Source organism: Nicotiana sylvestris, chromosome 3 (genome assembly GCF_000393655.2).
Source record: "Nicotiana sylvestris chromosome 3, ASM39365v2, whole genome shotgun sequence".
Lineage (NCBI taxonomy): Eukaryota > Viridiplantae > Streptophyta > Magnoliopsida > Solanales > Solanaceae > Nicotiana > Nicotiana sylvestris.
The window spans coordinates 10,897,188-10,969,276 of NC_091059.1; the positions used below are offsets into that span (position 1 = coordinate 10,897,188).

The window sequence follows — 72,089 nt, forward strand, 5'->3', positions numbered from 1 at the left end:
TAGCAACAGGGAATTTTATCGAGAAAGCACAAGACAATGAGGAAACAAGGAAACACAAGACAAAAAGGCAGCAAGGAAGTACAAGAGCATGTTTGAAAATTTTAGTTAGGATTTTTGTAATTCATAGAGCATAGTTAGTTTAGCTTCTTTTATCTTTGACGTGGTGTAATAAAGGAGGTCAGCAAGCAGTAACAGCAGCAAGCGCAGTGAAATCACAGCTCCTGGTAGTCCCAGCTACCAGACATTCCTGAACTACGCTGACCTGATTTCTGTTTAGCCTAGGATATATAGGCAACCTCTGAAGCAGGGTGCGGTCAAACTTTTCAAAAATGCTTCACACGGAATTTTCAAACGGGCAAAAATCGCTCGTATTTGCTCACTTATCTTTGCCCGAAAACATTTCATATTTTCGAGCAAAGAGGGGCAGCTATGAGCACGTGATGTTTGCCCTATATATGAATTATTCCCAAAAAAATCAAGCAAAATGATTTTTCTTCATTTTTTGTGCATTTTGGTGTCATTTTCTGATAATTGTTGCATTTTATTTGTGCATGTTAATTCATACAAAATACATAAAAATATGCACTTGCATTTAGGATTTAATTTCATACTTTAGTATTAATTAGGGATTAATTTGTTTTAGAATAGGATATGAAGAAAATGACAAAAATAGTTCACTTTAGCATTGTTATTATTTTAATTGTGAAACGGTCGCAAATAGTTATTAAGTAAATTTTAGGAATTAATTGGTTTTAGTTTAATTGTTAGTTTAATTTTGCATCTTTGTAAAAATTAGAAAAATAAATACAAAAATACAAGATTACAAAATGAAAAATGGAAAAAAATAAAAATACAAAGGGAGTGGCTTTAATTAAAGGCCAAATTTGGACCACTTTTGCACCTAATCCGTTGGCCCAAACTACTATACAGTCCAACCCAAATTCCCCAACCCGGTCCGGTTCCTAACAAGTCCAAACGACTTCGTTTCCCCAGCCTTCAATCACGACCGTTGGATCTCATCAATCCAACGGTCCGGATCTAACTAGGATGTTTGGTATATAAGTGTCCGAACTCCCCCCCCCACCCCATTCGTACCATATCCTTGATCCTCATGAACCCTAATCCGCGCCGCCCCTAAATCCCTCGCCGACGGTGAACGTCACTTACACCGTTCAAACCCAAATTAACACCATAGATCCCCCATGAATCCCTCTTTCCATTCCCGTTATTGGTTTCCCTCGAATGTTGCCAGAGTTCGTCGAATCTCAGTTTGAAGTTTTCCGGCCAAGTCGCAAGTTCATCCAATCCAGCCCAAAATCATACCACACAATCCCCGGACTTCCCTCAACCCAAATCCATGACTATTTTCCTTCAAATCTCTGTGAAGCGGCTCGAATTTCAGATCTAAGAATTTTTGGCCAAAACCCTAAACCAAAATCTTTATGATTTCGAACCGTAATATCCTTAACCATGTGTTCTCTTGTAAGAACACATGGTTAGGGATGTTGCGTGTCAAAAATCTGAAAAGATTCGGACGTCAGTGACTGGCCGGAGTTTCTCGTGCTTCAGTGAGTTTTCCTGTTTCTTTTTACTTGCATGGTTGAAGTTTTAGTTATAGTCTTGATATCATTAAGTGTTCTATTAATTTTATGATTTATTTTTGTGTATTAGTATAGTTTAAATTTTCTTTGTTCCTTGTTCCATCTGTTTTAATCAGTGAAGCATCTTCGCAATTTTAGTTTTGTTTTAGTTTGATGCATGTATCATTATTAGTTAATCATAGTTTTAATTTCAGAATCGGCATAATTGATTAGTTTGGATTTGATACCATCCTGTCCATTATATGTTAGCTAGATGTTTATGTTAATTTCAATTTCTTTTTAGTTCTGAATTTGATGTTCGAATGGTCGATTGTTAGCTTATTGGTTAAAAGTTAGTTTAATTTCATTTAATGTTGACTATTAGCTTAAGCTTTGCTTTGATTGATCCTGGTCTCTGGTTTTCCTAGTTTGTTTTAGTTTGTGTGATTGAACAATTGGGATTGGTTAGTTCGATTAGTTAATTTCTGAGTTCTAATTAATTAGTCCTAGTTAGTTTTGAATTAATTTAGGGGATTGGTTATAGCTATTGAGGATGTGGGTAGAATCAGTAACTTTGAGAAGCTTTCAGGGGTAGTTTGGACATGAAAAAGGGTAATTCTGATAGGAATAGTAATTTCAAAGTATTGAAAGGATAGTATAGGTATTGCATGGGTAGAAGAATACCCTAGGGCCTTCTAGAATAGGACTTTAGTGTAGATTTCAGCCAACTTAGGATACTAGCTTGGGAAACAAGTCAAGAAATGAGGGATTAATCTGAAATAAACTAGGGACTGAATTGAAAATCTGAAAATCTGACTTGCACCTCATCTTTGCCTATAAAAAGACATGACCATTGCCTTGAGAAAAAAAAACTTCCAGCCATAAAAATGATCCCTCACAAAAATTCTCTTCATTTTTAGATCTGAAAACTGAAATTCAAAATTTCAAAAGCCAAAAAAAATACAGTAGAAATCTGATAGAAAACCAAAAAATAGGTTATTATTCCATTGAAATTTCCATTTTTAAACTCCCAGCAGTGTTTGAGTTCAAGACCTGGTAGTTGCATATGCTGATTTCGAAGGGTTGTAAGACTCACTGAGCTGGATTTCGATTGAATCTGGTTTTGACTGGACATAAAAGGAATTTGCAGGATAATTGTCAAGGTTATTTGGTCCATTCTGATTTTGGTTTCAGTCGATTTCTCAGTGGTTTCAAATTTCTTCCTGGGCTATGTTTCGGTTGTTGTTTATTGTGGTTGCCAATCTGCTAAGGTTGACAATTGTTGCTGATCTTCTTCCTTTTCTGATTTGTGCTCTCATTCCAGTTACATGTTCGAACTTTCCCTGTTGTAATGACAATTTTGGAATGAAACCAATGCTCATTTTAGATTCGAATGCAATGGAACCTTCATAGTTGCAGCCAACTGATGTAGTTCTAATTTATTGGTTTGAGTTTTGATTTGTTTAATTATTGTTGCCAACTGATACGGGTCTGATAGTCTGTAATATGAACTGTTGAACTCCTGTCGTACTAGTGATTTTCTATTTTGTGAAGCTTAGTGGACTGTTAGCTTAGCTTGTGTATCAAGTAGGTACAATCGTTAATATTGTTTAATTTGGTTAAATGTCAGTAGAAGTTGAATCCCTGGATTAAAATGGCAGTATTCATATCAGCTATTAGTAATTCTGATCATAATTATTAATTAGTTTCCTAACTTGGAGTAACATCTGTCCATCACGCCCCTTCGTGGATGTGGTTTGGGCTCGACGTTGGCTTCGTAGCCAATTTTTGTAGTCGTTCCGGTTGGGATTTGATCCCAGACTTTGGCATCACGTTTGCCTTAGCTACCATCTACGTCCACTGGGCTGCCAGTTTTTTTTCATCTGGGCCTGGATGCATTAATAGGCAGCCCAGGTCTGTCATGGTCAAGTAGTAATTTGAATTGGGCCTGGGTGCCTCAATAGCTTGAAGCAACTAATTAAATATAAAGGATGTCCCCAAGGGCTCGATCCCTGGGCTTCACAGATGCCTGTCGTGGGTTCGAAATGTTGGCCTGCATTAGGACCAATGCTTTGAGCTGTGGGAGTTTGAGCTCACATCATATGCATTATCTGATTTGGGCCTTCTGGGCTTAAGACCAATTTTCTTCGCATTTTTTTATGTTTGAACTCGGGCTTGGAAGGTGAGGCTTTAGCTAATCAGGATTTTTTGGAGATAAATTAAGTAAATAATGGTAGTTGCCTTTGGTTTGGCTTTGAAACAAGCAAGACGAGTCTCGCCAAACAAAGTAAATAAGTCGCGGGACCCTCAATAATGGTTACATAAAATAATTAGAATTTGAGAGAGCCGACTAGTGAATTTCATGGCCTTCCCCACATAATAATGTGTTAGAATCTTTAGGCACGTTTTTAATAAAATTACTTCCTTTAACTTGGGTGTGCATTGATGCGACCCAAATCTAAATCTTGACGAAGTCGAAATGGGTTGACAATCATGGATGCATTGACTGCGACGTGGTTCGAAACGCGTTTTCACGACGTCGCAATTCTTTTAAAATAAATAATGATAAAAAGTGATTTACGAATAAAAAGCACATAGTCTATCATGTATCAAAATCAGATAAAATTAAATACAACAGTTAAGCGACCGTGCTAGAACCACGGAACTCGGGAATGCCTAACACCTTCTCCCGGGTTAACAGAATTCCTTACTCGGATTTCTGGTTCGCGGACTGTTAACAGAGTCATAAATTTCCTCGGTTCGGGATTCAACTGGTGACTTGGGACACCATTAATCTCCCAAGTGGCGACTCTGAATAATTAATAATTAAATCCCGTTCCTACTCTGGTGACTCTGCTGGGGATCGAACCCAGAATCTCTGGTTCAGGGTTCAGAATTTGAGCTTTGATAAATTGTTGTATTTAATTGTATCTAATTTTCCTACATGTTTTGTGCAGAATATGCTAAATGTTACCGCTTTGATATTATCCGACCTGTATATAAACTGTGCCGACACCCTTCTCTCTTCACCTCCGGGGATGTGCTTACTGGTTGAGACTCCCTATTTTGTTAGTGTCATACCTTGAAATAAGAAAGAGGCCGGACAAGTTACGAAGCCGGATGGCCTTTTGGTTCCCGGTAAGTTGCCCCCTCCTCGACTCGAGATGTCCGCTCGGGTACATAGTCTAGAACACCGACTCAGGTTTTGAACATAGAATAACGTGACTTCATGTCGGATCCCTAGTAGGAACGCTTATTTGCATCACGTTGCATTTGACTTAGGGGACTCAACACAGGGGTTGGGTCCGTCTAGGACTAGCATCCTGAAATGAAAAGACCATCCTGATGCATCCTACTTGCTCTGTACATATATTTGTTTCGAACCTGCATGTTGACCGATTTCTGGATCTCGGGAATGTTGGAAAATTGAAAAAAAAGAGAAAAGAGAAAAAAAAAGAAAAAATATCAGTTAGGGAGTTAATTGATAATTTTAGAAATAAAAAATCAATGACCAATTACTGGCGAAACTCTGCCAAAATTTTGAGAAAAAAAAGAAAATATTTTATTTTGTTTTACTAAAAAAAAGCAAAGAAAAATAGAAAAAGAGTCTTTTATTTTTGGAAAGTTGTTTGTTGATAAAGAAAAGGATAAGAAAAGTTTTTGTTTTAGTTTGAGAAACATAAGTTGTTACATTATTTGTTGAAAAGGGAAAGGAAAAAAGAGTCTTTTATTTTTAGTTTGGAAAATAGGTTGTCTAATTATTTGTTGAAAAGAAAAAAAATGTGTCTTGTTTCTAAAAATAGTTTTATTCGCTTATGAAATGCAAAAAATAAAAATGGAAAAAGAGTCATGTTTTAAAATAGTTCAGTTAATTTGCCCGAACTACGCCGGTTTGATTCTCACAGGGTGTGGGATACGTAGGCAACCCTCATCGGGTCCAACCTTTCCTTTGGAAAAATAGCCAAAAAAATGTCAGAATTTTTATTTTTCTTTATAACAAATTGGGTGATGCTGTCAAATGTTCCCAAACGGAACGCCGGAAGACTGACCTTGCATAGATAGCCACCTTTGGTCATGTTTTCATTTCTTTTGACCCTCACAGCCTTAAGTTTTCGTCCCCGAGGCGTTGAAAGGCCGTGTTGTAATACCGGGTCAATTTTTGATGTATGACCAGTTGACTTCCGCAACCTTAAAATCTTTGTTCCCAAAGTGCTGAAAGGCCGCGTTTGAGAGTCGAGTTCTTCATTTGTAAAATTTGAAAATATATAGGTAATTTTGAGTCTAGCCATAGATAGTTTTTTAGTTTAATAAAAGTTTTTCTTTTTGCTTAAACGCTTTAATAAATGTGCAGGATGAGCACGATGATAAATGAGCCCTTTTTAATAATGACCAAAATTCCTTTTGAGCTGCAATTATGGTGGAATGATTTAGGCAAAGAGGGGCAAGACGAAGTGAAAAAATATTTGAAAGACCTTCCGGATTTATTAAACATTCAGCCTCGGGGGGACATTATCAGGGCATTGGTCGCCTATTGGGATTCGGCACATAATGTATTTCATTTCTCAGACTTTGAGCTCACCCCGACATTGGAAGAGATAGCAGGGTACATCGGAAGTGATCAAGCTCTGTTGAGGTTCAAATACTTAATTGCTCCTAGGGCCATTACCATACACCGGTTCTTGGATTCCTTGAAAATACCTCGAACAGTTCATCATCCAGATTTTGCAAAGGGTTTCTGCAGTTTCCGTTTCATATATGATAGATATGGCCACGTGGGCGGGTTCAATAATCCATACTTTAAGCTATACAGTAGAAGTAACCGACAAAAATGGGAGGAACACAGACATGTGGCATTTATGATAGCCTTTTTGGGCCTCATAATATTCTCAAGGAAAGATGGTAATATTGATTTGAAAGTAGCGGAGGTCGTCAGTACCTTGCAAACCATGGGGAAAAGCACTTTAGCACCTATGATCGTGGTTGACATCTTCCGAGCTCTCACTGCGTGTAAAGCTAGGGGCAAATTTTTTGAGGGATGTAATTTGCTCTTACAAATGTGGATGACTGAGCATTTGTTCCCTCGCTCTCAGCTATTGAGTTATGGTTCGGTTGAGAAAACTTGTATAGGTGAATTTTACACAAGAATCAAAGGAGCTAGTCTACCTGAAGGAGTCACGGCCTGGACATCATTATTTCGGAACCTTACTGCCAGCCAGATACAGTGGGTGCTTGGATGGTTGCCTGTCAAGGAAGTCATATATATGCCAGCAGCTCAGCCGCATTTTTTGTTGATGGGACTCAAAAGCCTTCAGCCCTATACACCATATCGGGTTCTGAGGCAATTCGGGAGGTATCAAGTAGTACCGAGGGATGAAGATCTAAGTACCCAGGTGGTCAAAATTAGTCCTGATGGTCAGTTCCCCGAGGAAGAGGTTCGCCAAATCTGGAGTGAGTGTCAACATTTGATGGCGAACACTTGTGTGTCTGATAGGGTTAAAGGGGAAGTTGCCCCAGGGTATCATGATTGGTTCAGAGGTGACGTGGCATGTGGAAGACCGGCTAAACGACCTCATCTCGAAGATTTCGCCAAGTCATCCCAGGAGCAGTGGGACCGGTTAGCAAAGGAAAAAGGCTATCGAGTTGAGATTGGTAAACTGAAGCAGCAAGTTGAGAGTTTGAAATTCGAGAACAGTGTACAGGTTGACGCGGATCAAGGTAAAAAGAACAGACTGGCTCGAAAAAACGAGGCGCTTAGGGCCCAAATCAGGCAATTGAGGATAACCGTCGATAAGCAACCAAGGAGCCGATCAGATGAACAATTGATAAAAAAGCTGGAAAACGAAGTCAGAGAATGGCGGGATGAATTAGGAAAATCTGAGAGTATCATGGCAGAGCTTAAAGCGCAGTGGGCTACAAGAACAGAGGAGCGTCGCCAGTACTTGAATCAGTTGAAAAGGGACCATGAGAAAATTGTTGTCAATTTAAAGAGAAAAGTGGTTGCCCTTGAGGGTAAAGCAGTTAGGCAGGCTAGAGATTTTGGAATTGAACGGGGACACTGTTACGCCTTGTTGGCCCAAATGGAGGTAGAAGTGCAGTAGTTGCAAGATCAACACCTGCAGGACTCTCGAGCTTTAAAGACGTGCAGCGATCAGATAAGACGCTTGCTTATAGAAAAGAAGCAAACAAAAGACAGGATTAGAGCCATTGCTCATGCCATTTTCAGGAGATGCCGGGTTTGTGAAGACATGACCTATACTACTTTTGTCTCAGCAGTAATGATCTATGTGAAGCAAACCATGAATGAATTAGAGAAGCTTGAAAGGGATTTGGATCCTAGGCCTGCGGCGAGGCCGAACGACGCCCCGCGGACACCTAAGTTTGAAGCACTAGAGTATGCATAGTCCGTGTCTGTAATTTTCTACCATATTGAGTCAGTCTTTCGTATGTCCGTTATCTTTCCAGGTCAAGTACGTCTGCAGTCTTAGAGTCTGTATTTGATTTTAATTTGCGTCTGTTAGTTTCATTCCGAAAAGTGTTGAGTTTGTAATAGTTTGTTTTAGTAATGAAAATTGAAAATTTCGAAAAAAAAAATCTTATTTCCACCCTTTAATTTTGAATTGATTTTCATGAACTACGCTTGGTCTGATTCGTACAAGGTCACGATATGTAGGCAATCTCCATAGGACTCGACTGTAATCGTAAGAAAAAAAGAAGAAAAAGAAAAACCAAAGAAAGAGAGAAAGAAAGAAAAGAGCGGAAAAACAAAAAGAGAAATGAGCGGGAACACAAAAGAGAAAGAAATAAAAGAAAGAGAAAAGCACAAGAGAGGGATGAGGTGAGGAAATTTGAAAGAAGGGTGAAAAGAAACAAGGAACGAAATGTCGGGATGACGCATACAATCGAGCAAACGCATAATAGAAATGGTTAACTGTATAAGTGCATTCATGACAACGTGCGGTTGTTAAATCTATTAAAACTTAATCGCTAACAAAGTGGTTGTCTAAATGTGTGAGTCCAGGCAGGTGGTTAGTTGATTGGCAATTCTGGCAACTCACCCGTACAACACCCGGTCGAAAGATCAAGTAAAAATGACAGGGCAGGATTCGGAAATCAGCATCGTAGACCCTTCAAATGAAGTTGAGGTAACAGATGTGGGTGCTATGAAAGAAGAGATGAGGAAATTAAAAGCACAAATGGTTGAAATGCATCCAGCATGGTCTCAGGGACATCTGGCACCACTATATCCCGCTAATCCATCTTACATCCCACCTCTGGCTCAAGCTCACGAGCCCACCACTCCCCACGCATCTTCAGCCTTCCCCTATCACGCCCAGGGCTATGTTACCACTTCATACGCTCCCCCAGCTCCACCCCCCAAACAGAACCCTCCCCACCCATGGTTCCCGTCTTTGTGCCACCTTCCCCAGCCCCATTACATAGATTGTTCAGTGAGCCGCTATTCCAAGCTCACGACATCCAATATTACCCTCCCAAACCCACTTTCAAAGAACCTGAGCCATATACCTATTCTCCCCATTTTGAAATCCCGGGAGAGGTTGAGAAACCGGTTAAGAATACAGAACAGGAGGAAGTGATTCGTAAAGTCAAAAGCCTGGAGCAATCCTTCAGGAAAATGCATGGTTTAGGTAACCAAGTCAGCGTCGCATACAAAGATTTGTGCCCTTTCCCTGATGTTCAGTTGCCTGCGGGGTTTAAAATGCCGAAGTTTGACTTGTGTGAGGGGCACAGTGACCCAGTAGCCCATCTGCGTGGCTTTTATAGTAAAATGTGAGGTGCTGGGGGGAAGGATGAATTGTTGATAGCATATTTCGGTCAAAGCCTGAGCGGATCCACACAAGAATGGTATACGAGACAGGACCCCGGCCGATGGTATACATGGGATGATTTGGCACAGGAATTCATCGGCCATTTTCAGTATAACCTCGAGATAGTCCCCGATCGTCTGTCATTGTTGAAGCTGGAAAAGAAGCCTGGGGAAAGTTTTAGAGAGTTTAGTTTCCACTGGAGGGAACAAGCAGCAAGGGTTGATCCTCCAATGAGGGAGAGTGAGATGGTAGATTACTTCTTGCAAACATTAGAGCCTGCCTATTTTGGTCATCTGGTGACATCTGTCGGAAAGTCGTTTAATGAAGTGATAAATATGGGAGCCATGATTGAAGAAGGATTAAAATCTAACAAGATCTTGAGCTACTCGGCATTGAAAGCAACCACCCAGGCCATCCAAAGCGGTACTGGTGGTGTGCTTGGAAAGAAAAAGAAGGAAGAAGTTGCTACGGTTGAAGCTAGTGCTTGGTCCAGGCCCAACAACCCTCCGCTATACTACAACCAACCCAGACCACACCACCCAAACTACCAATATACCCCATATGGCCCACCGCAACACTACTATCCACCACCAGATTCACACTTTTCTATCCACCACGTCCAGACCTACACTCAGCCTCCGGTGCACTCGCAATGGCATGCAACGAATCCCCAAAACACACATCCACCCCCACAAAACACCTATCCACCTCCCAGGGCAAACAGACCAGGAACCAGCTTCCGCCCAAACCAAGCTTTTAGAAGTGAGAAGGCCCCAAACAGAAAAACATTTACTCCGCTGGGAGAATCTTACACTACTCTCTTCCATAGATTGAAACAGTTGGGAATGTTGACCCCAATTGAGTCCAAAGCACCAAACCCCCTTCCTAGAAACCTGGACCATTCTGTTAGCTATGAGTATTGCTCAGGGATGCCGGGGCATGATACTGAAAAATGTTGGAAGTTGAAAAACGTGATACAAGAACTCATTGATAATCGTCGTATTGAAGTACAGGCTCTAGAGGCCCCAAACATCAATCAAAATCCATTACCAGCGCATTATGAAGCCAATTTGATCGAGCTGATTCATAAAGGTACAGAGCCTAAAAAACCCTCGCAAGTGGTTATGGTGATTCGTTCTACGGAAGCCAAGGTCAAAGAAAAGACAGTGAGCACAAGGCCAGTGGTTCAGTTAAAAGCAATAAAAGATAAGCCAGTGTTGGTAATGGGAAAAGGACCATTTGTTGATGCAAAAAAGCCAGAGCCAGTCAAGTTAGTGGTACTAGGGTCACCATCTACACCCGTGGTTGTTGTGAAAGGGGCCTACGTAGAACCAGTTGTCATAAAACCAGTAGTCCAGTTACCCGTGGTTGATAGCAAAGTCGTACCGTGGAAATATGACAAGATAGTGGTGACATACAAAGGAAAGGAAATTGAGGAAGAGAGTTGTGAAGCACAAGGACTAATTCGGTCGGGACGTTTTTTTGCTCCCGAAGAGTTGAGAAAGGCCAAGTGCGCTAAAGATAGTCCAGTGCTAGTCAAAAAAGCTGTGACGGAAGAAGAGGCAGAAGAGTTTCTGAAAAAGATGAAAGTACAAGATTATTCCACTGTTGAACAATTGAGAAAAACACCAGCCCAAATCTCGTTGTTGTCGTTATTGATCCATTCTGACGAGCATTGCCGAGCTTTGATGAAGATATTGAATGAAGCTCATGTTCCCGACAAATTTTCAGTGAACCATCTGGAGAAAATTGCCAACAAGATCTTTGAAGTGAACAGGGTAGCATTTTCTGATGATGAATTGCCTGTGCAAGGCACAGAACACAATAAAGCTCTCTACTTGACGGTCAAGTGTGAAGGTTCAATGGTTACTCGGGCACTGATCGATAACGGGTCGAGTGCTAATATTTGCACGTTGTCCACATTGAAAAAGTTGAAGATTGATGATGATAGCATCCGCAAAAATAGCATTTGTGTTCGAGTGTTCGACGGAGGGGGAACTAACACAGTAGGGGATATTGTACTCGAATTAACTATTGGCCTGGTCGAGTTCACTATGGAATTTCAGGTGTTGGATGCTGCAGTGTCCTACAATCTTTTGTTGGGTCGACCATGGATCCACGCGGCCAAAGCAGTGCCTTCCACACTGCACCAAATGGTCAAATTCGAGTGGGACAGACAAGAAATTGTGTTATATGGGGAAGATCCCACATGCGCCATGAGTGATGCCATTGTGCCCTTTATAGAAATCGAAGATGATAAGGGACCATGGGTTTATCAGGTCTTCGACACGGTCCCGGTGAGAAGAGTGCCCGAGGGTAAAAGTATTCCATGTCCCAGGATGGCAGCTGCGACCGTCATGGTAGTATCAGAAATGCTGAGTAACGGGTTCGTGTCGGGGAAAGGTCTGGCGGCTGAACTTCAGGGCATTATTCAACCTGTTTCCCTGCCCAAAAATCTGGACACCTTCAGATTGGGGTTCAAACCAATAGCGTCAGATGTTAAAAGGGCCCGTAAATTGAAAAAGAAAGCTTGGGTTCTTCCCAAACCAATTCCACGCTTGTCCAGGTCCTTTGCCAGACCGGGTAGCAAGAAAGAGTCATTGGCAAAGGTGTAAGGTTCACTGATTGGGGTGGAGGGGAATTTGGATAAGGTGTTCGAGAGAGTATTTGCTGAAGTGAACATGGTTGAGGCCGGGGAAGGGTCAAGCGGAGCAGATATACAGTACATCGGACCACATGCTAACATCAACAATTGGGAAGCTACTCCTCTTCCAATTTCGGAGGGAGTCGTGGTAGTGGGTTTTGTTTTCCTTTTGTCACCTGGATTATTCCAGGGTTTGTAATCCAGTTGCTATGTTCCGTCCGTTTGGATGAGTTAAAACCTTGTTATCTTTACATTCAATGAAATGCAATTTTCTTCGTTCCTAATTTTCTTTCCATTTTTTTCTTTTCTTTTGTACAGTTCTTTTTATGCTGATATCAATGATATGACATGCATGAGGAATCTTCGGCCCAGTTTTAAAAGCCAATCTAGCTCGGAAGTAATAATACAAGAAATCGAGTGTGATGATGGGGTGGATTGTAACAACGATGAAGCTTATGAGGAAATTAGTAAAGAATTAAGTCATTTTGAAGAAAAACCCAAACCTAACCTAAATGACACAGAAGCAGTTAATCTAGGGGACCAAGACAATGTGCGGGAAACTAAAGTAAGTGTTCATCTGGATCCACAACTCAAGGAGGAGATAATTAAAGTATTGCATGAGTACAAAGATGTTTTTACATGGTCATATGATGATATTCCAGGTCTAAGCACCGATTTGGTGGTTCATAAATTACCCACTGATCCGGCACTCCTCCCTGTCAAGCAGAAGTTGATAAAGTTCAAAACGGACATAAGTATGAAGATCAAAGAAGAGATTACCAAGCAGTTTGAGGCAAAGGTCATTCAGGTTACACGAGACCCCACTTGGTTAGCTAATGTCGTGCCTGTGCCGAAGAAAGATGGCAAGACCAGGGTGTCCGTCGATTATCGAGATCTTAACAAGGAAAGTCCAAAAGATAATTTTCCACTGCCCAACATCCATATACTGATTGACAATTGTGCCAAACATGATATTGGCTCTTTTGTGGATTGTTACGCGGGTTATCATCAGATTCCAATGGACGAGGAAGATGCAGAAAAGGCATCATTCATCACGCCGTAGGGAACGTATTGTTATCGGGTCATGCCGTTTGGTTTGAAAAACGCTGGGGAAACTTATATGAGGGCCATGATAACCATATTCCATGATATGATACACAAAGAAATCGAGGTTTATGTGGATGATGTGATCGTGAAATCTAGACAGCAATCCGACCATGTCAGAGATTTGAGAAAGTTCTTTCAAAGGCTTCGCAGGTACAATCTTAAGCTCAATCCTGCAAAATGTGCTTTCGGGGTGCCATCTGGGAATTTGCTGGGGTTTATAGTCAGTTGGCGGGGTATCGAAGATCAAAGCTATTCAGGAACTGCCACCTCCAAGAAACAAAACCGAGGTGATGAGTTTGTTGGGAAGATTGAACTATATTAGCAGGTTCATTGCTCAGCTCACGACAACTTATGAGCCGTTTTTCAAATTGTTGAAGAAAGACGCTGCGGTTAAATGGACTGATGAATGTCAGGAGGCTTTTGATAAGATAAATGGGTATTTGTCGAACCCAACCGTGTTGGTCCCGCCAGAACCAGGGAGGCCCTTAATTTTATATCTAACGGTTTTGGATAATTCATTCTGTTGTGTACTGGGGCAGCACGATGTTACGGGTAGAAAGGAGCAGGCTATCTACTATCTCAGCAAGAAGTTCACATCTTACGAGGTTAAGTATACTCATCTGGAAAGGACATGTTGCGCTCTAACTTGGGTGGAACAGAAGTTGAAACATTATTTGTCATCCTACACTACTTACCTCATATCTCGCTTAGACCAGTTGAAGTATATTTTTCAGAAGCCCATGCCCACAGGGAGGCTTGCAAAGTGGCAGATCCTGCTTACAGAGTTCGACATTATCTATGTGACACGGACTGCGATGAAAGCACAGGCACTAGCCGATCATTTGGCTGAGAACCCCGTCGATGAAGATTATGAACCTTTGAAAACTTATTTCCCTGATGAAGAGGTGATGTACATTGATGAATGGGAACAAGCCGAGAAGCCGAGATGAAAACGTTTCTTTGATGGGGCTGCAAATATAAAAGGTGTGGGAATAGGAGAGGTACTTATTTCTGAAACCGGTCAGCATTACCTTGTTACAGCTCGGCTTCGTTTCTAGTGTACGAACAACATGGCAGAATATGAGGCGTGTATATTGTTATTGAGATTAGCTATAGATATGGGTGTACGGGAAGTCTTGGTCATGGGTGACTCGGACCTACTAGTACACCAAATTCAAGGAGAATGGGAAACACGGGATTTGAAGCTTATACCGTATCGGCAGTGTCTGCATGAGCTTTGTCAACGGTTTCAGGCCATAGAATTCAAGCACATTCCAAGGATTCATAATGAGGTTGCCGACGCTTTGGCTACTTTGGCGTCGATGTTGCATCATCCAGATAAGGCTTATGTTGATCCGTTGCAGATTCAGGTTCATGATCAGCATGCTTACTGTAATATGATAGAAGAGGAAATTGACGGCGAGTCGTGGTTCCATGATATCAAAGATTACATTAGGGTGGGAGTATATCCGATACAGGCTACCGGTGATCAGAAAAGAACGATTCGGCGATTGGCAAGCAAGTTTTTCTTTAGTGGAGGAGTGTTGTACAAACGAACTCCGGATCTCGGGTTGTTAAGATGCATTGACGCGAGACAGGCTACATCTATCATGACTGAGGTACATTCCGGAGTTTGTGGACCGCATATGAGTGGGTACGTTCTAGCAAAGAAGATTCTCCAAGCAAGTTATTATTGGCTCACTATGGAGTGGGATTGTATTAGTTTTGTGCGTAAATGTCATCAGTGTCAAATGCATGGAGATTTGATTCATTCTCCACCATCAGACCTACATACGATGTCCGCGCCATGGCCTTTTGTTGCATGGGGCATGGATGTTATTGGGCCAATTGATCCAGCAGCGTCGAATGGGCACAGGTTTATTCTGGTAGCTATAGACTATTTTACCAAATGGATGGAAGCTAAGACGTTCAAGTCTGTGACTAAGAAAGCTGTAGTCGACTTCGTGCACTCAAATATCATCTGTCGGTTTGCGATTCCAAAGGTAATCATCACGGATAATGGGGCTAATCTTAATAGTCATTTGATGAACGAGACATGTGAGCAGTTTAAGATTACCCATAGGCATTCTACTCCATACCGTCCCAAGGCAAATGGTGCGGTTGAAGCAGCCAATAAGAATATAAAGAAAATACTCCGGAAGATAGTTGAATGGTCTAGACAGTGGCATGAGAAATTACCTTTTGCATTGTTAGGGTACCGCACCACCGTTCGTACCTCGGTGGTGGCGACCCCTTATTCATTTGTGTATGGCACCGAGGTAGTAATACTCGCAGAGGTGGAAATCCCATCTCTGCGAATCGTTGTAGAGGCTGAGATCGATGACGATGAATGGGTGAAAAGTCGTCTTGAGTAGTTGAGTTTGATTGACGAGAAGAGATTGGCATCAGTGTGTCATGGCCAACTGTACCAACGAAGAATGGCAAGAGCATACAACAAGAAAGTGCGTCCAAGGAAATTCGAAGTCGGACAGTTAGTATTGAGGCGGATTTTGCCTCATTGGGCGGAAGCGAAAGGAAAGTTTGCCCCAAACTAGCAGGGACCATTTGTAGTAACTAGAGTGTTGTCTAATGGAGCATTGTATTTTACAGATGTGGAAGGAAAATGTACAGAAATGGCCATCAATTGCGATGCGGTCAAGAGATATTATGTATGATTTCTTTAGTTCTGAGTATATCTATTTGTATTTGGCATATCTTAAAGATTGAAATGATGAAGGCGTTTTGTCCTGCTATCCAAACACTTTTATCCCTTGTCATCCCCTTTGAGCCTTACTTATTTTTCGTACCCCTCTTTCGGAATCAATGGCACTATCAGGGAACACATGTGCCGAACATAAAAGAAAGAAGAGAAAAACAAAGGAAGAAGAAAAAGAAAGAAAAGAAAAAAAAGAAGAAGAAGAAAAAAAGAGAAAGGAAAAATGAAAGCGAAGGAAAAGAGAAAGAGAAGAAAAGAAAAAGAAAGAAAAGGAAAGAAAGAAAAACACAACAACAAAGTTAATTATGATACAGTGAACTACGTTTGACTTGATCCCGAGAGGGTACGTAGGCAGCCTTACTCCAAGGTACAGTCATACCAAAATAGAAATTCAAAAATCCCCAAGCAAGAAACTGGGGCAGAAGTTGTGATTGTTGTGAAAGTTGGATTCCGAATGTTGTAATTTGAACCCATTTGAATTGTTTTGAGCCTTTCATACCTTTCTTTCTAACCCAATACAAAAGCCTACATTACGGTCCAAAAAAAGACCTTCTGATCAATTTTTGATAAATGCCAAGTCGAGCAGGTAGCGGTAATTCGTGGCAGTGGCAACACTCTGGTTCAAGCAAGAAGAACAAACGATAAAAATGAGAGAGTCTTATGGGTGAAAACCCTCACGGGCACCGTAAGGCGACGGGAGCTGAGAGAAAATAAAATGAGAGAGTCTTAGTGGTGAAAACCTTCATGGGCACCTCAAGGCGAAAGTGAGTTGAGAAATGGCAAACTGAGAAAGGTCTGTTGATAGAAACTGTTTTGTGGTACCGCAGGAAAACAAGGTTAAGGTCTAGGTAATTCAAACAATCGATGGAATTTCTGGGCAATGAGGTATGGCAACTGAGAGTTATTTAGTCGGATTGGTTGGGCCGATTAATCCGAAATGCATGTCATGACCATTGGTGCTAGCTATTCCGGTCAGATAAGTTTCTTTTCTTTACTTCATTTTTAGTAGTCATCCGGTTTTGGATTCTTCTTATCCTTAACCCGTAAAACCATTGCATTTCATTCTCTTTTGGGGGTTTTGTTTGTCTAAATATTCTAATGTCAGTTATGTTCAAAAGCAAGTGGGAAAGGATTTCAAAGCTCACTACCAGCTTCCGGAATTGTAAAGCACAACGTGGTCAGAGCATGTCAACAACAACATGATGTAAAATGGAATAGGGGAAGTCGCCGGAAGTTGCATCAGCATAATATTTGGGAAATGTTATGGGAAATGTGAAGGTTCAGGCAAAAAGGGCCGGAAAGATGAGACAACAGTATGGGTACAAAAGCATTCAGGTGGTCAGAAATTGGGGAATGTGGAAGTCGGTTGAAAAGTCAGGCAGTTCAGAGGATGTCAGGCAATACAAAGCAAGGCAATGGAAGGACGATGCAGCAAGAATGCCATCAACTAACCACCATTTTTTTTACTAATGAAATTTTCGATGATTGAAACAGGGGCAGAAAAATTGTTTGTCAGGAGGAATTCGCCGTGAGGGAAGAGCGAGGATTAATCAAATTTAATCGCAAGTGTGGCATGGTTGAAATACAAGATAATCATGAATAACATAGGGGAATATAATTTGGTTGCAAAGTTCGCATGTTTAGGATAAATGCAAGTTGTCAGGAGTCCGCCTGGAGAACATAGACATACTTTTCAAGTTTAATGTAGGAGTCCGCCTGAAGAACGGAGACATACAGTTTGAATTTTAAAAGTCAGGAGTCCGCCTGGAGAATAGAGACATTCAATTTCAAATTCAGAAATCAGGAATCCGCTTGGAGAATAGAGACATACTTTTCAAGTTTGATGTCAGGAGTCCGCCTGAAGAACGGAGACATACAGTTTAAATTTAAGAAGTCAGGAGTCCGCCTGGAGAACAGAGACATACAATTTAATATTAGCAATCAGGAGGCCGCCTGAAGAACAGAGGTCACACAATTCAGATTTTAGTTTTCAATCAATTTCTTGTTTTGTTCGAAGTCAGAAGCCCGCTTGGAGAATGGAGGTGTTAAATATTTTAAGCAGTCGAAGTCAGGATCCCACCTGGATAATAGAGGAGTAGTTTCAATTTTAAGTTCAACAGTCAGGAGCCCGCCTGGATAACAGAGGAATACATTCGAGTTCGAGTTTATTCAAGTTCAGCAGTTTGGGGAGAGGGAATAATATCTCAATTAACCAGGGGAATAGCAACAGGGAATTTTATCGAGAAAGCACAAGACAATGAGGCAACAAGGAAACACAAGAGAACAAGGCAGCAAGGAAGTACAAGAGCAAGTTTGAAAAATTTAGTTAGGATTTTTGTAATTCATAGAGCATAGTTAGTTTAGCTTCTTTTATCTTTGACGTGGTGTAATAAGGGAGGTCAGCAAGCAGTAACAGCAGCAAGCGCAGTGAAATCACAGCTCCTGGTAGTCCTAGCTACCAGACACTCCTGAACTATACTGACCTGATTCTTGTTTAGCCCAGGATATGTAGGCAACCTGTGAAGCAGGGTGCGGTCAAACTTTTCAAAAATGCTTCACACAGAATTTTCAAACGGGCAAAAATCGATCGTATTTGCTCACTTATCTTTGCCCAAAAACATTTCATATTTTCGAGCAAAGAGGAGCAGTTGTGAGCACGTGATGTTTGCCCTATATATGAATTATTCCCAAAAAATTCAAGCAAAATGATTTTTCTTCATTTTTTGTGCATTTTGGTGTCATTTTCTGATAATTGTTGCATTTTATTTGTGCATGTTAATTCATACAAAATACATAAAAATATGCACTTGCATTTAGGATTTAATTTCATACTTTGAATTAAATAGGGATTAATTTGTTTTAGAATAGGATATGAAGAAAATGACAAAAATAGTTCACTTTAGCATTGTTATTATTTTAATTGTGAAACGGTCGCAAATAGTTATTAAGTAAATTTTAGGCATTAATTGGTTTTAGTTTAATTGTTAGTTTAATTTTGCATCTTTGTAAAAATTAGAAAAATAAATACAAAAATACAACATTACAAAATGAAAAATGGAAAAAATTATTATTAAAAAGAAAATAAAAATACAAAGGGAATGGCTTTAATTAAAGGCCAAATTTGGACCAATTTTGCACCTAATCCGTTGGCCCAAACAACTATACAGTCCAGCCCAAATTCCCCAACCCGGTCCGGTTCCTAACAAGTCCAAACGACTTCGTTTCCCCAGCCTTCAATCACGACCGTTGGATCTCATCAATCCAACGGTCCGGATCTAACTAGGATATTTGGTATATAAGTGTCCGAACTCCCCCCCCCTCACCCCATTCGTACCGTATCCTTCATCCTCATGAACCCTAGTCTGCGCCGCCCCTAAATCCCTCGCCGGTGGTGAACGTCACTTACACCGTTCAAACCCAAATTAACACCATAGATCCCCCATGAATCCCTCTTTCCATTCCCGTTATTGGTTTCCCTCGAATGTTGCCAGAGTTCGTCGAATCTCAATTTGAAGTTTTCCGGCCAAGTCGCAAGTTCATCCAAACCAGCCCAAAACCATACCACACAATCCCCGGACTTCCCTCAACCCAAATCCATGACTATTTTCCTTCAAATCTCTGTGAAACGGCTCGAATTTCAGATCTAAGAATTTCTGGCCAAAACCCTAAACCAAAATCTTTATGATTTCGAACCGTAATATCCTTAACCATGTGTTCTCTTGTAAGAACACATGGTTAGGGATGTTGCGTGTCAAAAATCTGAAAAGATTCGGACGTCAGTGAATGGCCGGAGTTTCTCGTGCTTCAGTGAGTTTTCCTGTTTCTTTTTACTTGCATGGTTGAAGTTTTAGTTATAGTCTTGATTTCATTAAGTGTTCTGTTAATTTTACGATTTATTTTTGTGTATTAGTATAGTTTAAATTTTCTTTGTTCCTTGTTCCATCTGTTTTAATCAGTGAAGCATCTTCGCATTTTTAGTTTTGTTTTAGTTTGATGCATGTATCATTATTAGTCAATCATAGTTTTAATTTTAGAATCGGCATAATTGATTAGTTTGGATTCGATACCATCCTGTCCATTAAATGTTAGCTAGATGTTTAGGTTAATTTCAATTTCTTTTTAGTTCTGAATTTGATGTTCGAATGGTCGATTGTGAGCTTATTGGTTAAAATTTAGTTTAATTTCATTTAATGTTGACTATTAGCTTAAGCTTTGCTTTGATTGATCCTGGTCTCTGGTTTTCCTAGTTTGTTTGAGTTTGTGTTATTGAACAATTGGGATTGGTTAGTTCGATTAGTTAATTTATGAGTTCTAATTAATCAGTCCTAGTTAGTTTTGAATTAATTTAGGGGATTGGTTATAGTTGTTGAGGATGTGGGTAGAATCAGTAACTTTGAGAAGCTTTCAGGGGTGGTTTGGGCATGAAAAAGGGTAATTCTGATAGGAATAGTAATTTCAAAGTATTGAAAGGATAGTATAGGTATTGTATGGGTAGAAGAATACCCTAGGGCCTTGTAGAATAGGACTTTAGTGTAGATTTCAGCCAACTTAGGATACTAGCTTGGGAAACAAGTCAAGAAATGAGGGATTAATCTGAAATAAACTAGGGACTGAATTGAAAATCTGAAAATCTGACTTGCACCTCATCTTTGCCTATAAAAAGGCATGACCATTGCCTTGAGAAAAAAAAAACTTCCAACCATAAAAATGATCCCTCACAAAAACTCTCTTCATTTTTAGATCTGAAAATTGAAATTCAAAATTTCAAAAGCCAAAAAAAATACAGTAGAAATCTGATAGAAAACCAAACAATAGGTTAGTATTCCATTGAAATTTCCATTTTTAAACTCCCAGCAGTGTTTGAGTTCAAGGCCTGGTAGTTGCATCTGCTGATTTCAAAGGGTTGTAAGACTCACTGAGCTGGATTTCGATTGAATCTGGTTTTGACTGGACATAAAAGGAATTTGCAGGATAATTGTCAAGGTTATTTGGTCCATTCTGATTTTGGTTTGAGTCGATTTCTCAGTGGTTTCAAATTTCTTCCTGGGCTGTGTTTCGGTTGCTGTTTATTGTGGTTGCCAATCTGGTAAGGTTGACAATTGTTGCTGATCCTCTTCCTTTTCTGATTTGTGCTCTCATTCCAGGTACATGTTCGAACTTTCCCTATTGTAATGACAAATTTGGAATGAAACCAATGCTCATTTTAGATTCGAATGCAATGGAACCTTCATAGTTGCAGCCAATTGATGTAGTTCTAATTTATTGGTTTGAGTTCTGGTTTGTTTAATTATTGTTGCCAACTAATACGGGTCTGATAATCTGTAATATGAACTGTTGAACTCCTGTCGTACTAGTGATTTTCTATTTTGTGAATCTTAGTGGACTGTTAGCTTAGCTTGTGTACCAAGTAGGTACAATCGTTAATATTGTTTAATTTGGTTAAATGTCAGTAGAAGTTGAATCCCTGGATTAAAATGGCAGTATTCATATCAGCTATTAGTAATTCTGATCATAATTATTAATTAGTTTCCTAACTTGGAGTAACATTTGTCCATCATGCCCCTTCATGGCTGTGGTTTGGGCTCGACGTTGGCTTCGTAGCCAATTTTTGTAGTCGTTCCGGTTGGGATTTGATCCCAAACTTTGGCATCACGTTTGCCTGAGCTACCATCTACGTCCACTGGGCTGCCAGTTTTTTTCATCTGGGCCTGGATGCATTAATAGGCAGCCCATGTCTGTCATGGTCAAGTAGTAATTTGAATTGGGCCTGGGTGCCTCAATAGCTTGAAGCAACTAATTAAATATAAAGGATGTCCCCAAGGGCTCGATCCCTGGGCTTCATAGATGCCTGTCGTGGGTTCGAAATGTTGGCCTGCATTAGGCCCAATGCCTGGAGCTGTGGGAGTTTGAGCTCACATCATATGCATTATCTGATTTGGGCCTTCTGGGCTCAAGACCAATTTTCTTCGCATTTTTTTATGTTTGAACTCGGGCTTGGAAGGTGAGGCTTTAGCTAACCAGGATTTTTGGGAGAAAAATTAAGTATATAATGGTAGTTGCCTTTGTTTGGCTTTGAAACAAGCAAGACGAGTCTCGCCAAACAAAGTAAATAAGTCGCGGGACCCTCAATAATGGTTACATAAAATAATTAGAATTTGAGAGGGCCGACTAGTGAATTTCACGGTCTTCCCCACATAATAATGCGTTAGAATCTTTAGGCACGTTTTTAATAAAATTACTTCCTTAAACTCGGGTGCGCATTGATGTGACCCAAATCTAAATCTCAACGAAGTCGAAATGGGTTGACAATCAAGGGTGCATTGACTGCGACGTGGTTCGAAACACGTTTTTCATGACGTCGCAATTCTTTTAAAATAAATAATGATAAAAAGTGGTTTACGAATAAAAAGCACATAGTCTAGCATGTATCAAAATCAGATAAAATTAAATACAACAGTTAAGCGACCGTGCTAGAACCACGGAACTCGGAAATGCCTAACACCTTCTCCCGGGTTAACAGAATTCCTTACTCGGATTTTTGGTTCGCGGACTGTTAACAGAGTCATAAATTTCCTCAGTTCGGGATTCAACCGGTGACTTGGGACACCATTAATCTCCCAAGTGGTGACTCTGAATAATTAATAATTAAATCCCGTTCCGATTGTCCTTTAAATGGAAAAACTCCTTTACGCTCTTGCGGGTGTAGATGAAAAAAGGAGGTGTGACAGGGAGGAGCACGAGCAGCATCTTCGAGTCATTCTTCAGACTCTAAGGGATAGTCAGTTGTATGCCAAGTTTTCAAAGTGTGAGTTTTGGTTGCGTTTGGTTGCATTTTGGGTCATGTTGTATCAGCAGATGGTATTCAGGTGGATCCTAAGAAGATTGCGGCAGTCAAAGACTAGCCTAGATTCACATCAGCTATGGAGATCCGGAGTTTCTTGGGTTTGGCGGGTTATTACCATCAGGTTTTGGAGGGGTTTTCATCTATTGTAGCCCCGATGACCAGGTTGACCCAAAATGGTGCCCAGTTTAGGTGGTCAGATGAATGTGAGGCGAGCTTTCAGAAGCTCAAGAGAGTTTTGACTACGGCGCCAGTGTTGGTTTTGCTTACAGGTTCAGGGCCATATAAAGTGTATTGTGATACATCGCGCATTGGACTTGGTGCAGTATTGATGTAGAATGGCAATGTTATTGCATATGCTTCATGACAGTTGAAGATCCAGGAGAAGAATTATCCAGTCCATGATTTGGAGTTAGCAGCCATTGTTCACGCGCTGAAGATTTGGAGGCACTATTTGCATGGCATGTCATGTGAGGTGTTCACGGATCACAAGAGTTTGAAATACGTGTTCAAGTAGGAGGAGCTAAATTTGAGGCAGAGGAGGTGGTTTGAGCTGTTGAAAGATTATGATATCACCATCTTGTATCATCCGGGAAAGGCCAATGTAGTGGCCGATGCATTGAGTAGGAAGTCAGCCAGTGGGCAGCCTTGCGTATATTCTAGTTGGTAAGAGACCTCTTGCTTTGGATTTTCAGGCTTTGGCCAATTAGTTCGTGAGGTTGGAAATTTTTGAGCCCAGCCGTGTGCTAACTTGCACAGTCGCTCGTTTTTCATTATTTGAGCGTTTCAGAGATCAGCAGTATGATGATCCTCATTTGCTTGTCCTTAGGGACACGGTGCGGCACGAGGGTGCCAAATAGGGTACAGTTGGAGATGATGGAGTTCTGAGGATGCATGGTCGTATTTGTGTGCCTAATATGGATGGACTTTGTGAGTTGATTCTTGAGGAGGCCCATAGTTCCCAGTATTTTATTCATATGGGCGCTGCCAAGATGTATCATGATTTATGGCAGCATTATTGGTGGAGGAGGATGAAAAAGGACATTGTTGCCTATGTAGCTCGGTGTTTGAACTGTCAGCAGGTAAAGTACGAGCATTAGAGACCTGGTGGTTTGTTTCAGAGGATTGAGCTTCCTGAGTGGAAGTGCGAGCGTATCACTATGGATTTCATTGTTGGACTCCCAGGGACTTAGAAGAAGTTCGATGTAGTATGGGTTATGGTTGATAGGCTGACCAAGTTAGCACATTTCATTCCTGTGGCAGTCTCCTATATTTCTGAGAGGTTAGCTGAGATCTATATCCGGGAGATTGTTCATCTTCATGGGGTGCTTCTGTCTATCATTTCTGATAAAGGTACATAGTTTACCTTGCATTTCTGGAGGGCGGTTCAGCGTGAGATGGGCACACAGATGAGATGAGCACAGCATTTCATCCTCAGACGGACGGACAGTCCGAGCATACTATTCAGATTTTGGAGGATATGCTCCAAGCATGTGTTATTGACTTTGTAGGTTCTTGGGATCTGTTCTTGCCATTAGCAGAGTTTGCCTACAACAATAGCTACCAGTCGAGCATTCAGATGCCTCCCTATGAGGCACTATATGGTAGGTGGTGTCGGTTGCCAGTTGGATGGTTTGAGCTGAGACAGGATCAGTTGTTATGTATAGAGTTAGTTCAGGATGCCTTGGTTAAGGTTAAGATCATTCAAGATAGGTTTCATACAGCTCAGTCCAAGCAGAAGAGTTATACCGACCGCAAGGTTCGTGATGTGGCATTTATGGTCGGAGAGCGGGTGTTTCTCCGGGTGTCGCCCATGAATGGCGTGATGAGATTTAGGAAGAAGGGTAAGATAAGCCCTAGGTTCGTTGGTCCTTTTGAGATTCTTGAACGAGTGGGAGAGGTGGCTTACAGATTTGCGTTGTCGCAGAGTTTATCAGTCGTACACCCAGTGTTTCATGTGTCCATGCTTCAGAAGAATCACGGCGATCCATCCCACGTGTTAGACTTCTGTACTGTCCAGTTGGACAATGATTTGACCTTTGAGGAGGAGCTGGTGATCATTTTGGACAGGCAGGTTCGTCAGTTGAGATCAAATAATTACCCTTTTGTTCGTGTTAAGTGGAGAGGTTAGCCTGTCGAGGCAGCTACCTTGGAGTTTGAGTCCGATATGTGGAGCCGATATCCCTATCTTTTCCCCGACCCAGGTACTTCTTTTCTATGTCCGTTCGAGGACAAAAGGTCATCACTTGATTTACAAGTAAATTCTATGTTCTGAGGCCTTAAAAGCCTCCTTTTATCTCACCTCAATTTGCGTGCACAATCCGGGCGTATATCCGGAACGCTTTTATGTGAAAATTTGATGAAAATGCTAATTTGGCCTTTAAAAATTGAATTTAAGTTGACTTCGGTCAACATTTTGGGTAAACGGACCTGGACCCGTGATTTGAGAATCCTGGAGAGTCCGTGAAAAAATATGAGACTTGGTCGTATGCCCGGAATTGAATTCGGAGGTCCCAAGCCCGAGAAATGAATTTTTGAAGAAAATTGTTTAATTGAAATTTTAAGAGTTTTTGGAAATTTAAATGTATTTGAAATTTATGGTATCGGGCTCGTATTTTATTTCCGGATCCCCGTACAAGTCTTATATGGTATTTAGGTTCAGCCTGTAAAATTTGGTAAGAAACAGACTTGATATGACGTGAATCGGACCCTCAGTTGTTAAAAATGGAACTTTAGAGTTCATGAGATTTTTCTTTGATTTTGATGCTAAATTCGTTGTTAAAGGTGTTAATTTGGCGATTTGATCGCACGAGTAAGTCCATATGATGTTTGGTTTGGAGCCCCGAGAGCTCGGGTGAGTTTCAGAAGGTTTTTACACTTAGAAAAGTTGCAGATTTGCTGCTTCTGGTGCACAGACCTTTTGTGCATCGCGATCGCGTAGTGACTCACGCGATCACGAAAGGGAACTGGGCTTGGGGTGCAATTTGTTCTATGCGAACGCGAAGTGAGGGACGCGAACGCGGGGCACTGGGTGGCTGCTCTACGCGAACCGACCCATTTCCCGCGATCGTGTATAGTAAATTGGAGGTGGGGCTGGGATGTTGTCGTTCTTCTACGCAAACGCGTTCACAGGCCCACGAACGCGAAGGTCAGGGGGGCCAACCCTTCGCGAACGCGTAGAGGAACTCGGGATCGCGTATGTCCACTTCTAGCAGCTCTTCACGATCGCGACACTGTTCTCACGCCCAGCACTTAAAACAATAGCCATGTCGGGATTTAGCCCATATTTTCATATTTTCAAAACTAGAGAGCATTAAGGCGATTTTCAAGGAACAAGTTCTTCCCCAAAACATTGATATATGATTCTAAACCTTTTTCTTTCAATTTCTCATTGCATTTCATCAATCTTCATCCAAATATTTAGGGTTTTTATGGTAGAAATTGGGAATTTGGGTAGAGTTAGGGATTTTTGAATAACTAGAATTTAGACCTCATTTTGGGGTCGGATTTCGAAACTAATTGCATATTTAGCCAGTTAAGAATTAGTCTTAGGCTGATATTGATCAACTACTGATGATGGGTTTTATCTTCTGTGTATTAATACCTTACATATTTCTCGTATTTCTTATACCTCTTATATTGCTGGTACTTTGTTTTGTATGGTATTTATGTTATGTTATGGATTTTGTGGTACTTTATGTTGTTTTATTATGAGTCTATTGATAGTACTAATATAGTGTATCTTGTTGCCTCTTTGAGCCGAGGGTCTCCTAGAAACAGCCTCTCTGCCCCTCGGGGTAGAGTTAAGGTCTGCGTACATATTACCCTCCCCAGACCCCACTTGTGGGATTACACTGGGTTGTTGTTGTTGTTGTTGTTGTGTTGGTGAATGGATGATCGGGTTTTGTTCTGAACCTCGAGTTTTGACCAAGCAGGCCCGAGGTCGATTTTTGACTTTTTGGGAAAAATGATAGAAAACATATAGTTAAGCATTGGGTATGAATTCTTTAGCATTTATTGATGTTGTTAAATTAATTTGGACTAGATACGAGTAATTTGGAGGCAAATTCTAAAGGAAAATCGGTGTTTGAGGCTTGAGTTGGCCGTGGAAATTCGAGGTAATTATTTGGTCTAACCTTAGCTTTAGGAATTAGGTATTGTGCTTTATTTGCTATGTGCTAGTGTAGTGTACGACGTATAGGTGTGGTGATGAGTATCTATATGTTGTTGTCAAGCATTACAGTGAGTCTTAAATTGTAATCGTTGTGTTCTTAACAAGTACTACAAATGCATAAGTTGTTGATTCTCCGTGTTGGGCAAGAATTATGATTATTCTCGTGGTATTATTTATTGTTGAGTATTGGTTCCAGTTGAGGTTTCATTTGTGACGTTGAATGTTGGTACAAGTTTGGTTATAGCTGATTCCCGTGTCAGGATGTATTTAATTCTTAACGTTGGTTCCTTTGCCGAGATGTGTTTATTCTCATTGTTGATTCCCTTGCCGGTATATTGTTGTTTCCTTATTGTTCCCTTGTCGGGATTCTTTTGTGATTGGTGTTGAATTGTATATTGGGATCGGGTTGCACGCCGCAACAATATTATATGGGATCGGATTGCATGCCACAATATTGAGTAATAAGGGAGGACAGGTGGGGTCGGGTTGCATACCACAACAATGATATATGATTGGATCGGGTTGCACGCCGCAACAGTGATATATGATTGGATCGGGTTGCACGCTGCAACAATGTTATATGATTTGAATCTGGTTGCACGACGCAACAATAAATAATAAAAGTGGATATTGATTTGTTACTGTTTCCTTATTTTTACTGAAGCGAACTTTATAATGTTCTTTATGTTTTTCTCCTGAGTTACTGTTGGTACTTGATATTCCCTCCCTCCCCCCCCCCCCCGCAACATGTTCCCCTTCCCATCTTTAATTGCTAGTTTCCGTTATTATTACTTGTCGTATATGCTTTAAACTACAGAGGTTTATTTGATAGTCTTGTCCTAGCCTCATCACTACTTCGCCGAGGTTAGGCTCAACACTTACCAGCACATGGGGTCGGTTGTGCTGATGCTATACTCTGCACTCTTTTGTGCAGATCCCGCTACTGGAGCATACAGACCTTAGCTAGGGGTTGCTGCCTTCAGTCCACCAGGAAACCCAAGGTAGACCTGCAGACGTCCGCATGACTTGGCGTCCCCTCCCTATCTAGTTTCTTTCTATTCTTTTATATTCCAAAGACAGACATGTAATTTCTTGTTTAGACTTTATTTGTAGTTTTCTTAGATAGTCCGTGAGATTGTGACACCAGATCTGGGTGGTTTATATTATAGATTTGTATTGGTATTGGCTTAATTGTTAAATTTTATTCTTCCACTTTATTAATTTTCGCTGTTTATAAAATGTTAATTTACAATTATAAGGGATTAAAAATGAAAAGGGTAAAATAATTGAAATCTTTGACTTGCCTAGCTTTCACTGGTAGGCGCCATCATAACTCCCGAAGGTGGGAAATTCGGGTCGTGACACAGCATCATAAAAATCATAAAATAGATGACATACAATAACAATAACCAGCAATTAAGGTCTGGGGCTATAGAAAACAGAAAGGATAGTGTGGACTCTACATTAACCACAAGCCGTCTAAGTCTCTAAGATCAACCCTATCAAACCCGCCTAACCCTTTGTATGAAGTAGAAAAATCTTGACTATCCCCTAGCCTACAACCCTAATGCTCGACCTCCAGACCTGCCTATCAATAACATGTCCTCGGAAATCTAAAATCGTGACATGTCTTGCCTGATGACCTCTCCCGAATACTTCTTAGGCCACTCTCTACCTCTTCTCGTACACACTAAAGGCAACCGCTTACACCTGCTCACCGGATCATCAAGGCTTCTCCTCTGCACATGCCCAAACCATCTGAGTCTCGCTTCTCACATCTTGTCATCCACAAGGGTCATGCCCACCTTCTCCCGAATATTTTCATTCTTATCCATCCTAGTGTACCCGGACATCCACCTCAACATCATCATCTCTGCTACATTCATATTTTGGATATGAGAGTTCTTAACCAGCCAATACTCTGCCCAATACAACATGGCCAGTCTAACCACCGCTCTATAAAACTTACCTTTGAGTATCGATGCCACTTTCTTGTCAGCACTGAACTTGCACTCCAGGTACTATGTCTTAGTCCTGCTCAACTTGAAACTTTTAGACTCGAGAGCATGTCTCCAAATCTCCAAGCTCTCATTAACATCGTCTCGCGTCTCATCAATCAGAATTATGTCATCAGCGAATAACATTCATCATGGCACTTCCCCTTAAATATGGTGTGTCAGTGCATCCATCACCAAGACAAATAAGAATGGGCTAAGCGCAGATCCTTGGTATAACCCCGTAACAACCGGGAAATGCTCTGAGTTTCCTCCCGCAATCCTAACCCTAATCTTAGCTCCATCATACATGTCTTTGATCGCTCTAATGTAAGCTACCGGCACATCGTTTGACTCCAGACATCTCCATAGCACCTCCCTAGGGACCTTGTCATACGTTTTCTCCAAGTTAATAAACACCATGTGCAGATCCTTCTTTTGTTATGGAAGAAGGCAGTATGTCAAGTATGCTACACCATTGTACTATAATCCAAGCTAAACAATGACAAACAGAAAAAAGATCAATGCTTCAACAAAGATTTCCTTGTCCAATCCCTTCATAGCTGATAGCTTTCTCTTATTGCATTCATGAATTATCAATCTATGGTACATGGACCCAAAAACTTGTGCCGACTAAGTTCACATATCTGAAATAAGCATATTCAGTTCATAGAAATCTGTCATGGAGTCAGATATGTGTATAGCATATATATAGGTATTAACCTACTAACTGTATGGTCAATTCTAGTAGGTTTATTTAACATTCACTTATTCATGTACTAGTATCCATACTAGCTGAACATAGGTGCATTAGGCAAATTGGAAGATTAAGCAAATTGTAGCTCAACATAAAATGATTCATGACCATTAATTTGGTTACTTATTGCAAGTGCATATGTTAAAAGATTCTATAAATTCTTCCTGCCCCCACTCATCAAAATTTAACACACAAACATCCATTATAGCAACATAAGATGAGCAGTAATGTCTTCTCCCAGTATAGAGGCAATGACTTCTTTGTTTAGAACCAACAGATATATATATATATATATATATATATATATATATATATATATATATATGAAAACATTTATACAATTTAGGTTATGATGTGGCGCGGATCCTTTAAAAATACATTATATTTGGAGGAACCAACACACACCCATTGATATTTTCGGAGAGTCGGAGCAACACAGTATGACGCACACGTTTAAGCTTAAATTAATCTTAGAAAGCTTGCCTTTAGACCCTTCAGGTCTCCAAGATCTCCTATGAATATGTGTTACATAGTGCAAATAAGGCAACATCTTCAGTTTAGTGCCCGTGTTACATGGAGGCCTGAGTGCGACAGATTAGTCAAATATCGGTAGCTTTTGCTTAATTTAAAGGATTTCTATTAAGTGCCCATACTATTGTTACATTATGTCAAGGCAAGCAAACATATGAGTGGTGTGGAGCTTATCATCAACTAAAAGATTGTCCATGACAGAAATCAGAATCTCATAAGCAACTATCAAGAACAAAGACAAAAATAAGGTTGAAGTTTTAACAAATTTATAAAGTTAATGATGAGAAGTACTACCATTTGTAGCCACTAGACTCGAACTCATTTGATTCATACTTGTTAATGCCATTGTCTGAGAGCAAGGAAAATGTCACGACCTTAAAACCGACCAGGTCGTGATGATGCCTATCGGGAAACTAGGCCAGCCGATACAATTCCCGAATCAAACCATTATTCTATAAAGATCATTTTTAAACCATTAATTAACAAGAAATTTCATAATATAAGTCTAAATAATCAGTGCGAAATGAATACACAAGTCCAACATCGGGGTGTCACAAGTCACGAGCAACAACAACTCTGTCTAAGTACAATAAAGTCTAACAAAATCTGGAAGACACACTAACGAAATCTAGGGGAGATATGAGGGAGAAGAACAGCCATGCAACTACCTTGTCGACTCCAAGACCTGCTGAATGAACGATTAGCGCTCTCTATCAAGACCCACAACTCCTGGATCTGCACACAAGGTGCAGGGAGTAATGTGAGTACGCCAACTCAGTAAGTAATAAACGTAAATGAAAGCTGAGCAGTAAGAAAACACATAATCTACATCATAACACCACAGTAAGCACATTGTGTTTCCAAAACAATATATAAATCAAATCATTTTGTTAAAAATCCAGTTTAGGGTAGAAATCCTTTAAAGATGTGAAAAATCCATTTAAAACATCTTTCAGCAAATTTCAATCAAGTGATGAAACAGTGAGTAGAAATGATAAAAACATAATTGGCCCCTCGGGCAAAAACTCACTCGTATACAGCCCATCGGGCAAAATGAAACATAAACCGCCCCTCGGGCAAAATATCAACAGAAGAAGCCCCTCAAGCTACCTCACAATCACTCGTAATCAGCCCATCGGACAACAACATAAATCAAAAATAGCCCCTCAGGCAATATCACATCACTCACACTGGGTACCCGCGCTCACCGGGGGTGTTCAGATTCTGGAGGGGCTCCTATAGCCCAAGCGCTATAACAAGCCATCTTGTGGCATAATCAATTAGGCCCTCGGCCTCACATAACAAGCCACCTCGTGGCATAATAAATTAGGCCCTCGGCCTGTCATATATCACAAACCAGTACAACATGTTGCGACGCGCAGCCCGATCCCATGATATCCTCACAACACAGGCCCTTGTCCTCACTCAGTCAAAAACCTTTCAAGCCACTCGGGCTACAGTAACACAGGATGCTCAGTTAAAATACCATTTATGCATTAAATTAGTGTAAATAAGACTGAGTTATGAAATCAGTAAATCATAGCATGACTGAGTACAGTTATTAAATCAAAACATTGAGGAATTTTCAGTAAAGAAAGCCGTTAAGGGTCCAAACAGTTGACACGAGGCCCAAATATGGCATCCAGCCCAAAACATAAGAATACTTTCCAAAACACAATAGTATCAAAAATCAAAATACGCGACTTAATAGTCGTATGGGACGGACCAAGTCACAATCTCCAATGGTGCACGACCCCACGCTTGTCGCTACCATGTGTTCCACCTCAAAGTAGTAAAACGATGTGAAATCAGGTGTTTCATACCCTCAAGACAACATTTACAATTATTACTTACCTCAAACCGGTCCAAACTCTAACTTGTGATGCTTTTGCCTCTCGACTCGGTGTCCGAATGCTCTAACTCTAACCAAAATCAGTATATTAACATCAATATACGCTAAAGGAACAAAGCCCAAGAAAAAATAATCGAATTAACCCAAAAATCCTGAAAATGACTCAAACCCGACCCCCGGGCCCACATCTCGGAATTCGATAAAAATTACATCACTAGAATCCTTATATTCCCATGAGTCTATATATACCAAGAACATCAAAATCGGACCTCAAATGGCCCCTCAAATCCCCAATGAAAACTCTCCAAATTCAAGCCCTAATTCTCCAATTTTAACCCTTAAATTCCAATAATTACATGATTAAACAACGGGAAATCCTCACATATACGAGTATTAGGGCTCAAGCAACTTACCTTACTTATAAACCCTTGAATTCCTCCTCAAAATCGCTCTCAAAAGCTCTAAAGCCGACTAAAATGGTGGAAAATGAACCAAAATTCGCGAAGTCCACAATTTATACTTTCTGCCCAGAGATACTGCATCTGCGGTCAAAACTGTCACTTCTGTGACGCCGCACGTACGGAAAATCCATCGGAGGTCCGGTTCACACTAATGCCCTCAAAAACCACTTCTGCGATCACAATACCGCACTTGCGGTCTCGTAGGTGCGCCCCACTATCCGCACCTGCGCCTTCTACCTTAGCTCTTGAAAATCCCGCATCCGCGATCATCTTCCGCATCTGCGAACATCGCACCTGCGGTTCCCACTCCGCAGGTGCGAAAATATCATAAGCAGCAGCTTCAGCTGCCTTATTCCTCATCCAGACTCTCTGTTAACCATCTGAAATCATCCCGAGGACCTCGAGACCTCAACCAATAATACCAACAAGTCTTATATCAACACATGAACATAGTCGAACCTTTGAAACACTCAAAACATCGCCAAAACACTAAATCAACCTAGGATTCAATCCTAATAACTTATGAACTTTTAAAATTCTACAAACGACGTCGAAACCTTTCAAATCACCTCCAAATGACCTGGAATTTTGCACACACGTCACAAATGATACAACGGACCTTCTCCAATTTTCAGAATTCCATTCCGACCCCGATATCCAAATTTCCACTACCAACCGAAAAACACCAAAATTTCAATTTCGCCAATTCAAGCCTAAATCTACCACGGATATCCAAAATGCATTCTGATCACGCTCCTAAGTCCCAAATCACTTAACGAAGCTATCTGAATCATAAAAAATCTAAATCCAAAATCGAATACTATGAATTCAAAACTTGGTCAAACCATTTCCAATTTAAAGCTTTAAACTGAGAATTGTTCTTTCAAATCTATTCTGATTATCCTAAAAGCCAAAACCGACGAATTACGTAAGTCATAATACATCACATTGGGCTAGTCATGCCCGAGAACTGTCGAGCGAAGTGCAAATGCTTAAAATGACCGATCGGGTTGTTACATCCCCCCACATAAACATACGTTTGTCCTCGAACGTGCCCAGAGTTGTTTCAAAAGCCATCAAATCGCCATGTAACTTCACTATGCACATACCGGGGGGTGATCCCACATCACCTCATCCCATATAGGTCCGATAGCACAACATAATTGAAATTTCGCAATCTAACCAAGCCCATAAACCTTAGAACCAAATTTCCACTTCCGAAATTATCCATAGGATCTGAATCTCACATCTATACACTTAATAAGTCCGAACAAGTTGTATCAAACCATATTCGTACCCAAGATGCAGTTACATGATATACCACATAACTCAGACACTCGTAGAGATAACTTCTAATCATAGTAGTTGCTCAAAACAACCGTATACCGATAATAAACATCTTATCAAATAAAGCCTTATTCCAGCACTTTCGTATATTGCCAATGATGAATCAAACACGTAGAAAGTCATAATCATTCCTCAGATCAACCATTCATGAAGCTCCCTCTCTTTTGGCAAGGACCATAGTAAATTTCAAAGCCGAACATCGATATTATCCTTCCAACATGCAGAAATCGAATCCGATAGTATTCATTCAATATCCCAACGACCTCATATCATCCAATACGGCTACTCTAGTGACATGACACATCGATACAATCTCAAGCCACAACCTGTGCAACCCGTGCACCAATAAGCAACAGTCCAAATATACTCAAATCATGGAAAGTGACTCAAATAAAAGAGTTGTACCGCAAGCTCACTAGTACTACCATAACACGATGCTAAGAATTCATCACACACCGTAGAACCAGAACACACGAATCAAAACCGGAGGATCATACCTCCATATAACTTCGCTGCAATACGCGACCCTATCCAAATATTGGCCTTCATGAAACGCCTCACGTCACCATTCTCAAATTCAACTACCATGCGCAATTTGATGCCTAGTACCAAAAGTGAATCATCATAACCACGGAGAAGCAACTGACATTATACCACACAAACCCGAAAGGACATAGCCAATACGCCAGCCACCGACAAATACCTAATACTCTTCCCGCTTGAAATCTACTATGAGACCCCAATAGAACCGCACCATATAGGCCTATAACCAACAACTCATAACGCCTCGCAACACGGAAAAGTAACTCATAGATCACCCTAGAACACTAAGAAGCTCAATAATAATCGAATCAACACATCCCTCAACAATAGCAATTCGGAGTCAACAAAGCCAACTCGATGCAGAACACACATCCATATAGGCCTACCAATGAACCCCTTATCAAGGAGCTCCTAAAGTTGCTCCTTCAACTCCTTTAACTCCGCCGGTGCCATACGATATGGTGCCCGACACCAAATCGATACCGAAATCAACAACCCTATCTGGAGACAAGCCCAACAGTAGGAAACACATTCGGAAAATCCCTCACCACCAGAATTGAATCAATGGTATGAGTCTCTGTACTAACATCCCTCACGAAGGCCAAATAAAAAAAAGACAACCCTTCCCAACCATCTGCTGGGTCCTCAAAAATGTATGAAATCGCCTATTGGAAACATAATCCGTTGAACCTCGCCACTCAATTCGTGGCATCCCCGGCATAGCCAACGCTGCCGTCTTAGCACAACATTCTAGAATAACACGACACGGAGATAACCAATCCATACCCAATATCACATCAAAATCTAAGATACTAAGCAACAAAGGATCCACTCGGGTCTCCAAACCCCCCAAACATCACCACCCAAGGCCGATACACGCGGTCTACAACCACGACATAACCTATTTATGAGAACTCCCAGTCTTCAAATCTATATCGCACACGAATCACCATATCCGATCCCAACTCCACTGCCCGAATATATACACACATCCAATACCTAATCATTCCACGAGGGACACTCTTAAATTCATTTGTGCCATCAAGCAAAGTCGAATATCAGCAGTCGATTAAACAAGAGAGTGTCGCAATACCAATGATGTATTATTAACTCAATCACATTGCCCTTTCCGAAATGTATGCCCTCTTCAAGCCACACCAATTAGCAATATCATTTGCCTAATCATCTGAAAATGCCCGCGCTGCCTAAGAATTTATGACCTTCCTTTCAAAACTGAACTGTGATCTTACACATGTCAATCTCAACCCTACACCACTTACCGCATATACCATGCCATTCTATGATAAATATGAGAACTTCATAGTCCTTTCCGAGCCACAAGCAACTACGTACTCAACTAGCCAAGAACTTTCCATTTGATCCCATCTAGAAGAAAATTACTATACATCACATTCTCCTCCCATCAGTAGAAAATATACATCTCTAACTGTGGTAGAAACCATCAAGAATTCTCTGAATCCCATTTGCACAAGACCAAGTTGTTAGGACTGAATCATTCTAGCTCAGCCAAGCTACGGAGATCACCAAAAACCCAAGAGCATTGCCACGAGACACCTGTAGAAACTCATTACCTTATAAGCACCCAAAGATCTAATCATATCCCTTGCCATGTCGTTCCAACCTACTACCAAACTGTCCTATTTATCCAAGTTCCTTTTGAATTACTTCTAATTGGTACTTCTCCTTGCCATAATACTGCAATCCTCAACCTAGACTCACCACACGAGACCCAAGCATAAAACCACACCGTCTAAGTCTCATAAGCCACTAAAATATCCCAAAAAACTCCACATTTAAAATACTTACCCTAAAGAGACTTCCTGCGAATCCAAAGCCATTGCCTTTACCTTTCTGATACTGATATGCAGAATCCCATAATTGATATAGAAATGCCACAAGTCTTGACACCCTCCAATGTAAACCCCTGTTCCTAGCCAAATATACATCCTGAAGATCTCCAATTACTACATGTAAATCTTAAATCCTTCAAAACCATTCTCGGGAGTCATCCACTCTACTCAGGTTTCAATTAGACTGATCAAATGAACCGAATGACCTGTTCCTCATCAGCACTCCAACATCCTGGAAAGTAACCCCACCTTAATGCAATCAAATGATTTCCTGCTCCATGCACCGTACACCATACATCGTTCACCAATAACAACTCAAGTCATTCCGTGATTCTCATACACCCATAAAGCATAACATAACCTTTATTAAAATTTCCGTTACTCGAGCCATCCTCGATCTCAACCCCTGCAAGACACAACTAATTCACTAATATACCTTAAACTGAAACCAATACAACACATAACCGTGCAATCAACTAATCAATAGCAGACTCCCCCACTTGGCTCAAAGACATAGGTCAAAACACTCAGAACTCACAATGCCCATACTCTACTACAGCCATAATACCATGGTGAGGTTAAACTAAATCCTTCATAAGCTCGTGCAACACAAACCATCTAGTACTTCAAATCATCTGCAAATTTTGCATTCACACTCGTAACAGATAAGCCCACTCTTAAACAATCCAAATTCAAATTGCAACCCATGTATTTCACTGGTAATAGAGATCTCGCTACAAAACAACATAGGGATCACACAACTTCAGAACACTCTGCAGGAGATAACCCACCTGTTTCGCCTCAAACTAAGATCTCTTTATACCCTTCCACCGTCATAAACATCACGCAATCACTTAATCTCCCTAAGTCTGAACTCATATCACAACATGAAATCTACTTCACTTCCCAACGAGACAACATGAAAAGATCCTTCAATACACCCATAACTCGAGGCTACATATAAATCAAGATCGAAATCAAACACCAAATAGTTCTTTCTACCCTCAAGCGGACCCCTCTCGTCACATTCAAATCATATGAACACATCTCGCAGTCACATCACACTCATCACATAGCCATCCAGTCATCACTTCCACTAATAGGGGCATTATCAAACATATAAATCCAGAAGCATGCGCTCACATAATCAACGCCTCAGTGCTCAAGCTACAGGCAAACCCGGCCTTAAGTCCTCCAGACTGGCCCAAGATCAACACACAAAAATTATATCTCTCCCTACAATCAGGGGATCACAAGCCTTCGATGCACAGGTGATACTGAGCGCTCATGCGTACGAACGCGTAGAAGGAATCTCAAGAGTTACATTTCAAGCTGAATCAATGTCACACGATAAGAATATAAGAATGTAGGATTTTCCTAAAGGTTTTGTAGCCTCTCGAAGATAATTACAAACGTCTCTGTATCGATCTGCGAGACTCTACTAAACTTGCTCATGACTCATGAGACCTATGTAACCTAGGCTCTGTTACCAACTTGTCACGACCCTAAAACCAACCCGATCGTAATGGCGCCTATCGTGAAACTAGGTCAGCCGACACAATTTCCGAATCAAACCATTATTCTATAAAGGTCATTTTTAAGCCCTTTAATTAACAAGAAATCTCATAATATAAGTCTAAATAACTAATGCAGAATGAATACATAAGCCCGACATCGGGGTGTCACAAGTCACAAGCAACTACAACTCTGTCTAAGTACAATAAAGTCTAACAAAATCTGGAAGACACACTAACGAAATATAGGGAAGATATGAGGGAGAAGAACAGGGTTGCGAATGTCGTGCAACTACCTTGTCGACTCCAAGACCTGCTGAATGAACGATTAGCGCTCTCTATCAAGACCCACAGCTCCTGGATCTGTACACAAGGTGCAGGGAGTAATGTGAGTACGCCAACTCAGTAAGTAATAAACGTAAATGAAAGTTGAGCAGTAAGAAAACACATAATCCACGTCATAACACGACAGTAAGCACAATGTGTTTCCAAAACAATACATAAATCAAATCATTTCGTTAAAAATCCAGTTTAGGTTAGAAATCTTTTAAAGATGTGAAAAATCCTTTTAAAACATCTTTCAGCATATTTCAAACAAGTGATGAAACAGTGAGTAGAAATAATGAAAACATAATCGGCCCCTCGGGCAAAAACTCACTCGTATACAGCCCCTCTGGCAAAATGAAACATAAACCACCCCTCAAGCAAAATATCAACAGAACAAGCCCCTGGGGATACCTCACAATCACTCGTAATCAACCCTTCGAACAACAACATAAATCAAAAATAGCCCCTCGGGCAATATCACATCACTCACATTGGGTACTCGTGCTCACCGGGGGTGTTCAGATTCTGGAGGGGCTTCTATAGCCCAAGCGCTATAACAAGTCATCTTGTGGTATAATCAATTAGGCCCTCGGCCTCACATAACAAGCCACCTCGTGGCATAATAAATCAGGCCCTCGGCCTCTCATATATCACAAACCAGTACAACATGTTGTGGCGCGCAGCCCGATCCCATAATATCCTCACAACACAGGCCCTTGGCCTCACTCAGTTAGACACCTCTCAAGCCACTCAGGCTACAGTAACACAGGATGCTCAGTCGAAATATCATTTATGCATTAAATTAGTGTAAACAAGACTGAGTTAGGAAATCAGTAAATCATAGCATGACCGAGTACAGTTATTAAATCAAAACATTGAGGAATTTTCTGTAAAGAAAGCCCCTAAGGGTCCAAACAGTTGCCACGAGGCCCAAATATGGTATCCAACCCAAAGCATAGGAATACTTTCCAAAACATAATTGTATCAAATAGTTTTCAACCAAAATACGCGACTTAATAGTCGTACGAGGCGGACCAAGTCAAAATCCTCAATGGTGCACGACCCCATGCTCGTCATCTAGCGTGTGTGTCACTTCAAAGTAGTGAATCGATGTGAAATCCGGGGTTTCATACTCTCAAGAAACCATTTATAATCATTACTTACCTCAAACCGATCCAAACTCTAACCCGAGATGCCTTTTCCTCTCGAATCGGCCTCCGAATGCTCCAACTCTAACCAAAATTAGTATATTAAATCAATATATGCTAAAGGAACAAAGCCCAAGCAAAAATAATCAAATTAACCCCAAAATCCCGAAATCGGCTCAAACCCGACCGTCCGGGCCCACATCTCGGAATTCGATAAAAATCACGTCACTAGAATCCTTATCCTCCCACGAGTCTATACATACCAAGAATATCAAAATCGGACTTCAAATGACCCCCTAAAATCCCCAATGAAAACTCTCTAGTTTCAAGCCCAATTCTCCAATTTTAACCCTTAAATTCCAATAATTACATGATTAAACAACAGGAAATCATCACGTATATGAGTATTAGGGCTCAAGCCACTTACCTTACTGATAAACCCTTGAATTCCTCCTCAAAATCGCTCTCAAAAGCTCCAAAGCCGACTAAAAATGGTGGAAAATGAACCAAAATTCGCGAAGTCCATAATTTATACTTTCTGCCCAGAGGTACCGCATCTGCCGTCAAAAATGTCGCTTCAACGAAGCTGCACCTGCGGAAAATCCATCACAGGTGCGATTCCTACTAATGCCCTCAGAAACCGCTTCTGCGATCACAACACCGCACCTGCGGTCTCGCAAGTGTGGCCCACTATCCGCACCTGCGTCTCCTGCCTCAGCTATTCAAAATCCCGCATCCGCGATCATCTTCTGCATCTGCGATCATCGCACATGTATTTCCTACTCCACAGGTGCAGAAATATCAGAAGTTGCAACTTCAGCTGCCTTATTCCTCATCCAAACTCTCCGTTAACCATCCGAAATCATCCCAAGGCCCTCGAGACCTCAATCAATAATACCAACAAGTCATACATCAACACACGAATATAATCGAAACTTTAGAACACTCAAAACAACACCAAAACACTAAATCAACCTAGGATACAAGCCTAAGAACTTATGAAATTTTCAAATTCCACAAATGACGTCGAAACCTATCAAATCACCTCAAAATGACCTGGAATTTTGCACACATATCACAAATGACACAACGGACGTTCTCCAATTTTCGAAATTCCATTCCGACCCCGATATCAAAATTTTCAGTACTAACCGAAAAACGCTAAAATTTCAATTTCGCCAATTCAAGCATAAATCTACCACAGATCTCCAAAATGCATTCCGATCACGCTCCTAAGTCCTAAATCACCTAACAAAGCTATTTGAATCATAAAAAATCCAAATCCAAGATCGAATACTACGAAGTCAAAACTTGGTCAAACCATTTCCAATTTAAAGCTTCAAACTGAGAATTGTTCTTCCAAATCTATTCCGATTATCCTGAAAATCAAAGCCGGCGAATACTACAAAATCATGCCTGAAAACTGGCGAACGAAATGCAAATGCTTAAAACGACCGGTCAGGTACTAACAGAAAATGACTCAATTTTCAAGAGAGAACGTGCCAGCGACGCACCACTTTCCATGCTAATTTCTGACCCTTCTGAAATGGAAAAAAAACAAAAATACAATTTATCATTGAGAATAAGAGGAAGAAGCAATTCAAATGGTACTTTCTCAAATTAGGAATTGTTTGAGATTTTTCTATACACTTAGCAATTTTTTGTCAAATTTAGCTAACTTTAGACCACCTTCACAAGAAACTTCAATTTCCGACCTACTTTGACCGACTTCCCACTTCTTGTTCAAGATTAATACAATGTTATCAAAAGCGAAAAATGCGAAAAACCTCTAAAGTTCATTGGGGCTTTAAGCCCAAAGTGCAAATAAAGTGTGAGCTTTTTGAAGAAAAAGAATGCAAGGAAGAAAAAACTACAAATGTATATGTTGTCCAAGATGAATAATTATAAGCATGAATAACAAATATGTGGAAAAAAAATTGAAAAAAAAATACGATAAAGTGAAATATCAATTGTTACATATTGCATCTTCAAGATTATGCTCATTGGCTAGGGAAAGCATGCCTTAAAGCCTTGATGACGACACTGAAGTGTCCGCTAAACAACGCAAGGTGTTCAACATGCTTTAAGCCTCGCTTCAGGGATTAAGCGCAGCGTGACTTTAACAACTATGGAATAATACTATATTATATATTATATTACTTGAACCTAATTAGCTATATTACATAAATGTTTTATGACGGTTACTAGTATGCAATAATCACAAATCTCTTCATTCTCTTTCCTATCATTCTACTTTTGTTTAGCCAGTGTTGTGTCCCAATAAATTTCTGTTCAAGTATGAAATCACAGTGCTTTAGCAGAGCATTTGCAATTCCTGCGCTAAACTCAACTAATAATATAATCAGAATGATGCTTAACATGACAGTTCCTATTCCGAAAAGTGAGAGAGAAATATATATGGAACGCAATATGGGATATGAAGAATATTAAATAACAATAATAACAGAGAATAAGACACAATATACACATAAAATAATAATCTTGAGTAAGAGCTGAACTGAGTTAGGGTTAAATACATACCGTTAGCCACGATAGCACCCATGATCCCAAGAATAGAATTGCCAAGGGTTCAATAGGATATTCCACATCTATTTATAGAGAGCTCTATCCATGTCAATACTTATTGGGCCTTACTTAGGATCATTGTTATCCATATTTTATAATGTATTGTATTGTATTGTATCGTTTTATGGATACAACATTTGAATAGATTATATCGTTTGCTTTTGTTAAATAATATTTTATTGTTTGGTTTGACTGTATCGTACTGTACTGTAACTGATAAGTTCACTAAAATACCTTCAATTATCTAAAATAAAATTTATCAAAAATTACATATAAAAATAATTTTAGACAACCTCTTTCTACTAATTTATGATTAATTAGGTAGCTTGAAAACAAGAGCAAAAACTTAGAAAAAAAGGTTAACTAATATTAGCAACAAAAAAATGATAGAAAGAGAAAGAATTGAACGGAGACTTGGATAAAAAGAACGGGGCAAACGAACTCTAGAAAAGATGGAAGAAGACAAAGTAGGTCAATAGGTTGGAGATTTGGAGTTAAAATTAAAAAAAAAAAAATAGAATTATGGAGTAATAAGTAAGGGCATATTTGAAAAAGAAAATAGAAAACGATCCCACCACATCACATTGGTTGTTTCATAAAATGGGGCTTTTGATTATTTCGGAACAATGGATTTAACAATACAATACAACCAATTTTAAATAAATAATCAAAACAAACATTATTTTTGGGATAACAATATAATAGGTGACAACTATCCAAACAAGCTCTTATCTATACATGACCCTTTTTCCCTATATGTATTTTAATACAAACTTATTTACCCTTTTAAATTAATATTTACTATTTACCACACCTAACTTGGTTTTCCTTATAAATTATATACGTTATGTCTTAAAAGGCTCACGAACTATGATTAATGCCTTCAATTCAATTAAGAGATTTAGTTACACTCCCCGTGTATTTTCCTCTCCCTTTTCTTCTATGATGATCAGAAGCTTTTTTTCCTTCTATTTGTCTTCCAGATTAACTTCGATATGCCTGATCCGAATTCCTCGACCGGCGCCAATGTCATCGGTCGTTCCTCCTCTTCAACGCTAATAAAAATTTATGGATGCGAGGAGGACACGATTTTGGGAAATGGAAGTTCTCAAATGGCAACATCGACAGATGAAGGAATTACAACGTATATATAGAGAGACTGTTATTGGGCGTTAATGCAGGAAGTGAAGTTGAAGCATGGAAGTGTGGGATGAGCGCTTTTCAAGAAGACGCGGATAAGATTAAGGATGGCGGCACTCAGAGGCTGAGCTAGCATACGGAATACGAGTTCGACCGAACTTAGTAGCTTTAATTCACATCATATATTTATCTTAAAATTTTTTTTAAATATATATAAATTATTAATTTAGAACTCGATTACTTTAAAAAACTAAAATTCAAAATTCATAAGCTTCAAATCCTAACTCTGCTCTGTACAAACCCATACAAATTGAGTTTAGAGGGTAATTATAGGTTATGGTTGAAATGTCCAAGTCCAAAACCAACAAGAAAACCAACTTTTCTCAGACAAAAGGGGTGATCTCGCAGGGCACCGTGTGAGGCACCATATTTTCTGCCATGAGAGATGCCCTTTTTCCTTCGCTAGGCACCATCTAGCGCGAGATGGTTGACGCCTTGGATGAAGTAGGGGGCCATCTCGAGCGTCAACCTTTGCTTGCCTTGCACCGACTTTCTTCTCATGCTCTACTTCAATGTCTTTATATCTTTTTGTGCCTTTCTCTCCACGTCGCAATTAAATGTTCCTACGTATAAAATCAACCCAATTAAGCTCAAATGTTACACATGTGATCTCTCGGGAGAATCGATGACTGCATCTTTGATGCACCTCGATCAAACTTATATTCTCCAGACACTATGAAATGGGAGTCTTTCCTTCGCTAAATTAATATTAAAATCTCAAAATATTAGGCAAGTAATGTCATAAAATATAGGATTATAGTCAAACATAAATTCCATCAATTATTTTCTTTTTTAGTCTGCTTAAAAAAGAATAACTATTTTTTTATATTTAAAAATAATTTAACTTTAAATTTCTAATTTATTTTTAATGATATAATTTAATAGTCTCATACATATCATGGCATATTTAAAATTGCAAGCGGTTTTATTATTTGTTGCAAATATACATATATAAAAATCCAAAAGTTTTCTTTATTTCCAAATATATATATATATATATATATATATATATATATATATATATATATATATATATATATATATATATATATATATATATATATATATTGTGTGTGTGTGTTATACAAAAAAAATATACATATTTTATATACTTTTTACCCAGAGAATGTAATTAGTTTTGATCGAGCGGTCAATTGTATATTTTCCCTTTAATATTTAAGAGTGATTGACAATGTTTTATTAATATTAGGTTCACTAAGTAATCTCACTAAAGATTACATCTTTTTATTAGTTACATTGCCAAAACTACTGATTTTTGGAGAACTTTATCACACTTTAATCTAGAGTAAGAATTCATACATCTGAATTTTTTGCCATATTTACTTTACATGTCTATAACATCGATTTTGTAGGAATTGTTATTAATTTTTTAAAAGACTCAAATTAAAAATTGTCTCAAGAAGTTAAAGGTGAATAATTTAATTCAACAAAAGAACATCAAAATTGAGCTATTCGTTTTCTCTAATTTATCTAAACAAAGGTACATGCATCTTGTTTTTTTATTTATGGGAAAAATATTTATTTCATTAAAATAAAACAAGGAATTACAGAAGTAGGTTTGATCCTGTGGATCATTAGTAGATGATAATCCATACATAGCATGCTGATTACCAAGCGTAGCAAATTTTCTACAACACTTCAAAGAAACAGTTTTTACAAAACCAAAATCACCGTTGTCTGCCAGCATCCTGACCAGAACAAAGGGGTATGAAACAACCAAAGTTCGATTTTATTGAATATTGGGAAAGCTCCTGCGTGCTTTGGTAGGGTCCCTTGCCTGAAATTGTGATGCATCACCACCATGTCCATTTGTACCAGAAGCAACCTGCATGAGTTAATAACATATTCATAAGCTTTGCATCCTTCGTTGATGAAAGAAATTACTTGTGTAGCATCAGTCTCTATCTCCAATGAATATAGCTTCATGTTTTTGGAAATACAAAGTCTCTGGTAAAGTGACATGAGCTCTGTGTGGATTGGGGTCTTAGAGGATATTTTTGAAGCGAATCCTAACATTCAGTCTCTATTATGGTTTCTAAAAACTCCTCCTATACCTCCAATAGCATTGGCCTTATCAAAAGCTACATTGATATTTAGCTTATACCAACCAGTTGGAGGTTTAGTCCAACTAATTGTTAGATTAATTTTTCTATCCTAATTGAACTCACGATCCGTTAGTAATTTATATTCGATGGACTGATCCAAGATCATATTTAGGGAGATAGGAACGAGGCATTATTAATATTGTTTTTGTTCCTAGTTAGCCAGATGTTCCAGATTATGAAGGGGAACAATGTACACCAAGACAGGTGATTGTTTGGAATATGAGGGTTTTTCTCTTTGAGGTAAAGGAGCCAATTATGATTTTGCTTGGACTGGAAATAACTAGTATTGATGCCTAGTGCACTCCATAGTAATTGAACTAGAGGGCAAGTGATGTAGATGTGAGTAATTATTTCCGGCTCCTTTCGACAAATTGTGCATTGCTCATCTATGTTCATATCTATATGTGATAGATAGCTTCTACAAGGTAATTTATTGTGATTACGTAGTCACAAGAAAATTTTAATTTTATTAGGGCAATTGAAATTCCATACCCAACTAAAGTCTATTATCGAGGGAGTGTTACCTTCGACTAGCTCATAACATAATTTTGTAGTAAAGATCCCATTCTCATTGATGTCCCAGGTTAGAGAGTCCTTATTGCTTTCACTAGGGATGAAAGTGGATAGAATTTTGCCTTTTATCTCCGGCAGGATATCAAAGGATATTTTATTTAAGTTCCACTTATTAACGGATCTAACATCAAATATTTTAATAGAGTTCTCTTCCTTGGTTAAAGGACATATCAAATAGGTTCTAAGATTATTTGAGTTGGGTATCCATTTGTTTTCCCACAAGTTTAGGGAAGAGGAGTTGTGGATGGACCAGGATATTCCTTGTTGGCAAATTTTCTATCCTTTGATAATTTTTTCAAACAAAAGAGCACTTTTCACTAGGTTTTTAGAGTACTTTTGTAACAGAGTAATTACCCATAAGTTAGTGGGGTTATTGGCTAATCTCCATGCTAGACTAGCTAATAATGATAAATTCTTGGTTCTAGCCTTTCTTAATCCTAATCCACCTTGAGCTTTATTTTTTGTTACCAAATCCCAATTGACAAGATGAAGCTTCTTTTTTTTTGGTCAGTTGTATCCCAAAGAAAATTCCTTTGTATTTGGTCGATCTTCTTGATTGTCTTAGGTGGTAACATTGTGTATTGCATGTAGTATGTTGGTTGGCTAGAAAGTGTTGAAGATATTAAAGTTACCCTACCAGCCAAATTTACTATCAATAATTGAAAATCCCAGGTATTTATCAAAGGAATTGTAAATATTTATGCCTATCAATAGGGAAATGTTGGTACTAGTTAGTATGCTACAATTTTTTGAGAAAATTATTCTGGACTTAGTGAAGTTAATAGATTACCCATATATATCACACAAGTGCTTAAGAGCTATCTGAATGGATGAGGCAGTTTTATTATTGGCTTTACCAATTAGGACTAAGCCATCTGCGAAGAAGAGATGAGATAGAAGAGGACAGTTATGGCCCAAGTTGATGGGGTCCCATGTCCTAATGTCCACTTGATAGTATATATATTTTGATAACATTTCCATGCATAATATAAATATGTAGGGGGACATGGATCACCTTGCGTGATTCCCCTACTTGGGTAGAAAAAGTTAGTTACCGTTCCATTGACTAGAATAGCAGTGGATGTTTTAGTTATACAAACATAATTAATTTGACCTAGAGAAAGTGTATGATAAGTTACATGCATCTTGTTGACTTGTTATCAATTATCATTAGCTATTTATTTCTCCCCATTTTTCCTAACCCTTTTCAAAGTAATTTAAATAATCTATACTATGTTAAAAGCACGAAGCCATTCAGTGAAATGTCGTTCGCCTTTTTTACCCTTTAAAAATAGATTTTACGATGGAAAAAATAGTTAATTAAGTTATTCTCCTAATATTTAGGACTTTAAAAATAATTAAAAATTTAGTTATTAAGTCATTCCTTATTAAACTAGGTAGAAAGTACTAATATAAAGGATTTTAAAATGTCACGACCCTAGACCCGAACCCGGTCATGATAGCGCCTCTCGTGAAGATAAGGCCAGCCAACACTACCCATTTCAGTATTTAACATTTAAGAATTAAGAAACAGTCTAAGCATGATCAAATAAACCAAGGTTTAAGTAGTTAATAACATAATTCGCAAAAAATACCCCAACACAGCCCGATACCGGGGTGTCACTAGTCATAAACATCTAAACAATCCGGAATACTCCAAATCACACTACAGAGTTTAATACAGAAACTAAGAACATGAAGAAATAAGATAGGGAAGAGTTCCAGGCTACGAACGCCAATAGCTACCTAGAGACTCCTCGGATCCGTCTAAGCTGGAAATGATCAGCACTCGGGAGCGGGACCAGATATGTCTGACTCTGCAAATAGGGTGCAGGGAGTAAAGTGAGTACTCCAACTCAGTGAGTAATAATCATAAATAAAGATTGAAAGCAGGAAATCACGTAAGGCACAAAACATGCTATAATGAAGCAGTAAAATCATTAAAACAGTAAACCAATGAAAGATAGGTAAAAATTCTTTAACTCAAATTTAACTTCATGAAAAGCCTTTTTCAACAATTAAGTATGGTAATTGACAGGCAATTAAGAAAAGATAAACACATAAAAGTTCACCCCTCGGGCACCGTGTCAACAAATCCGCCCCTCGGGCAACATCTCAAAACAATACCAGTCCCTTGGGTTCAATCTCACATCACAATGTGTACCCGCGCTCACTAGGGGTGTGTAGACTCCTAGAGGGGCCCCTTACGGCTCAAGCGCAATATCAAGTCATCTCGTGGCATCATCACTAGGATCTCGGCCTCATATCAATCAAGTCACCTCGTGGCATACATATCTCAGGCCCTCAGCCTCATTATCAATATCAAATGTTTTCTCACAACATAGGCCTTCGGCCTTACTCAGTCAAAATTCTCACACACCACTCGGGCAATAATAAAACATGATTCTCAGCCCAAAATATCATTTAAAAGATCATTTAAGTGTTAAAACAAAGTAAACATGGCTGAGTACAAAACCAGTGAAATATAACATGACTGAGTTCAGGTATAAAGTCAAAATACTGAGGAAATATCAATAAAAGTTCCCTAAGGGTTCAAATAGTTGGCACGAAGCCCAAATATGGGATTCAGCCCAAATAATGATGATAACAGATAGATTTCAATCAAATACGCGGTAAAATAGTCATTCCGGATGGACTAAGTCACAATCCCCAACAGTGCACAACCCCACGCTCTTCATCTAGCATGTGTGTCACTTCAGTATAACACAACAATGTGCAATCCGGGGTTTCATACCCTCAGAACATCATGTACAATCATTACTCACCTTGAACCGGTCAAATCTCTAGCTCGCGACGCCTTTGCCCCTCGAATCGGCCTCCACGCGCGTCGAATCTATCCAAAATCAGAACCACGACGTCAAAATATGGTAAGAGAACGAAGCCCAAGCGAAAATAATCAATTTACAACATAAATCCCGAAATTACTAAAACCCGACCTCCGGGCTCACGTCTCGGAATTCGATAATTTTTACATCAATAGATTTCTTATCTCCCCACGATTTCTTACATATCAAAATTTCTTAAATACGACCTCAAATGGTCCTTCAAATCCTCAAGCAAATGTCTAAGTTTCCAAGCCCTAGTTTCACCAATTTTAGCCCTTAAATTCCATTAAATAACTCTGATCCGTGAAATAATAGTATAGGAACAAGTTTTACGTCCAATTCCTTACCTCAATGAAGTTCCCTTGAAATCCCTCTTTAGAATCGTCCAAAAAGCTCCCAAGCCGAATTAGAAATGGTGAAAATAGCTCAAATCGCGAAGGACACAATTTATACCTTCTGCCCAGAGATTTTCGCATCTACGGCCCTATTTACCGCTTCTGCGATACCGCATTTGCGGTTCTTCATCTGCTTCTGCAGAAATCACTTAACTCCCCATTGTCCGCATCTGCGGTCCCATACCCGTATCTGCGACTTCGCAAATGCAGTCCTCCTAACCGCTTCTGCAGTCCCTGCTCTTCAAGCCTCTTTTCGCTTCTGCGGCCAATTGCTCTCACATGCGGCGTCGCAACTGCGGTCCCAATCCCCAGATGCGGAAATACCAGAAGCAGCAAAAATCTGCAATTTCACCAAGTCTCAAACTCCTCCGTCAACCATCTGAAATCACCCCGAGGCCCCCGGTGCCTCAACCAAAGGCACCAACATATCCCAAAACCTTATTCAAACTTGTACCAATCTTCCAAACACTTCAAACAACATCAAATCAATCAAAACAAATCGGATTCAAGCCTAAGTTTTCAAAATCTTCTGAATTCCACTTTTGACCAAAAACCCAACCAAACCACGTCCGAATGACCTAAAATTTTGCACACACATCCCAAATGACACAACGAAACTACTACAACTCTCAGAATTCCATTCCGACCTCTATATCAAAATCTCACCTACCAACCGGAAATCGCCAAAAATCCACTTTCGCCAATTCAAGCCTAAATCTACTCCGGATCTCCAAAACTCATTCCAATCACGCTCCTAAATCCAGAATCACCTAACGAAGCTAACCAAATCATTAAAATTTCGATCCAAGATCATATACCAACAAGTTAAATCTTGGTCAAACATTTTAAATTTCAAGCTTCAAACTGAGAACTGTTCTTCCAAATTCATTCTGATTATCCTGAAAACCAAAATCGATGATTTACATAAGTCATAATACATCACACGGGGCTAGTCATGCCCGAGAATTGACAAGCAAAGTGCAAAAGCTCAAAACAAATGATCGGGTCGTTACATAAAATCTTGAATCACTTTCTTATTTGGATTATGTAAATATAATTATAATGCTTTCCATGTTAATTTTTTATTTTGAAATCAACTAAAGAGTGAATTATTAAAGTTTGTAAAAGATCTAGAAAACTCAATGCCATACTAATTCGAGTTCGTACCATTTGTATCATGTTTTGATTTTCTTAATATTTTAAGAATCTATCTATATCTATATCTATATCTATATCTATATTTATCTATATTATATTAAAAACACGAATACCCTTAGCAAAATATTATTTAAAAATAAATTTTGCATTGGACAAAGTTGTAATTTAAATTATTTTTTTAAAATTTTGGACGTTAATTATTTCCTAATATTTAGAATTTTAAAATTTTTAATATTTAATAAGGGGTAAGATTTTACTTATATTCTGTCCTTATTTGAATACGATATAAGACTCTAAAAAGACATCCGACTAATAATTACTTGAAATTATTTGAAGATTTCATTTATTAATTTGGATGCTTATAGTAAAGTCATCGAATTACTAAATTAAGTTTTAAGTATTACTTGAAATTATTTTTAAGTTCCTTTTATTTATTCCCACGATGCCTACAATTTTTTGTTAAAAGGCCTAATATTTAGAACTACTTCTTTTTCTCTACCTATATAAAACAAACTCTTTCAAGTATCACAAAAGGTAACATAGTGTTGAAACACCGAAGATTCCACAAATGTTAGATAAACTAATATTTAAAATTTTGATGTTAATTGTGAAATTTTACTTTGATTAAGTTTTCAAGAACATAACCTTATACAATCAATTTAATAGAGAAAGAAGTTCGTTGGAATTAATTCATCATGTTAAAAATACACTCATCTTATAGAAAATAGAAGTTTTTGATAAAAAATAATTAACGATGAATTTTTAATGTTTAGCTACAAAAAAAGTGATTTTTCGTTATTTCTTTTATAGTTGACATGTTTAGCATACATAGTACCTCAACATCATTTCATACGACGTTAAAACAAAAATAAGGGGATACATGATAGTCATTTAGCTCTCAAAATTATCTAGGTTGTTTTTATGCTTAGCTAGGTCATCCGCTACTTTAATTTGTTGACTAAATATGAATATTATTTGTAAATTTTAAGAGTTTATATTTTTAAAATTTTATTTTATTAATTCAATTAAATTATTTAATAATATTTATGAATTTTAAATTTCATAGTCATCGAATATGGTGAACAAAACTCCTCAGCAAAATATCGTTCGTTTTTTTACCATAATAGATGGATCTATGTGTTTATTCCAACGGGGAATAAATAAGCCAATGTGCGCACTATTATCTTTATTCTTTCTCCAAATGGTGTGTGCAGAAAAATTGTGATATATTCTTTCTTACGCCTTACACCTTCGTGTAACAAATATATATAAATAACCATTAATTACTCAACTCTAAAGTGTTTGGTTAATCAATGGTGGTAGAAAATTCTATGTTCTCCTCTTGTCCTTTTTTCTTTTTTCTTTTTGTATTATGATGATAGAGAAATTCTATGGGCATAGTTTCTTTCTTGATTATATTAAATTAGTAAAATACAATGAACAATCATCATTTCCAAAAACTTATACGGCTTTCTTTAATTTTGTATTTTATAATATATTTTTATGTAATATTTTAAAAGTTTATACTTATTGAGATGGGGTACACACGCAACGCGCGTATCCTAAGACTAGTTTAAATTAAAAGAGAAAAGGTTAACTAATAAACCGACATTATTTCGATTCTGTCATCGGTTTGTCTAGTTGTAAATAAAAAAATATATTACATCAAATAGACTTAATCCAAAATACGAACGAATGATTTTGACCATTGTAAGATCTACATTAAAAATTAATGGAGTATCCTTGTCTTTAATATTTCCACTTATCATTCCACTATTGCTTATCGCTTTCATATAATTTGTTTGTAGTTAATGAATATTTGAATTTCAATTATTTAATTTTAGTTGTTAAGTGTACTTATTTTTTAAGTTCAAATTTTGATCATTTAAATTTTAATTATTAGTAAAAAAAATTACGGCTTAAGATTTGAGTAGATTTGGATAATTAAGACTATACTAAAGTCTAACTTTATTCATTAATATGTTATCATCCACATTTACTGCTAACTGTCATCACGTGCCACTTTTATCAACTACCACCACCTATCAACCACCACCACCATAATTAACCACAACCACTACCATCATACTCAACCATAACTGCCATTGTTCGTCATTATCAACTACCACCACCCACCACCCACCATCCTCGATTGCAGAATTTTGTTTGAATTTTATATTTATTATTTTTTAGATAAAGATAAATTTTGTACATTCAAATGTTGATAAAACAAACAATCTTAATCACTCAGTGTTCATATCTTAGTACATTAAATTCATATGTGTATTCATATCTTGATACAAATCTTAAATTTATATGTGTATTCATATTCAAACATCTTAATCTGGATATATATCTTGATATTAAAATATATATTCAGGTTCAAACGTCTTAATATTAATAAAAATAAATGAGGTGTCTTTACCTAAGACCAACAATAACCTGAAAAAAATGATAAATTTCTACCTCCTCAATGAATAACATACAAGTATAAAAAAGCCATGGGATTAACCAGAAAACATAGGAGAGTAAGACATCGAATGTGCTTGATTCAATTCCAATTTTTTACTTTTACAAACTAGCCAACATCAAAATTTCACAACACCATTTTCATTTCCTTATGCCCAATCATGTAATTTGAACAACGAGGAGGGAGAAGGGTTCTCTTGATTAGCAAAATAAAACCCATCCTCTTTAATTAACCAATAGCATTGTTTAGTATCCAATCCTCCATATACTGAACAAGCACCATCTACTCTAAACACATCAAACATTGCTTGTTTTGTACCCCACCAAAAGTGACAATAAAATAGAGTAACAGCAAAAACACGAAGCTTGAAATCGAACTGAAATTCTTGATTTAGAGTAGGGTAATGGTATCCAAGATCATCATCGTCAGATTGACAATGAAAGCTTAATTGAGGAGACGTTGCTTGAATCCCATCAACGATATGGACATGAATTCGATGTCTATAAAAAATTGGAATGATAATTTTGGCATTCATTCCTTGTGCAGAATAAAGTGATAACAGAAATAATATTACAAAGGTCTTTCTTAAAGAGTAACTCATGTCTAAGAATTTTTTGGAACTTATTTCTCTTAATTTCTCTTACAATAGAAATGAGGTGTGTCCCTACCTTTTATATATGAGGAATCAAGTAATATTACAAATGAAATGATATTTTTTCTAATTCTGCTTGTTTGTCTTTTATGTTTTTTTCTTTTTTCTTCTGCGGTGGTAGTAGGGAAAATACATAACTATGTTGTTGTTTTATATAGTAACACACAATAAGTTTGTCACTTTGTGTTAATTTTTTTCTCTGTGTGCAATATTTTCGAACATTGTCTACATACACCTAACTTTTTCATGCCAACTTTCTCAAATTAGTTTTAATACCAAAAAAAGATAAATCACGTATAAGAAAATGCAACATGACTAAGCAGAATTATGTCTAGATGTATTGTTTTTAAGTCTTTCTCTCTTTATTTTATTTACACTCATTTTAGGTATAGTTATGTTCAATTTTATTTGTAAATAGATATTGAATGGAAGATGATGAGAGGATTATGATCAAACTAATATGGAATATAATTTTGCTTCGGAAAGAAATAAAATCAAGCCGTATTGTTATTTCTATTTCTCTGCCTGAACTTTTAATATAATTTACCTACATAGTCTTTGATAAGCAACTTTAATGGTAAACTTTTAATATAATTTACCTACATAGTCTTTTGATAAGCAACTTTAATGGTAACATTAATTCATATACTATAGATGTATAGCATTTATTCCTTTGACATTGATATTATTTTTTTCCTTTTAGACCACTTTGACCATCAGTTTTAGATGAGAAGAGATTATCCTGGTCTGATAAAAGAAAAGATAACCTTAATCTACTTTGGTAATTAATTATTTATAAAAATAACAAATTATTTACTTCAATTAATTGAAAATGCAATTACTCTTGTGATATGATTATCAAATCATCAAATATTAAAGAAAACAATACCAGTTAGATCATAAACTTTAGTGAAAGAAACAAAATAATTACTTCTTTCTTTCTTATATGTATCATGCTTTACAATTATAAGCATACATTAGCGAACATAATATGGTGTCGGTAATAGCTTACGAGCTATTAGCGATTGAGTTTAAAAGGAAGTTCGTGGTGATGACCCAAAGGGGTCATCTTATGTTTTAGAACTCGATACCGTGATCCGAGGTCTTCAAAACCTTATTTCATTCCCCCTCGATTGTGTACGTAGTCCGGGCGTATATCCGGGAAGCTTTTACGTGAAAAATTAATAAAATAATAATTTTTGGCCTAAAAAGTTAAATTTTGTTGACTTTGGTCAACGTTTTGAGTAAACAGATTCGGACCCGTATTTTGATGATCCCGGTGTATCCGTAGTGAAATATGGAACCTTGGCGTATGCCCGGAATCAGATTCCGAGGTCCCTAGCCTGAGAAATGAATTTTTGATGAAAATTGTAAGATTGAAATTATAATGGTTTTAAGAATTTGGTTAATATTTGATCTCGTTAGTATCGGGTCCGTAACTTGGTTCCGGAGTCCGGTACAAGTCCTTTATGATATTTATACCTTATCTATAAAATTTGGTGAGAAACGGGACTGATTTGACGTGATTCGGACCTTTGGTTGAGAAAATAGAAGTTTTAATACTTTCTTGAAAATTTCATGCAATTTGGTGCTAAATTCGTAGTTCTAGGTGTTAGTGTGGCAATTTGATAGCGCGAGCAAGTTCGTATGATGTTTTTAGACTAGTGTGCATGTTTAGTTTGGAGCCCCGAGGGCTCGGGTGAGTTTCGGATAGGCTACAGGATGTTTTAGACTTAGAAAAATCTGGTATTTTGCTGCAGCGGCTGTTCTAATATGCCCTTCTTCGCGTTCGTGTAGGTAGCATCATGAACGCGAGAGGTAAAATGGGGGTAGGGGGAAATTCCTCTTCGCGAACACGAAGGACTGATCGTGAACACAGAGCAGTGGGGACTTTACCCTTCGCGAACATGACCTATCTATCACGAACGCGAAGAACATGGGACCTGGGGAGGGGAAGATAACTCATCGCGAACATGGCACTTGGCTCGCGAATGCGGAGGCTGGGGAGAGTATGCCTTCGCGAACGCGAAAGGTTTCTCACGAACGCGTAGGCCAATAGAGCCATAGCTTCGCGAATGCGAATAAGGCTTGTCCAGTGATTTTAAAATAGAACCAACACGGGATTTCTTTCAAAATTTCACAACTCTTTCATTAGAACTCGACCTAGGAGCAATTTTAAAGAGGGATTTCAACACCAAATCATAGGTTTGTGTTCTTTAACTTATTTCCTTCAATTTTCATCAACGCCCATTAGATTTCTAGCCCTAAATCTTGTTCTTTCATGGTAGAATTAGGGATTTTTGGAACAATTTGGGGTTTTTATAAATTGGGGATTTAGACCTCGATTTGGGGTTGAATTTCGAAACTAATTATATATTTGGGCTCGGGGGTGAATGGGTGAATGAGCTTTGGTCCGAACCTCGAGTTTTGACAACGCGGGCCTGGGGTCGGTTTTTGACTTTTTAGGGGAAATATTGGAAAACTTATAATTATGCATTGGAATTGATTTCTTTAGCGATAAATGATGTTGTTAAGTTAATTATGACTAGATACGGTTGGATTGGAGGTAGAATCTAGAGGAAAAACGGTAATTGAGCAGTGAGTGGCCTGTGGATCGAGGTAAGTGTTGTGCCTAACTTTGATTTGAGAGATTAAGAATCACTGGCTTAATTGCTAGGTGAAAATCAATGTGTGTGGCGTATAGGTGAGGTGCTGAGTACCTATGCGCCGCCTAATTATCTGTTTAGCCTGTTTCTTTCTCCGTTCCTAATATATTTTCTTCCTGTCTTAACTGCTACATGCTTATTGGTGCTTCCATGTTTAATTGTTCTAGTTAGATGTTGTTTCTTTATTGAAGGTATTAATTATTCCGTAGTTTCATTGTGTTACATTATTGGTTAAATTGGTACCGGTGTTTCATGGCATATTTTGGTTGGTCTCGCTGTGTAGTATTAGTTAAGTGAAACTTCCTCTTGATTGCTTTGGTTTGAGGCTTAATATTGTGGACGGTTTTGAGCTAAATTGTGAAATTTCTATTCTTACTATGTGATTGGTACTGATATGGTGGGATCGAGTTGCACGCCGCAATAGGAGGAATAAGAGTGATATATTGAGGAGTAATAAGGGTGAAATGTGATTGTCTGGTGGGATCGAGTTGCCGCTGCAACAAGAGGAATAAGGGTGATGTATTGAAGAGTAATAAGGGTGGATTGTTATTGTATGATGGGATCAGGTTGCATGCCGCAACAGGAGGAATAAGGGTGATATATTTAGGAGTAATAAGGGTGGATTGTTATTGTACTGTGGGATCGGGTTGCACGCCGCAACAGGAGGAATAAGGATGGATTGATACAGAGTAATTAGGGTGAATGTTCATATTGCTACTTTTTATATGGTGGGATCGGGTTGCGCATCGTATCAGTTTATTGTTTATCTATCCTTCTTCTGCTGTGAATTTATTTTGTAGTTTTGTACTTCACCTAAGGATTGATTATAGCTGAGTACTGGCAAGATATTTGAGTTCTGTATCCATTTTTGCTGCAAGTTACTATTTCATTTTGTTCCATATTTTCTTTTGCTTTATTATATACTGTATGCAGGTCATATTGTAAATGTCCCACCATAGACTCGTCACTACCTCGCCGTAGGGTCGATTATACTGATACTGCACTCTGCACTTTCTGTGCAGATTTTGGAGCTGGTAGTGGCTGATCAAAAGGTCGGTTGTAGAAATTTCATATAGGAGACTCAAGGTAGTCCTACTGGCGTCTTCAGGTCCTGACATCCCCTCCTATGTTCTACATTCATGTTTTCTTTTATTTCGAAACAGATGTAATTTCTTTCAGATCAATGTTTGTAGATATTTATAGGATGTTCGCGTATTGTGACACCAGTTTCTGGGTGGCAACAGGTTTGTTATTGTTAATAGTATATAGATAAGCGGGTAATCATGTACTTTCACATTTATTTCTGCTTGATTTAGCTTTGTTAACTTTAATCTATGAAATGTAAAGGAAAAGGGTGAATAAAACTCTAACGTTGGCTTGCCTAGCGAGTGCGGTGTTAGGCGCCATCACGATCCTGATGACGAAAATTTTGGGCCGTGACAAGTTGGTATCAGAGCACTAGGTTGCCTAGGTCTTACAATTCACAGACAAGCTTAGTAGAGTCTGAGGGATTGGTACGGAGACTTCTATGCTTACCCCCAGTGGCTACAGAGTTTAGAAATAATTTAACTTTTATTCTTCTCTATCGTACGATTTGATCTCTCAATGCTAATTGAACTATCTACTCTTGTTCATTCGCAGATGGCGAGAACACGTACCGCTTATCAGCTGATCAACAGCCCGAGCCCCCAGTGGAAGCTCTTATGAGGGGTAGAGGACGAGGCTAAGGTCGTGCTAGAGGCCGAGGCAGGGGTAGAGCTCAGCCCAGAGCTCGAGCAGCAACACCAACGGAGCCTCAGGTAGAGTTTGATGAGGAGGCTCAGGCCCAGACCATTACAGCAGTGCTAGCTCAGGTTCCATAGGGGTTCATCGCTACCCCGATACTTCAAGATGCTTTGGTCCGTCTAGTAGGCCTTATGGAGAGTGTTACTTGGGCCGACACATTTCCTGTAGCACCAACCGTCTCTCGGGCTGGGGGAGGAGCACAGACTCTCGCTACTCACACTCCGGAGCAGATGACTCCCCAGTTCCAGACTTCAGCAACTCAGCCAGTTGGGGTAGTTCCGCTGGGTGTTGCAGTACAGGCCGACGATGGATTAGTTATGTCTTCTGAGACTTTGTGGAGATTGGATAGGTTTACCAAGCTTTTTACCACTACCTATGGAAGTACATCTTCTGAGGATCCCCAGGACTATATGGACAATTGTCACGAGGAATTACGGAACATGGGGATAGTGGAGACCAATGTGGTCGACTTTGCTACCTTTCGTCTGTCAAGTTCTGCCAAGAAATGGTGGAGGGATTTTTGTTTGGCCAGACCAGCTGGTTCGCCAGCTCTTACTTGGGACCAGTTCTCTCAGCTATTTTTGGAGAAGTATCTTCCTATAACTCAGAGAGAGGACTATCAGAGGCAGTTCGAGCTCCTTCAGTAGGGTTCTATGACTGTCACTCAGTATGAGACTAGATTTGTTGATTTGGCCCGTCATGCTCTTCTTATACTCCCTACTTAGAGAGAGAGGGTGAGGAGGTTTATTGACGGACTTACTCAGCCTATCAGATTGCAGATGGCTAAGGAGACAAGGAGTGAGATTTCTTTCCAGGATACAGCCAATGTGGCCAGACGAGTTGAGATTGTTCTATCGCATGGGAGTTGTCAATGGTCTGACAAGAGGCCGCATCACTCCGGTGGAATCAGTGGGGCCTCATCTGGAGGGCGAGGTACTTTTGGTAGGGGCCATCTTGCTAGGCCATTTCATTCAGCACTTCAGACATCTCATGGAGCTTCAGGGAGTCGTGGTCCTTATGTACCTCCTTTAGGGCAGCCAGCTTATACTGCACCACCAGCTCCTATCAGAGCGCCTCCTCTTCAGAGTTATTACCGCGGTCAGTTGACTCGTCAGGACACTCTCAATTTCCATAGTCGCAGTATCAGGATGAATGTTTTGAGTGTAGTGAGTATGAGCATATTCGGAGGACATGTCCGAGATTAGTGGGTGTTCAGTCACAGCAGCAGGGTTCTCGGGCCATGATCCCAGCACCCCTCGCCCAGCCAGCTAGAGGTAGGGGTCAGAGAGCTAGAGGTAGAGGTCAGTGTTGATACCCAATTTTTTTCTATATATTTTTCAATATGCAAAATACTTTCAAATAGCATATATATGCATATATAAGCATGTCCAAATGTTTTATTATTTTTCCATAATTTTCAAAGGTTTAAATTGATTTATTGTCCCCTTTTATCCATATAATCCCAATAATTATGTCCAAAATTAATATTTCTGATGATTCATTTATTGGATCTTTATATTTGTGCCAAATTATAGCTAAGGTAATTTTTTTTTACATATTTTTACAATTTTATTTAGTATTTTTAAAGCTAATTGCATATAATTGCAATATTAGCCTTTTTAAGATTTAATTGTGTTTTATATTCAAAAAATTAAGCCCTACATTTTTAAATTGTTATTTATGTGTTATAAATAATTTTAATGCTTTCAATTTATTTTTAGAAATTTATTTACTATTTTTTATAATTAAAAAGGTGAAAATTGGCTATTTAAATAACAACCCATTTGTATTTAATTTTTAGCCTAAATTTAACCCCAAATCAAACCCAATTTCCCCGGCCCAATTTCAATTAAACCCGACCCCAACCCAATTTCAACCAACCCAAACCCGGATTCTCCACCTACCCTTTAATTCTAGCCTGTTGATCATTCAGATCAACGGCCACCATTCACCCTTCCATAATTAAACCCAAATGACCCCTTACCTTAACTCATTTCTCACCACCCGCCGCCCTTGAATCCCTCTCCTCTTAATTCTCTCTGCATCCTCACATGAACCCTAGCCGCCGCCACCCAATTCCATACCTCAGTCCCCACCTAATCCATGGTCTCCCATGGCCGTTCGAGATGTATACCAGCCTCCTACACCCTCTGGTGGCCCGTTTGTATGATTTCATAAATAGATCTCGGAGAGATCTGGTCCGGTCCTTGCTCGACTTATGTTCACGGCCTTTCAAGTCAGATCCTTGACTTTTCTGGCTAGATCGGTAACTTTTCAAAGTTTTCCTCATTTTCTGGGTTCTCTGAAACCCTAAACTTTAAGATCTTTCAATTTTCTTCAGATATATCTTAGATCTGTGCATATTATGAAATTTTTAAGTGTTTTCTCGAAGGTTATTCAATTTTCTTTCAAAAGGACTCTTCATTTTTCAACGATTAGGGTTTTCTCTTAAATTTTTTAAAGATTTCTTCTCTAGTTTTAATGCTGTTTATGATTTTACTACGTTCAAATAACTTGTTTATGCTTTCCTTCTACTTGATTCAGCATGTTGGAAACCCTAGGTCTTTTTTGGTCTTATCCGATTTCTGAAACTGTCACTGTTTGTTTAAGTGTATACTTGTTCGATTAAGTTATTTGTGCCTATTTGACTTATTTGATTCTAAGTTTTTACCATCTTTTAAACTCGACTATTGTTGAAAACCCAGGGTCTTTTGGTCGTATCCGAGTTCTGAAATTGTTTGTTTGAGTATGTACTTGTTCGATTAAATTCTTTGTTTCTGACTCTCTTTTCTTTGTGTGACTTATTTTATTCCGAGTTTTTACCATCTTTTGAACTCGACTATTGTTGAAACCCTAATTTCTCAAAAAGTTTTCCTTACTTGTTACTGTGAGACCTTTACTTGTTTTTGACTCCCTTTGGCTCTACGTGTGAGCCCTGACTATTCGATCTTGTTAACTATTGGATCCTAGCTTATTCCTGCTACTACGGTATGTTTGTGTTGTTTCTTTTGCCAATGTGTTTGGCCTTGCATGTATGATACTTTTGTTCATTCTATTTATATGTTGAAGTGCAGAATCATGTTTCTTTCTTGATTGATCCTGATTTCCTCAATGTTGCGACTGGTTGCAAAAGTTTTCTTATGAACCCTAATTTTTTACTCATTTGTTTAAAATTAATTGATTCCTTTCCTTTACTGTTATGTTTTACCTTGAATCCTTTCCTAAAATTAAGCATATTTTTGTACTTAGACTCAATCATTTACTTCATACTTTAACTTCCCCCTTATATGGCAAGAATCAATCTGTTTCAAGCTGGTTTCTTTCCTTAATTAACCATGTTAGTATCCGTTAAACAGTGATTCCTTAATAAAAGGGAATCAATTATGTTAATTGATTCTGATTGTGATTATTTCCATGTCTGTATCAAGACTTTACTTATTACCTTATTCTTCACTCATTTTCAAAACTATAAATACCCTACCCCCCTCTTCTTTCAAAGACACGAACAATTTGAGTTCAGAACACACACTTACACTAAAAACTATCTCCTTCTTTACTACTACTTGTGCTATTGCTTTGTCTAGTCGTATGAAAGCCAAGGATAGACTGTGGAATCTTGCTTGCTTTACCTTTCTGCACTTTGCTTCTCTACTGGTATGTCCTAGTTAATTTTTTAAGCCTCAACAACAACATGCTTCTTTAGTTGCTTCAATTTCTCTCACTCTTGCCTACTTCTGCTCATGTTTCTGCTGTCAAGTTACATTATTAGCATGCTATAATATGTTCCCTTTTCCCTTAGATTAATGCTTCCCCTATGTGTGTTTTAAAGCATACTCTGTCTTAAGAACCCCCAAACCCCCATATCCCCTCTATGTGTTTATGTTTCTTTGACTGGTTTGTGGCCATGCCAGCATCAACTATTGCTGTGCATGACCAAACCAGACCCATGCTGGGTTCATATGCTTACAGGAAATTGTATCCCCAAAATCCCATGACCCCTTTTGAATGACTACTGATTCTGTATAGTTTTGAGTTAAATCACCTCTGTCACTAATTGCTTTCAAAATTGACTGTCAATCCAGCTTTTAAAAATAAATTTCTTTTTCAAACTATGTTTTCCACTTCTACTACATTATTAAAATCTAGGTTCCGCCCCTCTTGTGTGAGCCTTGCCTTGGGACCCTTGAGCTCCCTCTGAACTTGGACACATAAGGGCTGGCCCTTCCACTCTACACTCATTCTATTTGGTTATGTAAATCTGGGTGTGAGCATTTCCCGAGATCCCTTGAGGTCCTTAGGGAACTCTGACACACCTAGGTATGAGAAAAGGCTTTGAAATTCTAGCATTGAAGTGGTTCCTTACATAACTCAGAGAGGAAGTCAAGATCAAACTTCCTTTGGTTGTAATTTTTTATTTCTGCACTTCTTTGTAATTCAATCATTTGGTCTGTAATAATTCGTAAACAATTATAGGGTGATTAGTGAAAAAGGGTGGGTAGTTGTATTTTTTGGGTAAATTAGGTAGATAGAATGCTATAGGGTCTATTTTGATTTCAAATATGGTCTGTTAGACAGCATGCCTATAGGATCTGCTTTGGTTTAAAATAAATTCTGCATGCTTTTCTATTCACAATTAGAAATCATGTCTATAGGGTCTAAATGGCCTTAACAGTAGAGATCATGCCTATAGGGTTAAAAATCCGCTTTATAATTTGATATCATGCCTATATGATGTAAAGTAATTGAAGTCCAATTTTTCATCACAGCATGTATCCAGATTTGTTTCCCTTAGAGATCATGCTTATAAGTCCAAAGTCAGCTTTTATTAATTAGATATCATGCCTATAGAATTTAAAATTAGTTGTAATACAAATCATGCATATAAGGTCTAAAACCAGTTTAGTTAAAAATCAGTTTGACTCATGCCAGTCTGAATCAGATTAAATAACATACTCTTTTCGTGTTAATCAATATCATTAGAAAGCATGCCTATAAGATCCAAATTGTCTGTTTAAAATTAACCACTGCTCTACTGTATTCTTAATCGATATAGATATCATGCCCATAGGACATCACTATTACGCCTAGGAAAGCCTTAGGTAACTGTTTAAATAAAACTGGAATTGCCTTTATTAATTACCAACTGCTACAACGGGCAGGCAGGCCTGATTCGGACTTTTTTTCTGAGTTATGTAATGAATCTGGTTCTGACTCAAACTCTGCTTTAGGATTTTAAAATTCAGACCTTAACTATATTGAAGTCATGCTATTTATATGCATTGTTTGCGGAGGTATATATATGAGCCCTCTAATTGTTTATATGTTCCCCTCAAAATGCAGTCCTACGTGTTTTATATGTCGCCTTAGACGTTTTACCTTTAAGACTAAGAGTCAGCCTAAAATCCTCCCTCTTATAGGAGTAGTAGTCCTAAATTCCTCCGGGACTGATAGGAATGAGGTGGGTAATAACATGCAATAGAGGTCGAGACTAATCCGCGCTTTAATACTTTAATGGGGTGGGAAGGGTAGATATGGATATGATGACCGGTGCACTAATACCACGTGTATTCCCTCTTCTGAGGAGTGTCATACCGGATATTGCATTGAGGTGATCCATATCATAAATAAACCTAGGACCCCCTTTCATTTTTACAAGCACGTCTAACTTGTAACTCTTTTTCCAAAACCCTGCCTTTTAATAATTGTTTGCACTTGTGTATTTAAACTTAATTTCCCTATTACTTGAGCCTTTTATTTGATTACTTGCTAATTGTACAAATTCACAAAAACTATCTGGCCTAGAACCACACTAGTGGATCTTGAGGGGTGCCTAACACCTTCCCCTTAGGATAATTTCAACCCCTTACCCAATCTCTGGCTATCAAATATAGTTGCAAAAGAACTCTATGGGTGTCCTAATGTGACTTAAATCATTAGGTTCCGACTCTTAAAATACCTAATTCCCAAAAGGAAATGAGTCATTATACCCCATGAATGTCGAAACCCGGAAACTCCTCTCCGTTTGAAGGGGGAAAAAAGGGGGCGCAACAACATGTCGATTCTATTGGGGATATTTAGGCTTTTACCATTTCAGACTGTTCTTGTGAATTTGTACCTCCCTTATGTCCAATTACTTGTTTAAATTTCGTTAAGCATTTAATTTCCCTTTCAACTGCAAAACTGACATATCTTCTTTGTTTCCTTCCTTTATTGCTGCTTTAAATTATAAAACTGTTGTATTTATCGCTTTCTTAATGTGCAAATACATGTCAACATGTTTTTTTTAATTATTGCATAATCATGCTCAACATCATACTCCACTCATGCCAAACAAAAACTATAGCAATGCTTTTAATGAGTGGTTGCGCTCTTCCTATATTATTACCCCTAAATTTGGAAAGACATATTTGAAGTAAAACTAGTCGACCAGCGGTGCAGTCGATAGTTCCGTGTCTTCCCCCTTGAGTTGTTCGCTCAAAGGTACCAGTCTAAAACCACATAAAAACCTTACTCTGTTTAAATTGTGCATGCATCATGGTCAAACCTAGCCGGGCCAGTTATGTTGTCCACATAATGACCCTTTAAGATAGCCTTGTCCAAACTCCACTTGGTCTCCCTAAAACCCAAACGGATGCTGTCACGTTCTGTGCATTTATTTGGAGAACTAAATGATTCCTGCTAATTGTTGGTATTAAATAGTCGTGTCTGGTGGCGGTAAGGGCCTAACCTTGTTTGTCTTGCAGAAATATGAGGCACGAGGTCCCCAGTTTCGGTATGGTTAGCACGCCTCCACTCTTGCTAGACTGGTGGAGGAGTCGTCTATAAAATGACCAAATCAATGAGTGGAAAGAGAGGGCCGCCAAAGCTAGTGAAAAGTTGGAATATATTGAATACAATCTGCTGGAATTGGAAGGAAAAGTGAGGAAGAGAGTCACAGACTGCCAGAACGCTGAGGGAAACGAAGGAGAACACCTGGAAAAGGCATTTTTACTGGTGAACCTACGTGAACTGGAGGATCTGATCAACGAGAGCATTCAACCTGAGAAAGGTCCTTCCGGGACCAAGTAGATAGGAGTTTATCTTTTTTGCTTTATGAATGTAATAAGGCCAATGGCCATTTGTGACTTTTATTTCTTGCTTATTTAGTGTCGTTTTGGGATTCGTCTATCTCTATCAATAAAATGAGGCATTTAGCATCCTAAGTTCTCCAAATCAATTTGTCGCTTGGCCTACCTTGGGCACAAAGAGGTCCCCAAATTAGGACACGATTTACATTCCAACACTATGTATTTAAATGTTGCAATACTTTTTATGTTCCTCACTAACTTGGTTACCTTTTTGTTTTTACTTTTTGTTTTATTATTCCCCTCCCCAAAGGTTAGTTCGTGCATTCTGGCATCATCATCTTATTTCACAAGGCCCTTCTATACAGGCTATGACCAGAGGGGCCTATCTCAAGAATTGGACCATCAGGACAACAAAAGCCTGGCGTGTCTCGGGGTAGCAAGGCTAAAACAAGCATTATCCATTGTTTTTACTAAATGATTTTCTTTTCGCATTTTCAATTCCCGCAATAAGATCTTCAGTGTTCAAAATAGTTATGCAATTTATCAAAGCATTTTGACTTTTCTTATGAATTAACACTTATTACTATCGTTTTCTCTCATTACTTTACTTATACAGCATTACTATTACTTATCTTGATGAACCAATGACCGTGACATGCAATGAGACAACGCAACAAACGGATATTAATTCAGAGGAAGATGACATACCTGACGAGATTGTCAAAGAAGTTGAGAATTTTGAGAACAGACCTAAGTCCAACCTGGACGAGACCGAAATTGTTAACCTGGGAGATGTAGAAAACATCAAGAAAACACGAATTAGCGTTCACCTATCGCCATCAGAAAAGAAAGAATACATAGAATTTCTAAAGGAATATGATGACATATTTTCCTGGTCGTATGATGACATGACTGGTCTGAGTATGTCTATTGTGGCTTACAAACTGCCGATCGATCCGACATGTCTGCCAGTAAAACAAAAGCTCAGAAAGTTCAAGCCTGATATGAGTTTGAAAATCAAGGAAGAAGTCACTAAGCAGATCAAAGCTAAGGTTCTCAGGGTAGTAGAATACCAACATGGTTAGCTAACATCGTGCCAGTGCCAAAGAAGGATGGGAAGGTCAGAGTATGTGTCGACTACTGGGATCTCAACCGGGCTAGTCCGAAAGATGACTTTCCTTTGCCTAATATACACATCCTGATTCCAAGCATGAGCTGCAGTCATTTGTAGATTGATTCGCTGGTTATCACCAGATCTGGATGGATGAAGAAGATGCTGAGAAAATGGCTTTCATTACGGCATGAGGAATGTACTGTTACAAGATGATGCCGTTCGGCCTGAAGAATGCAGGGGCCACCTACATGAGGACCATGACTACCATTTTCCATAAAATGATACACAAGGAGATAGAGGTATATGTAGATGATGTTATTATCAATTCCAAGAAGGCCACTGATCACATAGAAGATCTGAGGAAGTTTTTCAATAGACTACGGAGGTACAACCTGAAACTAAACCCCGCAAAGTGTGCATTTGGGGTTCCTCCTGGGAAACTGCTTAGGTATATTGTGAGTCGCCGAGGAATAGAACTGGATCCATCAAAAGTCAAAGCCATTCAAGAATTTCCACCGCCAAAGAACAACAAGGATATAATGATTTCTTGGGAATACTTAACTACATTAGCTGGTTCATAGCACAATCTACAATTATTTGTTAACCAATCTTTAAGATGTTGAAGAAGGACGCCACTACCAAATGGACTGATGACTGCCAAAAGGCCTTCGACAGAATCAAGGAGTACCTGTCAACACCACCAGTCTTAGTCCTGCCCGAGCCAGGTAGGCCCTTACTACTCTACCTTGCAGTGTTGGATAGAGCTTTCAGTTGCGTTCTTGGGCAACATGATGAAACGGGGAGGAAGGAGCAGGCCATTTATTATCTCAGCAAGAATTTTACCTCGTATGAGGCCCGGTATTCTTTATTGGAACACACCTGTTGTGATTTAACCTGGGTAGCTCAGAAGCTGAGGCATTACTTCTGTGCCTATACTACATATCTCATATCAAGGATGGATCCTTTGAAGTAAATCTTTCAGAAACCCATGCCACTGGCAAGCTATCCAAGTGGCAAATCCTATTGCGTGAGTTTGACATTGTTTACGTAACTCAGAAAGCGGTCAAGGGACAAGCACTGGCAGACCACTTTGCTGAGAATTCTGTGGATAGAGAATATGAACCCCTGAAAACATATTTTCCTGACGAAGAGGTATCATTCATAGGAGAAGACATTGCAGAATCCTATGACGGTTGGAGAATGTTTTTCGATGTAGCAGCAAATTTCAAAGGAGTCGGCATAGGAGCAGTCCTAGTATCAGAAACCGGTCAGCATTATCCAGTGTTTGCCAAACTCAGGTTCCCATGCATCAACAATATGGCCGAGTACGAAGCCTGCATCTTAGGACTCAGAATGGCCATTGACATGAACGTTCAAAAGCTACTAGTAATTAGAGATTTAGACTTACTTATACATCAAGTACGAGAAGAATGGGCAACCAAGAACTCCAAGATACTCCCGTATCTGCATCATGTATAGGAATTGAGAAAGAGGTTCACGAAGATGGAATTTCAGCATGTTCCCAGGGTCCAGAATGAGTTTACCGATGCATTGGCTACCCTATCATCTATGATACAGCATCCAGACAAAAATTTCATCGATCCCATTCCAGTAAAGATCCATGATCAGCCAGCTTATTATGCCCATGTTGAAGAAGAAGCAGACGGAAATCCTTGGTTTAATGATATCAAGGAATATTTGGCAAAAGGAGAGTACCTAGAGCTTGCAAATCCTACACAAAAATGCACACTTCGTAGGTTGTCCAACAACTTCTTTCACATCAAAGGAATCCTGTATAGGAGGACTCCTGATTTGGGATTACTAAGATGTGTCGACGCAAAGGAAGCATCCAAGCTGCTAGAAGAAATTCATGCTGGGACCTGCGGTCCACATATAAATGGTTTTGTCTTAGCAAAAAAAATACTTCGGGCAGGCTACTTTTGGATGACCATAGAAACGGACTGTATCCAGTATGTACGGAAATGCCACCGCTGTCAGATACATGTAGACATGATAAATGTACCTCCAAATGAGCTTAATGCAACAAGCTCACCATGGTCGTTCGCCATTTGGGGAATGGATGTTATTGGACCAATCGAGCATGCCGCTTCCAATGGACACATGTTTATCCTGGTAGCCATAGATTCTTTCCCCAATTGGGTAGAAGCACCATCTTACAGAGCAGTGACTAAGAAAGTCGTGGCAGATTTTGTCTGCGACCACATTGTTTGTCGATTTGGAATTCCTGAGTCAATCATTACTGATAATGGCTCCAACCTCAACAGCGACTTGATGAAAGCTATGTGTGAAACTTTCAAAATCAGGCACAAGAATTCCATATCCTACAGGCCTCAAATGAATGGAGCTGTAGAAGCCGCCAACAAGAATATCAAGAAGATAATGATAGAGAAGCATAAGCAGTGGTATGAAAAGTTATCATTTGCTCTATTAGGGTATCGAACCATAGTCCGCACATCAACTGGGGCAGCCCCCTATATGCTGGTTTATGGTACAAAGGCTGTTATTCCCGCTGAGGTAGAAATTCCTTTCCTAAGGATCATACAAGAAGCTGAACTCGACGACGCAGAGTGGATAAAAATTCGTTATGAGCAACTAGCCCTTATAGACGGGAAAAAAAGGAATGCAGTTTGGCACGGTCAACTCTATCAGAACAGAATGTCTAGAGCCTTCAACAAAAGAGTCAAGCAAAGATAGTTCACACCGAGGTAGCTGGTGTTAAAGAGAATTTTTCCGCATCAAGATGAAGCCAAGGGGAAGTTCTCTCCCAACTGGCAGGGTCCATACATGGTTCACCGGGTTCTGACAGGAGGAGCCCTCATACTTGCAGAAATGGATGGAGAAGTTTGGCCAAAGCCGATCAATTCAGATGCAGTCAAGCGTTACTATGTGTAATTTGTATGCTTCCCTTATATGATATAAACTGAACTACGCCTGACCTGATTACCGTTTAAGAGGGGATACGTAGGCAGCCCTATGGGTTCGGTCACAATTCAATAAAAATTTCTCCCCCCCCCCTCGCACGATTGGAAACTGGGGTAGAATTTTGTGGAGGACCCTCAAAATTCCGAAGTAATTTCAGCCGATCGTCGCAAGCAACAGTCAGAAACATCAACCCATTAAACTGGGGCAGAATTTTGAGAGGACCCTCAAAATTCCATAGCAAAAGTGGTTGCAATGTCCCAAACAGCGTCACAGTCGTCGGTTAATCTAAAAACCATTTTTAATTATACACTTATGTCATACTTTTACAAAATCATTGCATGTTTATTATCAAAACTGCTTTGTTTAGCAACGCTACCCCAATGATACAGATAGTATCACCAAATCAAAGCCAAGCAAGTCAAGCAAAGCCAGCGGGGATACGAACTGACCTTCCCCCTTACAAAACTCATGATTTTTTCTTTGGATGCAGGCACTAGGATTGCGAAGTCATCAAACATACTATACACCAATGGGACAAACAGAACCGTTGCACTTACCAACATTTGCTATCCGCACACACTAGTGATTTTCCATCCAACACGATGCTCTCAGTAATCACAATATTGCAATCTCCTTTCAGCTAAGAAAACTCTACTATCATTCATTATTTCTTTTTGCATAAGGCTATCATTCTGCCTTCCGCGACTAAACGCTGTCTCTATCTGCATTGCATAAGGCTACTATTCTGCCTTTCGAGACTAAACGCTGTCTCCATCCGCATTCTTGCATAAGGCGACCATTCTACCTTCCGAGACTAAATGATGTCTCCATCTGCATCTGCATAGCATAAGGCTACCATTCTGCCTTCCGAGACTAAACATTGTCTCCATCTACATTCTTGCATAACGCTACTATTCTACCTTTTGAGACTAAACGTTGTCTCCATTTGCATTTGTATTTATGCATAAGGCTACCATTCTGCCTTCTGAGACTACACGCTGTCTCCATCCGTATCCCGTATAAGGCTACCTTTCTACCTTCCGAGACTAAATGATGTCTCCATCTGTATCCTGCATAAGGCTACCATTCTGCCTTTCGAGACTAAACGTTGTCTCCATCTGTTTTTTCATTGCATAAGGCTACCATTCTACCTTCTGAGGTTAAGATTTACCTCAATCTGCATTTTGCATTGCATAAGGCTACCATTCTGCCTTCCGAGATTAAACGTTGTCTCCATCTACATTCTTGCATAAGGCTACCATTCTGCCATCCCGGCTGGCCGCCCACTCACCCCATCCTCATATAAAACCTTAACCAGTCTCACAAGCCGCCCACTCACCCCATCCTGGATATTGCGTCCATTCTTGGAAAGTCTCCATCGGCATAGCACGCAGACGGATCCTGAACTACACATGGCCTGATTCCTGTAAAACCAGGGATATGTAGGTAGCTCAGAATCCAGGGTTCAGCCTATTTTCTTCAAACCATTTCGTTCGGTCAAAATTGGCAATCATATCTTTACCCGACAACTTTTTCATCCTTCCCGGGTAAAGAGGGGCAGTTGTTGATACCCATTTTTCTCTATATATTTTCAGTATACAAAATATCCTTCAAAATGGCATATATATGCATATGTAAGCATAAATCCAAATGTTTTATTATTTTTTCATAATTTTTAAAGTTTTTAAAATCAATGTATTTCCCTCTTTTATCCTTAAAAACCCAATAATTGTTTCCAAAATTTTATTTTGGTAATTCCTTTATTGGACTTCTATTTTATGAATAGCTAAGGTAATATTTTGCATATTTTTACAAAAGTATTTAGTATTTTCAAGCTAAATTGCATATAAGTGCAGTATTAGCCTCTTTTAGGATTTAATTGCGTTTATATTCATGAAAATTAAGTGCAGTATTTTTAAATTGATAATTATATGTCATAAATAATTTTAGTACTTTCAATTTATTTTCAGAAATTAATTTTACTATTTTTATAATTTTAAAAGGGAAAATGGCTATTTAAATTATAGCCCAATTTCATTTCAATTATAGCCTAATTTGACCCCAATTTGAACCCAATTTTTCAGGCCCAATTCCCATTCAAACCCGACCCCCTAACCCAATTTGCATGACCCAACCCGGTCTCCCACCTAACCCTTTTAATCCTGGCCATTGATCATTTAGATCAACGACCACCATTCCTCCTTTCCTTTTTTAACCCCAGACGACCCCTAAACCTATCTCATTTCTCACCTACCGCCGCCCTTGAATCCCCCTTCTATCTCAACTCTTTTTGAAACTCTCATGATCCCTAGCCGCTGCCCTCTCACCCTACCCTAATACCTTCCTATTTCATGGCCCCTCGTGGTCATTTGAGACATGTATCAGCCTCACATGGCTCTTAGGTGTTGGTCTCTATGGTTTCATGGCCAGTCCTCAAAGGAATCTGGTCCATTCCTTGCTCGACTTTTGTTCATGGCTTTTCTCCGGCCATCCACGACCTTTCTCCAGCCATTCATGGCCTTTCAAGGCAGATCCTTGACTTTCCTGGTTAGTTCGGAAACTTTCAAGGTCTTTCTCACCTTTTCTGGGTTTTTTGAAACCCTAATCTTTAAGATCTTTTGATTTTTCTTTTATATCTACTTTAGATCCGTACTTGCTATGAATGTTTTAAGTATTTTTCTCGAAAGTTCTTCAACTTTCCTTTCAAAATGACTTTTCATTAAGGTTTTCCTTTAAGATTTTCAAAAGATCTCTTCTCCGATTTTTAATGTGTTTGTGATTTTGCTGTGTTTTGCTCATGTTGTTCTTCTATCTAAGTCAGCATGTTGAAAACCCTAATTCTTTTTGGTCTCCTTCGAGCTTTGAAACTGTTTGTTTTATGTACTGGTTCGATTAAGTTCCTCGTTCTTGTTTGACTTATTTGTTTTACCATCTTTTAAACTCGATTATTGTTGAGAACCCTAGGTCTTTGGGTATGAAATTGTTTGTTTGAATACTTGACTCGATTTAAGGTTCCTCGTTTCAGACTCTCTTTTTCTTTATGTGATTCATCTGATTTTGAGTTTTACTATCTTTTAAACTCGACCATTGTTGAAACCCTAATTTCTCAAAAGGTTTCCTCACTTGTTACTATGAGACCTTTACTCGTTGTGACTCTCTTCTTCACTTTGGCTATACGTGTGAGCCCTAACTATCTAACTTTGTTCACTACTGAATCCTATGCTTATTTCAGTTACTATTGTATGCTGTTTCTTTTGCCAATGTGCTTGGCCTTG

General features: G+C 39.0%; 1 protein-coding gene across 1 annotated transcript; it reads left to right on the forward strand.

Annotated features, from left to right (window-relative positions):
- The first annotated feature begins 23,931 nt into the window (after positions 1–23,931).
- On the forward strand, positions 23,932–57,632 carry LOC138887039 (uncharacterized). Its single transcript, XM_070168751.1, has 3 exons — positions 23,932–24,067; positions 24,226–24,558; positions 57,547–57,632. The coding sequence occupies exons 1-3, from the start codon at positions 23,932–23,934 to the stop codon at positions 57,630–57,632; spliced, it is 555 nt and encodes a 184-aa protein (XP_070024852.1).
- The last annotated feature ends 14,457 nt before the right edge of the window (positions 57,633–72,089 follow it).

What these genes read in the sequence shown, in the direction of transcription:
- LOC138887039 (XM_070168751.1), top strand. Translation starts at nt 23,932, where the DNA reads ATGGTTGATAGGCTGACCAAGTTAGCACATTTCATTCCTGTGGCAGTC. An exon ending in GTCTATCATTTCTGATAAAG is followed by an intron (nt 24,068 to 24,225) that starts GTACATAGTTTA and finishes TTGACTTTGTAG; the next exon opens with GTTCTTGGGATCTGTTCTTG. An exon ending in GATGAGATTTAGGAAGAAGG is followed by an intron (nt 24,559 to 57,546) that starts GTAAGATAAGCC and finishes GTTCATTCGCAG; the next exon opens with ATGGCGAGAACACGTACCGC.